This window comes from Engystomops pustulosus, chromosome 7, assembly GCF_040894005.1.
Source record: "Engystomops pustulosus chromosome 7, aEngPut4.maternal, whole genome shotgun sequence".
NCBI lineage: Eukaryota > Metazoa > Chordata > Amphibia > Anura > Leptodactylidae > Engystomops > Engystomops pustulosus.
Genome location: NC_092417.1, coordinates 76,745,431 through 76,806,334, shown reverse-complemented (window position 1 = coordinate 76,806,334; position 60,904 = coordinate 76,745,431). Strand labels below are relative to the sequence as shown.

The following is a 60,904-nucleotide window of genomic DNA, read 5'->3' as shown; positions in this document are numbered from 1 at the left end:
TATTCATGGTGCTATAACAATCCCAGGCAACCCTTTTAATCCTTAGTGACCTTGGCACTTTTTGTGCTACCATTTTTCACAGCTCAATTTCAAAAGCTTAACTTTGTTAATTTTCTGTGCATGGAGCTGAATGAGGGATTGTTTTCCATTTCTAATGATCGTATTTAATATTCCATGTTGTTTACTGGACAGTAAGGGAAAAAAAAAACCTGAATGCTGTGAAATTTGCAATAAAAACACATCTGTGCATTTTCTTGTTGACTTTAAGGCTACGACCCGAGGGACATCAATAGTGTAAATTCGGCCTTACTGTAACGTCCTTGCCTAAACGTCGCTCTATCTGCAGTTTATTTGTGTGTGAACTGTGGCTTAGTGTTTGTGTTTGGATTAACTGATCCACACCCTGCTCCGTGCATTTTAGTCCTGCCCAGCAAGGGTTACTAGCCTGATGGACAGTTTACCCAGTGTGCTGCTGGAGGTGTCTCCGGGAACGGCCTTATATACCTGTCTATTCCCATCATACCTTGCTGGTTATTTCTATTGTTACCTGTGTATCTAGTGCTCTTGCTATCTTGTTTGGTATTCTGTGATTTGTATCCGATTCTGTACCTTTGCAGCCATCTTGGTTTTGACCTGGTTTGTTTGTCTCCGCTTGTCTGCCTGTATCTGGACCTGACCTGTATATAACCCGCTTGATCTTGACCTGACCTGTATATAATCTGCTTGATCTTGACCTGACCGGTGTATATCCGCCTGTCTTCCTGTATCTGTTGTTTGTCCCTCAGTATCATTTACCTCCTAGTGTTCAGCCGCTTTCCCTGTCATAGACCTGTGTATTCTGTGTACCGTTGTGAACACTGGTTTATATCTGTATTCCGGTTACCTGTCCGCTCCACCATCCAGCAGCTGCCAGACAAAGTAAGTTTTCCCTTTCATCTCTCAGGGACGGTCAGTTAGGTTCCTGATAGTGGGTTCACCCTTACAGGGCGGTTTATCTGCTTTAGGCAGGGCCTTAGCCCGCAGGGACTCTGCAGGGCGAGTTCACCACCGCTTACCTAGTCTGACAGCAGCGCAAAGCCTGGTTGTGGTTGCAAAGTCTGCTGGACAGGTACTGACACTTACTCTGTTTTTCATAAATCATAACACAAACCCCACATATATAGTATCACCACGTCCGTAACAACCCGTAGAATAAAAGTAAATAATTATTGAACCCCTATGATGAACGGCGTAAAAAAAACTGCTAAAATCCCTCCAAAAATTATGATTTTTACCTATTCAATCCCGCAAATAATGCAATAAAAAGTGATCAAAAAAACAAACGTACTTCAGAATGATGCAGTTGAAAAGTACAACATGTCCCGCAAAAAACAAGCCATCAACCAGCTCCGTAGCCAAAAAATTAAAAATGTTATGCCACTTGGTAGACGGCAATGCAAAAATGATAGATTTTTCCCACATTAGTGTTTTATTTGACAAATTTAGTAAAACGTAAGAAAAAATATTCATGTTAGGTATTCCCGTAATCGCACTGACCCATAGAATAAAGATAACATGATTATTAGGCTATAAAGTGAATACCAAAAAAAAAAAAATTGATGCTTTTCTACTCCTGTCCTAAAAAAAAAGTTCCTAAATTACCCCAAAATGGTAACATTGGAAAAAGCATCTCATCAAAAAAATGCCGTTACATGGCCCCAATAACAAAAAAGCTAAAATTTTATAGCCTACAAAAAGAGCCAATGAGGAAACTAAAATCCTGGCAGCTGCAGGTCCTTCCGTGCCTGATGCGCCCCGCTGTGCGCCCATAAAACAAGAAACGGCCACATGTGGGGGGTCTCTGTATTTAGGAGAAATTTCATAACAAATTGTATGGGGAGTTTTATATTTCTATCTTTTGGAAATGTGTACATTTTAGGGCTAAATGAACATATAACCGACCAATTTTTACCATTCTAAATTTCACCTTCATTTTGATTACTATGAAGATCTCAAGGGGTTAACAATCTTCGTAAAAGCTGTTTCTGTTAGTTTGAGGGGTGCAGATTTGAAAATGGGTTCATTATTTAGGGGGTTTTGATGTTTTTCATTCAAAACAATATTTATCCGCAAAAGAGTAAATTCTGAAAATACGGAAAATCGCTATTTGATTTATAAGCCGCGTGACATCAAAATTAATTATCCAGACATGTCAAAAATTATGAAAATGTAAAGTAAACATATGGGAAATGTTATTCAGCAACTTATTTAGGTGGTAAATCTACCTGAAAATGTAATGATTTAGAATTTCAAAAAAGTTAAATTTTTCAAAAAATTTATAATTTTTTTCTTTTTTTGGAAAATAAACACAAAACTTATCAGCCAACATTTACCACTATAATGAAGTACAATATGTGGGGAAAAAATAATCTCAAAATTGCTTTGATAAGTAAAAGTTATAACCATATAAAGCGACGCAAGTCAGAATCCAAAAAATGGGGCTGAGCCTTAAGCTGTAAAATGGCTGCGTCCTTAAGGGGTTAAATGCATGTGCAAGATCCAAAGACTCTCTTTCAAGCACAAGGCAGACAGAAAACTGGCGCAGCAGATCTGGGCCAATATGCAAATGTGCTTTGGTGAAAATGCCTGCATTTGGTAAATAGCAACATGCGTTTTGCCATTTTATCAAAGCACAAAACATGTTGCTACTTACCAGACGCATGTATTTTGGTGAAAACACAAATGCGTTTTGGAAGGAGTATCTTCCGATACACTTGCAATGTATTTCAAAATACAATAAAAGTGCATCTTAGGAACAGAACCTCAGGGCAACTTCATACACTGCACTTGAATTGTGTTTAGAAAAGCAAATCCAACATAGCGGGGATGAGTTTCACCTAAATGCCGGCACACACCGTGACGTCATCAGTGGCGACACTGCCGCAGTGTCATAGTGTGCACACAGAGAGCAGAAAGACAATAAACCTATATAAATTTGATATCTCTCGATCGTATCAACCCAAGGAATAAAGGACATTTGGGGCGCACAGTGAAAGCCGTAAAAAACAAGCCCACATGCATTTTTTCACCAATTTCACTGCATTTGGTATTTTTTTTTCCACTTCCCAGTACACGGCATGGAATATTATATGCTGTCACTATGAATTGCAATTTGTTATGCAGAAAACAAGCCCTCACTCAGCTCTGTATATAGAAAAGTAAAAAAAAGTTATATAGGTTTTTAAAGGTAGGTAATGAAAACAAAAAAAGGCCTGGTCATTAAGGGGTTGAGGCAATCACGTGGCAGTATGAGGATTCACACCTCCACCAGATGAGATGAAATTTCTGGGGACATTTCCTATTGTTGTACACTGAACGGTAATGAGGAATGGAATGGTTAATGGGCAAAATCCCTCACTTTGAAGCTGGAGGGTCCTGATCCTTTCATGACATTATCACTACTTTATGGGTGTAAGAAAGGACAACCTGAAGAAAATCTTATCATAGTGGCCAAGTATAATTCCCAGGAGACAGACATTTGGGGATAATAGGCGGGGGAGACTAAAATGTTTGTTAAGAAATGCAAGCACCTATGACTAAGCACTATCCTTTGGACAAGCCCACATCCAATGCAGATAGGAACCAGCGGCAGCCGAATCAAGAGTCGTTACATTACACCCATATGATACAGTCTCACAAGGGTATAGTAAGCACAATGCAAGAATTTGGATTAAACCAAGAAGTCCCTAGCGCTCACCACAGAGTCAAAAAAGAAAAGCTAAACCTCCAATCATCATCGGCAAGGTTAGGGATATCGCTCTTTCAACGTAGGAAAGCCTTGTCAAAGGGTGTACAACAACTGCAAAGAAGCATAATAATAATATGAATATGAATATTTATTTATACGCGCAATCATGTTCTGTAGCGCTTTACAAATCATAGGTGACATATAGAAATATAATATTACATTACAGAGTACAAACATTGTCATATGGAACCATAGGAGTGAGGGCCCTGCTCACAAGAGCTTACAGTGTATAAGGATGAGGGGGTGACACAAGAGCTTACAGTCTATGAGGACGAGGGGTGACTCAAGAGCTTACAGTCTATGAGGACGAGGGGTGACTCAAGAGCTTACAGTCTATGAGGACGAGGGGTGACTCAAGAGCTTACAGTCTATGAGGATGAGGGAGACACAAGAGCTTACAGTCTATGACAGTGGTGGCGAACCTATGGCACGGGTGTCAAAGGTGGCACTCTGAGCCCTCTCAGTGGGCACACTCAATGTTATTTTAAAGTGAAACTGCAGGAAGAATAGATGTGGACATGGTCGGATTTGTATTGGAGCCATTGAAGCTCCTGCTCTTGACCCTACAATTCTTCCTGTTCAGTGGGTTGTCAAGGGAAGCTCCAATGGCAATCCGAATTCTCCCACCTTCTGTCAACGATATTGGTGTCCTCAGGGCCTTTGAAAGCTGTGCTACAGCATGGAGCAAGAAGATTTTAATAAGTTAATGCTAGAATTGCTGTGTTGGCACTTTTTACTTAAATAAGTGGATAAGGGTTGCAGTTTGGGCACTCGGTCTCTAAAAGGTTCGCCTTCACTGGTCTATGAGGAGGAAGGGGTGACACAAGAGCTTACAGTCTATGAAGATGAGGGGATGACACAAGAGATATAAGAACTTACAGTATTACCTGCCCACATGCAATATTGCCACCCCAGATGACAAAAGCAGAGCTTTATTTGGTCACTTACTTATAACTGTGAATTATGTTAGTTATCCAGATTATTTTGAAATAGTTGTGATATGCAGTCTTCCAACCATATATAATAGTTTTAGTGCCTGTATCTTGAGGGGTTTGACCGATCGTTGCTATGACCCTACATACAGGACTTTACAGCAATCAAACGATTGCTTGTTCATGTCCCATAGTGGGACAAGTCAAAAAGTTTAAAAAAAAAAAGTTTTAAATGAAAAAGTGAATTAGTCTTACCGGTAATTCCATTTCCTTTAGTCCACCATGATGGCCCCACCTGGAGGATGACCCCTTGACCTCTGTGGGGACAGGAAGCAGAGAAGTTAAAAGGCCCCACCCCGGCATCCATACTCCAGTGTGTACCAAATAGCTACAGCGGCTTGGATGCAACCCGATTTATTGTCTGTTATTATACACAAACAATTAAATCAAAGCAATATTTTAAATCAATCAAATCACATAACCTAGGGGGGGGGGGGGGGGGGAATATATGGGCCGTCATAGTGGACTAAAGGAAATGGAATTACCGGTAAGACTAATTCACTTTTTCCCTTACGTCCCCATGACGGCCCCACCTGGAGATATACCAGATGAATTATTTTTAGGGAGGGACTACGGCCTGTAGTGTCTTTCTCCCAAAGGAAAGGTCCATGTTATTCGGAATGTCCAGTCTGTAATGTCTAGCAAAGGTAAGTGAAGAAGACCAGGTAGCTGCTTTACATATTTGTTCAATCGTGGCTCCTCTTCTTTCAGCCCAGGAGGTAGCCATCGCTCTCGTGGAATGAACTTTTACGGTTTCCGGTGCAGCCTTAATTAGAGACTCATACGCCTCTCTGATGATAGTTTTAATCCATCTGGATAAGGACGCTTTTGAGGCCTTTCTCCCTTTCTTCTTCCCTTGGAATTGTAGAAGAATGTTAGAGTCTTTCCGCCAGACTTTAGAGACTTCTATGTACCTGAGTACTGTTCTCCTTACATCCAGGGAATGCCAGGCGATCTCCTTAGCGGATCTTGGGTTCTGGCAGAATGAAGGTAGGACCACTTCCTGATTGCGGTGGAAAGCTGTGCAAACCTTAGGAACAAAGTTTGGGTCAAGCGTTAGAATAATCCTATCTTCCGAAATTAAACAATAAGGTTTATTTATAGACAGTGCCTGAATCTCCCCAATCCTTGTCGCAGTAGTAATTGCAATTAGGAAGGTTGTTTTTAAAGTTTGAATCTGTAAGCCTTAGAAATCGGTTCAAACTGAGGCCCAGTAAGAAAATTTAGCAGTAAGGATAAGTCCCAGGGACCCACTGAAGTTTTCACTGAGGGCCTGATTCGGACAGTCGCTCTTACAAACCTTTTTATCCATCTATGGTCAGCCAGGGATGAATCAAAGAACACACTTAGCGCTGCAATCTGGACTTTAAGGGTACTTGTTTTAAGGCCTATGTCGAACCCGGCTTGCAGGAAATTTAAGATCTGTAAGATATTAGGAGAAGACTGGTTGGGGACTGCTGGACCACAGAAAGAAAGAAACTTCTTCCAAATTTTCAGGTATATAGCTGAGGTAACTGGTTTTCTACTAGATTGTAGAGTAGAGATTACCTTATCAGAAAGGCCTTTTGCCCTCAGGAAGCGCCTTTCAGGATCCAGGCTGAGAGCTTGAGATCCTGCGGATTCGTATGAAATAGTGGCCCTTGGTAGAGAAGATCTTTCTGAATGGGTAGCATAAGAGGTTCTGCTAGAGCCATCTTCTTCAGGAGCGGAAACCAGCTCTTTTTGGGCCAGAAAGGAACGATCAGGAGGACCTTGGACCAGTCTCTTTGAATCTTCCAAAGAACTCTTGCTATTACAGGCAGAGGAGGAAAAGCATATGCCCGAGAAGCATCCCACTTGTGGCTGAATGCGTCCAACTTCGAGGCGGTCTCTGAATAACTGAGAGAGTAGAAAAGATCCGCTTTTGTATTTTCCCTGGTGGCAAACAGATCCACTACAGGCATGCCCCACATCTGGGTTAGATGATGGAATACTTGCTGGCTCAGACACCATTCATTGTGGTCTAGTTTTTCCCTGCTCAGAATGTCTGTCACCTTGTTGTCCCTTCTTCTCGGATGAACTGCTGATAGGGACTTGATGTTCATTTCCACCCAAGAGAATATTTCGCTCGAGAGGTCTATAAGGTCTGGAGATCTTGTACCCCCTTGATGTTGAAGGTAAGCTATCGTCGTGGAATTGTCCGATAGAACTTTCACATGCTGACCTACCAACAGATGACTGGCTGTCTTCAAGGAACTGCTCTGTTCTCGATAGTTGGAAGACATCCTTTGGATAGGAGGAGGCCAGTTTCCCTGGAAGAAGTACCCTGCTATGTTCGCACCCCAGCCCTTTTGACTCGCATCTGTTTGGACTATAGATAGGGGCCAGGGATGCCATGGAACCCCCTTCGCACCTATCATGGACAGATTTCTATCTACTGGAAGTAAACATAGAAGCTTTCTATAGAAGGACAGCAAGCAGAGATCTAGAAAACCATGAGGAATTGATACAGAAAGGATATTGGAAAATTGTATAACTTTTCATTACACAAATATCAGTTATTTGCTGAATGTGGACAACCCCTTTAATTATAAAACTATGCAAAATATTAATTTTTTTCTATAGAATACCATTATTGAAAACTTCATAGGGATGTAGGACTAGAATGCCTTGCAGCTAGACTTTTTACTGCAGTAATATGTAGTCCTGGGATGAAGGCTCCATGCTTTTGTAATTAAGGAACTGAAATTCAGAAACCCTCTCCAGCTATTTTATGACAATACACTAATGACATCCCATTGTCTCCTATAATGTGACTTGTAACAGGAAATGTCTGTGATCTCCTCCTTTATGTAATCATTTCTATATTCAAATTGAAAACAAACATGAATGAAGCATTGTCTACATGGTGCACAACTGAGATGTGATCTATGTTGTCGAAAGGATGTAATGGACATGTTATGGATGAAAGAGTAGGGTATAAAACCTGTGAGATTTAAAGGACCATTTAGAATTACATTGGGAACGTTTATAAGCAGGTCGACAGTGAATGAGACTATGTAAAGTACCAGTATTGAGACTGACTGAGGAAGTTTCAAATGTTTGTATCATTTGAGTAACTGTATCAACATCAATATTGTTACCACCAAAGAAAAATCAACTACTGGTAATACTCATGATATTTGCAATTATTTTAATAAGTTTATGATGCTGTTCTAATCATGTTGTTCCAATTAATCTACTGCCATCGTCTTCCTATAAAAAGAAAACAATCTTCGAGAATCTTACACCATTCCACCTGATACAGCCTCAGTTAGCAGTTCTGGGCTGAGAGTTTGACAAGTGTTAAAATTTTGAGAGGACTTTTTCAAATTCTTCTCAGTCAGCTCATTAGCCTGCTATAAAGTCTCCTTAAGACTGGAGTACTCTGCCAGTTAGATGGTTAACTGATGTAAATGTTCATACTGCCTGATCTAGATCTGCCTAAATCTGATTTGTATTCTTAATTTCCCTGATGAGTAATGTGCTACTATCTGATCATGAATTTAACTATGAATTTGACTGTTCTCTAATTTACAATTGGAATCTCTTGCAGTTTCCTGGCTCTGAGTAGGTTTACTTGGTGGGATTTTTTGTGCCCTCTCGGTCCTATATTTAGGGGTAAGCGGGAGGAGTTTAGAGGTAGCAGAATGAGCTATATCAATGCGATGTTATAGTCCCCCATGATGATAGAAGGGATGTCAGAGGAGAGAAAGTGAAGAAGCCAATTATTAAAGTGATCAATAAAAGCATTGACAGGACCAGGGGGGTCAATACAGTAGATGACAGCCACTTGGAAGTTAGAGGGAGTATAGATACGGATGAAGTAGACTTCAGAAGTGGGAAAGGTGAGAGAGGGTAGAGGTGGAATAGGGCTGAAGGAGCAGTTGTCAGACAGGAGGATGCCAACTCTTCCACCAGGTTTATTACAGGACCGGTGTCTCTGTCTCTTTGAATCTTCCGAAGAACTCTTGCTATTACAGAGGAGGAAAAGCATATGTCAGAGAAGCATCCCACTTGTGGCTGAATGCGTCCAACTTCGAGGCTGTCTCTGAATAACTGAGAGAGTAGAAAAGATCCGCTTTTGTATTTTCCCTGGTGCCAAAAAGATTCTCTACAGGCATGCCCCACATCTGGGTTAGATGATGGAATACTTTCTGGCTCAGACACCATTCGTTGTGGTCTAGTTTCTCCCTGCTCAGAAAGTCTTCCACCTTGTTGTCCCTTCCTCTCAAATGAACTGCTGATAGGGACTTGATGTTCATTTCCGCCCAAGAGAATATTTCGCTCGAGAGGTCTATAAGGTCTGGAGATCTTGTACCCCCTTGATGTTGAAGGTAAGCTATCGTCGTGGAATTGTCCGATAGAACTTTCACGTGCTGACCTACCAACAGATGACTGGCTGTCTTCAAGGTTTCTAGGACTGCTCTCAGTTCTCGATAGTTGGAAGACATCCTTTGGATAGGAGGAGGCCAGTTTCCCTGGAAGAAGGACCCTGCTATGTTCGCACCCCAGCCCTTTTGATTCACATCTGTTTGGACTATAGATAGGGGCCAGGGATGCCATGGAACCCCCTTCTGTAGATGTGCGGGAATGGTCCACCACTCTAAGGATTGCTTGACCGCAGGAGTAATGCTGATGTAATTGTCCAGATGTAGGGGATCTTTGTCCCATGATTGCAGTATCCAGCCCTGCAGGACTCTCGTATGGTTCTGTGCCCACTGGATGCAGGATGTTAACTGTCCCAGAAGCTTCATAGCATCTCTTATGGAGCATCTCTGGCGATGAAGAAAAATATTGACTTGACATACCAGGTGTGCGGACTTCTCTCTGGGAAGATAGGATTTCTGGTTCACAGAGGCCAGGAAAAGGATTGAGTATTTGGATGCATAGCAGACTTCTCCCAGTTTATGATCCATCCTAGATCTTGTAGCGTTTGGATTGTAAAGTTCCTGTGTAGAATAAGCTCTTCTCGATTTTCCGCTATTATGAGTAAGTCGTCCAAGTATGGGATCACCAGGACTTGATGTGTTCTGAAGAAGGCTACGACCTCTATGATTATTTTGGAAAACACTCTCGGAGCTGATGCAATCCCAAAAGGTAGATTTATATTGGAAGCATAGATTTTTTCCTTGTGGTGAGACTATTGCGAACCTCAGAAACTTCTGAGACGGAAGATAAATAGGGACGTGGTAATACGCATCCTTCAAGTCTATCGTGCACATGTAGGCTCCCGGATGGATCAATGTTACTGCAGATTTTATTGATTCCATCTTGAACTTCCTGTATAAGAGATGCTGGTTCAAGCCTCTGAGGTTGCAAATCATCCTGTGGGATCCATTTGGCTTTTGAATGAGAAATAAGGGGGAGAAGTGTCCACTGTTCTACCTTCCTTCTGGTACTGGTGTAATTACGCCCATCTGAATAAGTTTCTGGACTTCCTGAAAAATTAGAGCAGTCGACTTTTGAGATGCCAGCTTGGTAAGGATAAACTTGTGGGGAGGAAGAGATGTTAATTCTAGCTTGTAACATTGCTTTATTATGTCTAGAATCCAAGGGATGGATGTGATCTTGGTCCATTGTGCAAGGAACCCCCGTAACCTTCCTCCCACTCTGGCATCATTGCTTCCCAAAGGAGGTTGAATTACTGGAGCTAAGGAGGAAGCCTCTACCTCTACCTCCTGTCAGATGGCTCCAGGGCCCTTGTTTGCCTTTGCCTCTGTATGAATTTTTCCAATCTCTAAAGTCCTGAAAGGGCTGTTTTCTGGGTGGTTTCTTAGCCTCAGGAAACCCTTTCTTTTTGTCCGCCGCTTTCTCCAATATAGAATCAAGTTCGGGACCAAACACAAATTCCCCTTCAAATGGAATGCTGCAAAGTTTGGATTTTGACCTAAAATCGCCACTCCATTGTATTAGCCATAGAGCTCTTCTGGTTGCAATAGACAAAGCACCTTCTTTTGACGAAAACCTGACAGATTCACCAGATGCATCGGCAATAAAGGCAGTAGCAGATTTTAATGTTGATAGAGTCTCTAACAGGAGCTCTCTAGGGGTACCTTCCTTAATATGATTTTCTAGCTCTGATAACCAGAAATACATTGCACGAGCGACCGAGGTAGTGGCTACGTTAGCTTTTAGATTAAGCATAGTAGACTCCCAGCAAACAGTCAGCTTTCCTATCCATGGGGTCTTTTAGCTGGATAGAGTCCTCAAAGGGCAGGTCAGAGCGCTTTGTCAGTTTCGTCACCTGGACGTCCACCTTGGGAGGTGAATTCCAGAACTTAGCATCGCTTTTGTCAAATAATAAACGATTTCTTAACTCCTTAGATACAGAAATTCTCTTTTCCGGATCTCTCAACTCCTCCTGAATAAGTTGTTTGAGAGTATCGTTAATGGGTAACACTCTCTTTTTCTGGGATTTAATGATGCCAAACAGTTCATCCTGAATGGATCTAGCTTCCTCCACTTCCTCAATCTTTAGGGCAGTGGTGGCGAACCTATGGCACGGGTGCCAGAGGTGGCACTCAGAGCCATTTCTGTGGGCACTCAGACCATCGCCCCAGGACAGAGTTCACCAAATAGGACCAAATCTTCCTGCAGTCCCAGGCAACTATAGTGACACTTCTTTGGAACTGCTGGAAAAGTGAGAAGGTGTTGACAGAACTGCAATGTCTTTGGAGGTCATCCAACTGGACCCATCATTCTTAATCTACAGAGAGACCCTGGAGGGAAGCTACAGGGTCTCTTTCAGCTGTATTGGTGGCCTCAGGGGGCCAATACAATTAAAATATGTGGAAGAATGGGTAGCAATGTCATGCCATGTTGGCACTTCACAGTAAATAAGTGGATTTTGGTTGTACTTTGGGCACTTGGTCCCCAAAAGGTTCGCCATCACTGCTTTAGGGTATCATGAATAGCCTTAAGCAATTGGTCTAGATCTTCAGAGGAAAAGAGATATCTGGATTCCATCTTTGAAGCAGAGTCCAGAACCGCACCCTTACACATAGGTCAGTGTCTGGAGCGTGCCATAGAGTCCCGCACACTTACACATCGGTGAATGTCTGGAGCACTTCATAGTGACGGTATTTATTCTTCCATGCCGTATACTGGGAAGCGGGGGAAAAAAATCCAAACGCAGTGAAATTGGTGAAAAAGCGCATTTGCATTGTTTTCTTGTGGGCTTGGATTTTATGGCTTTTACTGTACGCCACAAATTACATGTCTACTTTATTCTTTGGGTCGTTGCGATTACAGGGATAGCAAATTTGTATAGGTTTTATAATGTTTTCATACATTTACAAAAATTAAAACCTCCTGTACAAAACTTATTTTTCAGATTTTGCCATTTCTGGCGCTAATAACTTTTTCATGCTTTGATGTATGGAGCTGTGGGTGGTGTAATTTTCTGCGACTTTTGATGAAGTTTTCAATGCTAGCATTTTTAGGGCTGTATGAACTTCTGAACACTTTCTATTGAATTTTTTATATTTTTCAAAATGGCAAAAAGGTGCCATTTTCAAATTTGAGTACTATTTTCCACGACGATAACTGATGTGGATTTGAATTTTTAGGGTTTTTTTAATTATAATTTTTTTTTATTTTTACTTTTCCTATTTTTCAGACTCACTTGGGTACTTTAACCCTAGGTTGTCTGATCCTATCATATACTGCCATACTACAGTATGGCAGTATATGGGAATTTTCATCCTCATTCATTACAATGTTCAATTAGCACATGAAATGAAAGGGTTAAATCCAGACAGCCTCGGGTCTTCGGAAGACCCGAGGCTGTCATGGCAACCGATTGGCGTTTCCTGAGGACGTTCCTGATTGGCGTTTCCTATGGCATGGGCGCCGCCATCTTACCTGGTATCGCCGCTCCCCGTGATGTCATCGGGGAGCGGTGATCCATCTCCATGGTAGCCTCGGGTCTTCCGAAGACCCGAGGCTATTTCGTTTAACCCCTTCATTACAATGTGCTGATAGCACATTGTAATGAATGAGGAGGAAAGTCCCCATATACTGCCAAACTGTAGTATGGCAGTATATGATAGGATCGATCAGACAACCTAGGGTTAAAGTACCCTTGGGAGTCTGAAAAATAGTAAAAAGAAAAAAGTTAAAAAAAAAAAAAAAATTATAATTAAAAAAAACTAAAATTTCAAATCACCCCCCTTTCCCTAGAACTGACATAAATATAAATAAACAGCAAAAATCATAAACACATTAGGTATCGACGTGTCCGAAAATTCCCGATCTATCAAAATATGATAACGTTTTTTCAATGCGTTTAACCCCGTAACGGAAAATAGCGCCCAAAGTCGAAAATGGCACTTTTTTGCCATTTTGAAAAATATTTAAAAAAAATCTATAAAAAGTGATCAAAAGGAATGATATCATTGAAAATATTATCAAATTTCGCGAAAAATGACACCACCCACAGCTCCGTACACCAAAGTATAAAAAAGTTATTACCGCCAGAAGTTGGCAAAATCAAAAAAATAATTTTTGTACAGGAGGTTTTAATCTTTGTAAATGTATGAAAACATTATAAAACATTATACAAATTTGGTATCCCCTTAATCGTACCGACCCAAAGAATAAAGTAGACATGTCATTTGGGGCGCTCAGTGAAAGAGGTAATATCCAAGCCCACAAGAAAATGGCGCAAATGCGGTTTTTCACCATTTTCACTGCATTTGGCATTTTTTTCCCGCTTCCGAGTACATGGCATGGAATATTTAATACCATCACTATGAAGTGCAATTTGTTACGCAGAAAACAAGCCGTCACACAGCTCTTTACGTGTAAAAATAAAAAAAATTATAGATTTTTGAAGGTGGGGAGTGAAAAATGGACATGAAAAAACAGGAAAGGGCCCGGTCCTTAACCGGTTAATGTGTCAGTGTGTCATCTGCCAAAAGATGTATAGAACACAGATGAAAACAATGTTTGTGTGAATGTAGCCTGACAGTGAATAGCTTTTATACTAGACTACAGACTGATGCCTCATGCACACTAACAGATTTGGCAATGTGTGCTAGCTGCTGTTTCATCTCCATTTACTTCTATGGCTCATACACAAAACAGTGAATTGACTGTGGGAGACAAGGTCTTATTTCTGTTTGTGTCTCAGGAAGTGTCTTCTACTGGCATAATGAATACAAATATTATATATTACTAATTATGATGAGGAGCCTTATTTGTATTTAAGAATTCATTATGGATTCTGGAGGGAGTATTTATACCCGTGGGACATTACACTGTAAGTGACTGTGGTACTTTTAGGTGTGCAGTCACGGTTGGGAGACATCATTATGAAGTTCTGATGTAATAGGTGCAGTTTGCCACTTCTGTCTAGTCACTGACTTACCTTATACTGTACACACAAGTGTCAGCATGTTATAACGTCATTCACATTGGGCCAGTTATACAAGTCTGGTCTCTGAATGTCAGTTTTATGCACCTGGTGGGGGCCACACAATGTCCCTCCCTAGTGGTCTACATGATGGTGTGTGCTATTACTAGTGCACTAGTGAGTCTCTGAGCCTCCTGTCCCTGTGCCCACTCTGGAAGCCGCCATCTCCACACTGGGTAGTGACCATGCTGCAGTCATTACTAGTCACTGTACTACCCCTCCCGTGACCCTGCGCTCACCCCCTGGCGCCACAGCTTGTCCTCATTCCCTAACTCCGTCTCCTCTAACAGTTTGAAGATGGTCCCTAGTCTTCGGTCACGCCCCGAAATTCCCGGCGTGCTTCGCGGAACTAACGGCCGCTGCTTGCGGTTGGAGCAGGTGACCGGAGGCCCCGCCCCCGCCTCGCGGTGCTGTCATGGCGGATCCCGCTCAGCTGCCGGTAACTCCGAGTCGTCATGAGAAGAGCCTGGGGCTCCTCACCAGCAAGTTCGTGTCTCTCCTGCAGGAGGCGGAGGATGGCGTGCTGGACCTCAAAGCGGTAACTGCTGCCTGTCCCCTCCCGAGCGTCTCAGTGCTCTGCCCCCTCACCTCGTGTGAGTACCCCATAACATGTCACTCCCGCCTGCCCCCATGCACTGTGCAGTGTCCTGTATGGTGCTGCCGTGTAACCCCCACCCGTACAAACATACTGATAGGGGATACTTCCCGTGTATTAACCCCGGCACCCCTCTCTTCTGTTATGTGCTGTAGCAGTGCACCGGCCTCACTGTCATTTATATTCTTCTCAGCAACTTCCGGGAAGATGGAAGGAGATGGAGCTGTTGCCCCTGGTGACCAACTACTGATACATATCCCATGTGGTTCTGCTGTTGCACAAGAGCTTTTTACTTAGACCCTGGGGCCGTGTTCACACACAGCGTTTGTGTTGCGTTTTGAAACCCCACAAAAGACTGTGGGGGAGGGGCTTGTTCCAGAATCGTGGCAGTTTCGCTCCCCTGCAACCTTAGTGTAACAAACGCTCCGTGTGAACGTGGCCTGAGGGTGATTACAAGCTTAGCACAGTGTTTGTGCCTGGCTGCCATAGTCTATTCATATTCCTAACTGCTCTACACCTCCAGGCTGCAGATACACTTGCCGTCAGACAGAAACGTCGCATTTATGACATCACCAATGTCCTGGAGGGAATCGGGCTGATCGAGAAGAAATCCAAGAACAGTATTCAGTGGAAGTAAGGAGGATGCAGCTGGGGTGCATAGTAGTTAAAGCGGACCCGTCACAGACATGTACAAACTAACTTACCTGGTGTGGTTCTCCGCCCCTGATCAATTCCGTGTTACAAATTATTATAATGAACTGTGATGTTACACTGAATAGCTGGATACACATGAATCCACGGTTACATCACATTGGGGCATGTATCACTCCTATTCCCTTTTTTTTTGGTTCAACTTTTCAAAGTCTTAGATGCAGAATCAAGCAGCGTATTAAAGTGAGCTGCCTCAAGGATTTAATGTATTTATCTTTGTAGCCCAGATGTTTTTTCAACTGAAATTGTCCCATTGTTGCCCCTAATAAGTCACTAAACAGAGCATGCTAGACACACTTACTTTGCAGATACTATTTGGGACTAAAATGTCGCACACTGAAACAAAAAGTTGCTAAAGTGACTAAACGGACAACTCATCACATGCATGCATGCATTGCAATGATTAAGTTGGCCAACTTCAAGAAACTTGAAAAAGTGACAGCCGAAAAACTATGATACATGTGCCCCATTACCTGCTGTCATGTTATACACGTTTTCACATCCAGAGTTGTCACTTGCAGCTTCAGCTGCATAGATAAACGCTTACCTAAATTATTGCAGTAGATTGATGTAGAAATAATATATACAGGCAGTCCCCGGGTTACATACAAGATAGGGTCTGTAGGTTTGTTCTTAAGTTGAATTTGTATGTAAGTCGGAACTGTATATTTTACCATTGTAATCCCAGCCAGAACTTTTTTTGGTCTCTGTGACAATTGAATTTTAAAAATGTTGGGTTTTCATAAGAATCAGGATTAAAGGACACCTGTCATCAGGTTTGTGTCACTTGTCCTGTCACTACTAGCTGTTGGAGCAGCTCACGAGGATCCCATCCCAGCCTTTATCTAGTTATTTCATACATTATTCATTGTAAAATCATCTTTTCTTTATTATGTAAGTGAGGCTGGTCACATGGTCAGAGGCAGTGATGTCACCCCTGTTACCCCTCCCCTCTCCTCCCCCTGCTCATGTCTGTGTGTAATGTATAGTAAAGTATTGCTGGTATCTGTGCTGCATCTGCTGACATGCTGCATCCTCCTAATATACAGGTGAGAGACACAGACATCAGCTACACATGAATCTGACATGTTCTGCTGTAACATGGCTGCCTGGAGCTGCTGTATCTCTCCTATACACACACACAGGCTGCAGGGGGCGTGGCCACCAGCACCAGGAAGCACATCATTATACAGCCTCACATCATTATACAGGCTGCCAGTCAAGCACTGGGGGTGTGGCTGTGCCTCCCACTCATGAATAGAGTGGACAGCTTGAATATGGTAATGCTTCATTGGACATTTCACATGTCATTTGCATACAGCTTTAGGACCTCATTGCTTAGGTTTACAGGCATGTAGAGGGACAATGAAGGGATAGAGGCAATGCTCTCTAATGGCAGTTTATGAAAATATATTTAGTTTAGGGGGGTTATTTTGCATGACGGGTTCTCTTTAACACTAAAGCTTCATTACAGACACCTGTGATAACTGTTACAGCTGATTATTGTAGCCCAAGGCTAAAGCACAGTAAATTACCAATATCCAGAGGTCAGTTTGTAACTAGGGGTCGTATGTAAGTCGAGTGTGTAGGGGACTATATATATATATATATATATATATATATATATATATATATATATATATATATATATATATATATATATATATATATATATATATATATATACTGTGCGTCAAAATGTGTTTTTCTCAAATATGTTCCATAGTAATTTTGTCCTGGGATGTGGTGTTGCTTCTTTTTGAGCAATGTGGAGCGCACAGTTTGATTCTTGATTTGTGCTTTCAGAGGAGTTGGTCCTGGCTGTAACACTCGGGAGATTGCTGACAAGCTGATAGACCTGAAGGCAGAACTTGCTGACCTGGAGCACCAGGAGCATGAGCTCGATCAGCAGCGCATCTGGGTGCAGCAGAGCATCAAGAATGTGACGGATGACGTGCAGAACACTGGATATCCTTCTCATGTGTTAATGAGTTCTGTTCATGTTTTGAGCCTGGAAGCAGAGTCCAGACCACTGCTCTGTGAGTGTGTGAGGCCACTCAATATCCATAGCACAAAAAAGTTATTAATATCTTGGAAGAGATCTACAACCAAGCATTTCTGGTGATCTCTAATTCTGATATCAGCAAGTGACTGGGTTATTAGGCCAAGTGTTTAGGAGACCCCTGGAATGTATGATTTCCTACACAGCACCTGAGGGTTAAAGAGGTTGGTGAGTTTAATATTTTCTAGCACAGACTGCTCCTTCCCATTGGTTAACAGGCCACTACTTGATTCGGCAGTAATTCCCTATCGGTGCTAAACAGAAAAATGAAATCTCCCAGCACAGAATTTATTTGGATAAAAACATCAACGTTTTATTTGGATCATATTAAAAACCACAAACCAGTCAAAGTCTGACACTTTTCGAGTTATTTGCTCTTCATCCTAGTACTCACTCCTTGCCGGTGTGTCCTGATTGCCTTTAAGTTGTATTAGGTCTTGGGTTTTTACCTGTATGTACCTCCACATTCGTGCTAGTTGACAACTACAGCCAGTCAACAGCTTCTGCGGTTGACGGCCATTGATGCAGAGTGTTATGATGTTTTTAAAAGTATCTGGGGTAGCTGGACTGCTTTCTTAATTCCAGATGGTTATCGGTGGTTGTTGTGACTGAGTGTGCTTAGGCCTTGCTCGGTGGTTACTGAGCTCTGTGTTTGGCTCTTGGAAAGATGTCCTTTACATTATTTTCCAGTTAGTGGGGGGGATAATTGCTGCTTGTGTTTCCATAATATATACAGATTGTTCTTTAACATAAACACGCTAGCGTACCTAACCCATGAAGACATCTGCCGCTGCTTCCGAGGTTAGTCAAGTGACTTGTCTATTGCTGGGCTTTATGTTGGGGCATTTCGACTGATGCAGATTATCTGTGCAGTAAGAATGGGGCTTGTGTTATTGCACAGGTACTTTGCGCACATTGGCATCTGCAGCCTTTTTTTGTGTGCAGTTTGTGTATTCATTCTATTTTTAATAATAAAAGTAAAAATGTATGTTCCTTGTCTGCTGGGGTACCCAATGATCATGACATTTAGAAACCATGAGGATTACTTCTCCGTTCACTTTCATGGGACCAAAATAGTGCGGAGCTCTGATTGATCAGGTTTTGAAAAGCACTGGGTTTGACTATGAGACACTAGAACTGCTGTGTTCCAACCTTTAATGTACATGGTAAATGGTTACACTTTGGTAGGGATCACAGTACATATAGACATAAATAGCTGCTTTATTTTGTAGGAGATACTTTGCTGGCCATCAAAGCTCCATCTGGTACCTGCCTAGAAGTTCCAGTTCCAGAAGTAAGTCTTGTTTTTTTTTTGGTAATCGGTTTGGGCTTCACTCTTGGTCTTAATGTTATCTGCTTCTACCTGGTATAGGGGGTCAAAGGACAGAAGAAATTTCAGATTCACTTGAAGAGCTCCACTGGGCCAATAGAGGTTCTCCTAGTTAATAAAGACACATCTAATTCCCCACCTGTAGTAGTTCCTGTTCCTCCACCAGAGGATCTTGTCCATCCAGCCCCTGTAGTAACTGGCACTCCTGAGGCATCTTCGCCTGGCCCAAAAGAAGAGACAGAAAGTAGAACGCTGACCCTGACTGAACCAAGTTCTCCTGCACGTGAGTAACAAATTATCTACCACTTTCTTCGTGATCTTGAAAATATGGGCCTTTGGTACCTCAGCTTGTACCTAAGCCTGTCAGGTAACCAAAAGGTGTTACCTCTTGTAAACCTCTACATTCCCATCCCAGAAGTTTGCGGTAACGCCTCTACATGCGTCATAGATGCATGTAGAGACAAATTTACTCCTTTAAAAAAGCCCCATGCGTATAAGTACTCTCGGGGCTTCTCCCCTTCCTGTCCTGGCCGTGCTGCAGACGCTACATTACTGCAGTTGACGGCCCCGATGGATGGACATGTGACCGGTAACTGTGTACTGTGCAGTAACTGTGTACATACCAATGATGCTCCAGTCACATGACCAAACACTAAGGCCCGTTCCACACTTGCAAGTGTAATGCGATGAACTCGCATCACACTCGCAACGCATGCTGCCGGGATCGTGCAGCCTGAACGCTGCGAACCGGGACTGAACTCAGCAGGTCAGTTCAGTCCGCATCACATTCGCAAGTGTGGAACGGGCCTAAGTCTGCCGGGATTGAGCCTCGCGCTGCTGGAGCTGTCCCTCAACCTCTCCCGCAGAAGCCGACTGTGTGAGGATGGAGGAGGAGCTGAAGCTCATGTCTGCCAGGATCCAGCACAGAGAGCAGACACTGAGCTTCCTGTACAGCCTCTGTACAATCCCCTTCACTGATATCCTGGGGGATTTGGGATCTATACAAAGTGTGTGTTGTGGTTGTGTGTGTGTGTGTGTGTGGTTGTGTTGCATGTCGTTTGTGTGGGCAGTGATCCTATGGGATGTTAGATTACTGGTTATCCTTAGTTCACCATTATCTATGATCTATATATAAGATTAGCAGGAATCATATGTGCCCCTATAAAACAAAACCAGTCAACCTGTTTGGGGTCTGGGGCCGACATCAGTCATGGGCTGCTCTGGCGAGCCTGAAACTGGCATTTGCCCAGCCCACTCTGTAGGTTGAAATTTCTGAGGAGACAATAACATGGTTGTTCACCACTTCTCAAGTGGCTACTTAAGCACAAAAAACAGGAGCTATAGCAATTTTTTTTGTATTAATAGATCAATAGTCTATTAACACTATATACGACTAGGAATTATATATTTGTATTCGCTAAAATTTCATACTCATCCTCAGCTATAAATACTCCTGAAATACGGTGAGAGGAGTATTACTACCCTTCGGGAAAAATGTTAGGGTGACCCCCTGCCCATCCCATAAGATCAGTGAAAGACTGAAAATGCATAGTGATCACAGGTATTCTAGATATGGACTTTTTTCAGGGTCTGCTGAGCCTGGAATTCATTTTTGTGTGTAGTCTAGTAGTGCTTATTTTCTACACAGAGCCTCCAGTATTGGACCAAGATGCAGAAGGTAAAGCACTGAGTCGTCTTTCAAGTGTGGACACTTGCCCCCTTCAATCTTCAGCCTCCCTAGACCACAGTCCAGACCTGCCAAATGCTTCTACCTCATTCCAGCCCATCAAATCCGATACATCGGATGGTAAGAAAAATTCTGTCCCTGGGCAGCTATTGACTTAATAGGGTTGGCCACATAAAGTTTACCATTGTACATGCAATCCCCTAATATGGGAAGCAATATTTTACCTGCCCCAGTAAACTTTTGCCTTCTGACGTAGATATCATGGGTCATGTGATCTGCCAACAGCTGCTTTTGGGACTCTGAGATGTTCCCATATCAGTGGTTGATGTCAACAAGATTTTGGTGATGAGTTTCTTTTTCTTGTTACTTTTCAGTGCTAGAATTGCCCACAGATATCTCAGAATTTTTTGATTCCACAAAAGGTAAGTGTAATCTTGGCAACGTCCAAGCTAAGAACTTATGTCAGAGCCTTTAGTGAATGTCTTTTGTTGTGTTGTAGAATGCATCACATCTGACCTTTTGGAAGAGCTAATGTCCTCTGAAGGTGAGTACAGCATGCTTTGCAGAAAGCAGGTACCCCCTCCTATGTTTTCTAATACTTGATTTTTTCCTTTGCAGTGTTTGCCCCTCTACTCAGACTTTCTCCCCCACCTGGTGACCATGACTATGTCTACAACTTGGATGAAAGTGAAGGAGTCTGTGATCTGTTTGATGTTCCTATCAATCTTTGATCTCTGAACTCGGCTTTGTGCCTTATTGTGTATATGGACTCAGATAACATGAAGAAAATTGTTTATTTTTGGATTTGTTTGGAAAAAGAAAATATTTGTGTATTGCAGAGCAGCACATAGACCGGAGAGATTTGATGATGCCATGTTTAGAAGATGTCGCTCACAAGTGTTTACACAGATATTTCATCATGGTGGCCAACACTGCCCACTTCTTTAGAGATTTGGCCATCTTGGATGAATGTGGATATAAAATAATTATTTTTCTACCGTTCTGTCTTTGCCGTTACTTTGTCTTATTTTAAAAGGGTTTGTTGAGAATGATGGTCTGTTTCTTTTACAAAGACACAGCCACCTTTTCTATGGATTGTGTCTAATTTTGTTCTATTCACAGTGGGTATGAGCTGCAAACTCATCAGCCACAAACCTTGGACGGCCATGTTACTGTTTTTAAAAGAGCAGCACACTTCTTTTCCCTTTAAAGTTCTGAACAATCCCTTTAATTGTCTGTCCAATTTCTGTGTTTTTATGTGAGTTGTTTTTTTTTTTTTTTTTTTATACCGTTCTGGCCAGTAGCACACTATGGAAGAAAATGCCATGCCTGTAGCTGCACTCGTGTGTTTTTAAAGTTACTGGTTGTATATTGTCCTTTTTGTTGACTTAAAGTTATACCTCCATCCAGTGACAAATAAACACTTCCCAGTTAATTTTAGTCATGTATAGGATTTCAAAAGTCTCCTTACTTTTAATTTACTAACAAGTTGTTCTTATCTGCCTTGTAACATATGCAATAGTGCCTTGTCATGCTCTTTACAAGTCATTGGGGGTGGGGGGGGATTTATCATGACTAGGCTTATCCTGCACCTGTGTGTTGCGGCTGTAGTACATCTCAGCTTCACTGCTCAAGCACCATCGGGTGAGGTGCATGGGCAGTGCACCTGGAATACTATCCATGCTTCACTTCCCGCAACTCGTGAGGAGGCACAGCATCTAAAGATTAATCCATTGTGCCTCATTGGACTCGTATCTAGGCAAGTATAAGTTTTTTTTGTTTTTTTTTTTCCCTTAATTTTCTCTATACTACCAGCATAAAGGTCTATTTAGGATGCTAAACCACATGTCAATGGGACCTTTTAGGGTCCAAAATCAACCTGAGATTGCACTATAACTATTCAACTTCAAAAATCTACATTTAACCCCTAGGCGCACCAGGACGTTATAGTACGTCCCTGGGGCTAGATACTTAGCGCACGGGGACGTTCTATAACGTCCTGCTTCTGGCACCGGCTCACGAACGGAGCCGGTACCAGAAGCAGCGGCTGTCAGCTAACACCCGCGATCGGAGCCGGCTCCGATCGCGGGTGTTAACCCCTTACACGCCGCGGTCAAGCATGACCGCGGCGTGTAAGGGTTTTTGCGCTGTGGATCGGATCCCCCGTGTCGCTTACCGGGGGATCCGATCCACTTCTGGGCAGCTCCGAGGACTGGCATGTGCCCCAGAGCTGCCCGGTCTCCCTGGCAGTCAGACCCCTTCCGGGTCTGACTGTAAACGGTCTGAGCATACGCCTGCATGCTCAGACAGTTTACACTGCTCTACAATAAAATAGTATTGTAGAGCAGTGTATTGAACTTGAACCAGGGATCAGAGCATCACTGGTTCAAGTTCAAGTATGTATAAGTAAAAAAAAAAAGTCAAGAACACTAAAGTTAATACATTAGAATAAATAAAAAATAAATGCATTAAAATATAAGCACATAAAATGTCACTATCCTATAAAAAACACAAAAAAACCCTGCATATTTGGTATTGCCGCGTCCGTAACAATCTGTATAATAAAACAGAATCATTACTGGACCCGCACGGTACACGCCGTAGTAAAAAAACGCTCCGAAAAAAGATGATTTTTAATTAATACCCTTAAAAAAAATGCTCTAAAAAGTAATTCAAAAAATGTTATGCACTCCAAAATAAGCCCACTAAAAAAGAACAACTCTTCTCGCAAAAAATAAGCCCCTAACTTGATTTGTCAGCTGAAAAATAAAAAAGTTATGCATGAAAAGATGGTGATGCTAAAATGAACAAGATTTTCTCCAAATTGGTTTTTATTCAGTACAATTGAATAAAATACACAAAACCCCCACATATTTGGTATCCCTGCGTCCGTAACAATCTGTATAATAAAACAGAATCGTTATTAAATCCGCAAAGTGAACCCCGTAAAAAAAAAAAGCTCCAGAAAAAAGATCATTTTCAATTAATACCCTATAAAAAGTGATTTAAAAAATGTTATGCACTCTAAAATAAGACCACTAAAAAGAACAATCCTTCTCGCAAAAAATAAGCCATTAAACACATTTGTGAGGCGAAAAATAAAAAAGTTATGCATATGAAAGACGGTGTTGCTAAAATTAACAACATTTTTGCCAAATTACTTTTTATTCAGTAAAAATGGGAAAAAATAAAAAATCTATATAAATGAGGTCTTTTCGTAATCGTGGTGACCCATAGAATAAAAATAATATACTATTTTTATGGTATGGTTAACGGCCAAAAAAAAAAACATTCCCAAAAATTGATGATTTTCATTTCCTCCACCAACAAAGAGTTAATAAAATCTCACCAATTAGCCTATAGATTCCCCCAAATTACGTACCAGAAAAGTGCATCTCATGTGGCAAAAGAAATAAGCCCCTATAGGTCCTCATTAAAAAAAAGAAAAAAATTATAGCCTGTAAAATGTGACATAGCAAATCTGATCTGGATGGCGCCTCCTTCCCTTCTATGCCCGGCCGTGCGCCCGTACAGCAGGCTACCACCACATATAGAGTATCGGTGTACTCGGGAGAGATTGGGTATCAAACTTTGTGGAGCCTTTATTCATTTAATCCATTGTAAATGTTTAATTTTCCACCCAAAATGAGTGTATTGTGAAAAAATATTACAATTTGCAGACTGCACCTCCATTTTGTTTTAACCCCTATAAAACACGTAAAGCGTTAACAAACTTCTTAAAAATGGTTTTTCATACATTGAGGGGTGTCGTTTCCACAATGGGGTAATTTATGAGTCTAGCTATTATTTAGGCCTCTCATTGTCAATTATAATTTGAGCAGGTCCATCTAAAAACGGGTTTTGGTGATTTTACAAAAAATTTGAAAAATGATACCTAAATTCTGAGCCTCATAACATTCTAGTAAAATATGTGGAATCTTAAAAAACCATGCCAACATAAAGCAGACATTTGGGAAATGTAAGTTATGAATTTATTTGGGTGCTATAACTGTCTGCATCAAAGTAGAGAATTTAGAAAGTTGAAAATAAAGAATTTTTCCAAATTTTTTCCAAATTTTGTTTTTTTTTCATAACTAAACGCAAAAGATTTCATCCAAATTTTTAAACTAATTTGAAGTACAATGTGTCACGAGAAAACAATCTCAAAATCCCCTGGATATTTCATAGCGTTCCAAAGCTATAACCACTTATAGTGACACAGGTCGGATTTGAAGAATGGGGCCGCGTCCTTAAGGCCAAAAGAGGCTGAGTCCCGTAGGGGTTAAAGGGATATTCAAACTTCGGTAAATTTAATGCTATTGTTTGTATGATGAAAAATTAAACTATTTTCCTTTACTTTCTGTATCAATTCATCACGGTTTTCTAGATCTCTGCTTGCTGTCCTTCTATAGAAAGCTTCTATGTTTACTTCCAGTGGACAGAAATCTGTCCATGGTTACACAGGTGCACGGCTCGTTAGTATCACAGAGAGTAATCAGAGCTGTGTAATATCATTAGCTGTGCACCTGTGTGACCATGGTCAGATTTCTGTCTTCTGGAAATAGATGCTTTCTATACAATTACAGCAAGCAGAGATCTAGAAAACTAATATTTTCTGTATTGATGTATATTGGAAAATTGTATAACTTTTCAATACTCAAACAATATAAATTGCTTGTTGAAATGGGAATACCCCTTTAATTGGAAAATAATTAATGCTTTGATTTTCAAGACCATATTCAAAATCTAGAGGAAAAACTTTTTCAACTACAGCAATACAGTAGCCGCTTGAAAAGGAAGAAATAAGGTGCAGCACTCACCGATAAAAGCAGTCCATTTTATTTCATACAATAATAATTCATGGGGTAGAATAGGGGTGCAGTAGGGGGTTTCCAGCGACAGCTGTTTTATGCCGTCCAACGTTTTTCTCTTCTCTTCTTTGGATTTTGAATACCCAAAACTCTACTGATGCAAATGTATGGTGCACATATAAAAATTGCCTAAGAGGCCACCTCATCCAACTACCCGCTAGATCATATTAATTTAGAATAGCTTAAAGTAACCCAATTATAGACCTAATAACTGTTTTAGAAACAAAATAACTCCTACCCCTATGCTCGCTAAAATAATTCTGTACCAGCTAGAATATAATATGAGAATTGGAGCAAAATATTATTTATTCATTCCATATATCATTCCATTGCACATACAGTTGCTGATTACAACTCATTGTACAATTTTTAAACAACTATTACAAACACTTGTAAGCACCAATAAGCAGTCATGAACTAGACCTAGCAATAAAGCACCCAATCAAATGAATGTAAAAAAAACCCTTAAAACCCATTCTTTTATAAACACACTAAACTCTGTAATTAAAAGGATATTCCAGAAGAAATTATTCAATTGATAATCATAACTCTGCCCAAACCTTGTAAAGCCCCATGCAAACAAAAAAAACTTTAGGCAAATATATTTTTTAAATATTTAATATTTTAATAAATTAAAATTTAAAAATATACGCAAAAAACTCCAATATATTACCTTCTTTCATTCGCACAGATCAAACAGGCTTTATAAAAGGCAGACAAACATCCGATAGCATTAGAAGAATTAAAATTCTAGTATCTGAGTCCCGGCTCATTTCATTGAACGCGGAAAAGACGCTCAACTAGGTCCACTGGAAAGTTCTTCAAGCTATTCTATAAAAAATTGGACATGCAGGAAACATCCTAAATAGTATAAAGTTGCTTTATTCAAAACCATCAGCTGAAATATACTCCTCGGGTTTCTTATCTAAAAAGATAAAAAACCAATGTACTAGGCAGGGATATGCCACTTTAATCTTTATTATGTCCATCGAACCCCCCAGCTGAATTAATTTTAATCCAGATACTTCAGAGGATAATAAAAGTGTGAAACACTCACCACAAAATAGGTTTGTTTGCAGATGATACAACATTAATTCTCTCTGATCCATTATAACGTCTGCCAGCAGCAATTCAAATTATTAAAGAATATAGCTTGGCCTATTATTACAAACTAAACCAATCCAAATTCCAATTACTAAATATCAGTTTAACCAAATCCATAACCAACATACTTAAATTAACACTTTCCCTTCCAAGGACGTATCTCATACGTCCTCACAGGGTGGCACTTTTATGGCAAGGGTGTATTAGTCATTCTAGGTGCCATAGATGTTCAAAGTGACAATTTTCATATTTAAAAATCGTCCCTGATTGCATATTAACAGTTAATATCTCCGCTTCCCTGACATCTAGAAACACTCTCATAGGCTCATATGAAAGAGGAGATTCTCCCTGAGTTTTTATGTGCCAGGGAACAAAAGTTATACCCAACTGACGGCAGACGGCCGCAGATGCCGGGGGACTCGGACGAGGGCTACAAGGAGCTGCACGCCGAAGATTAAATGGTAGCGGAGTAACTTGGCTACTGGTGCGTGGAGTAGCCGCGACTAGTAGCCTCATGTCCGGCTACGCCACGCGCCAGTAGCCGCATAAATAAATTTGCATATGCCTGCAATAAACTTTTCTAAAAGATAGCCGGGACAGGAGGATTAGCCCAAAAAGGGCGATCCTCACGTCCCATTCATCCACCTACCACCCCTTCTACCTTCATAGGTAGAATCGGGGTGGTAGGTGCCCTTTAACTGGCAGGCTGCAGAGAGAAGCTTGGAAGAGGGTGCACAGATGAGTTTCTCTAAAGTAAGTATTGATTTTATCTGTTGCTACATTTTGATAAGGGATGTTTTATTTTGTTTTTTAAATTTAAATATAACAATATAGTTACATTGATTGTTGCATTGTTTTAGTCATTTAGCCATTACATTTCAATAATCCACTTAGCATTTACAGTAAGGTTATAAGTAACTCAAGGAGAGTGTCCTGGGAGGGGAAGCTTCCTAATTTCCTTATCTTGCACCCGCTCTAAATTTTGGGAGGTTGCTGCCTTAGGCAAGATGTCTATGGGATAATGTTCACGAATGTTCATGTTTTAACCCTTTCCTGAACAATCTAAGAATACACTTGCTCTCTGATATATGCTCACATAAATTCCTGAATATAGTTTTTATTTCACAGCATCCCTCCATTACTAATACCTAGGTTATGACGTTCTTACTCAAATTCTTGTCAACTGTGGAGGTTTCCGTTATTGCACTTCTACTACAATGGTGCACATCTAAAAGTGACCTTTGTTATCTCTTTGTGATCTTGTTTTATGGAGAAATAGTTTTTTTATTTGGGTTACCGTTGTGTACAATAATATATCTTTGTGAAACTCAGTGCAATTTACTGCAAAAATAGTTTGACGGCCCCTGTGGATTTCATGTTTTCTTTGCTGCATATTTTGGTGAAAATACATGTTACTATCATGTAAGGAGTTCCGTCCCCAACAGTATGGTCTGTGTCACAAGACTCAGTATTGTCGGTTCCTGGTTCACAGACAACCGTAGTGTGAAACTTAACGCCGAACCCACTTTTCACCTTCCTGACGTGTCACTATAAGCGGCAATAACTTTGGAATGCTTTAACATATCCAAGTGCTTTTGAAATTTTCTCATATTACTTTGTACTTCATGTTAGTTGAGTTTTGAGTTTATTTTTGAAAAAAAAAAGTTATTTGGAAAAATTCACGATTTTCGAAACTCAAAATTTTCAGCTTTTTCAACATAGTCGTAACTGCAAAAAACTTGATAACTAATGTTTGCCAAATGTCTTCTTTATGTGGACATGGTTTTTTTATGCATCATCTCATTTTTGTAGAATGTTATGGGGTTTTGAACTTTAGGTGAATTGTTCACGTTTTCATTAAAAAATAGCTAAATCATGCTTTTTAGGGACCTGCTCAGATTTCAAGTCACTTTGAGAGGCCTAAATAATAGTAAAACCCCATTATAGAAACTACACCCCTTAACATATGTAAATTAACTTTTATGAAGTTCGTTTACCCTTTATTTGTTTTACAGGGGTTAAAACAAAATTGTGTGCAGTTTTGAAATTTAAATTTTTTTGGCTAAATGAATGTGATTTTTAAAAAATTTACAAATTCGGAGGATAAAATACCAAAACGCTCCACAAAGTTTGATAACCAATTTCTCCTGTATATTCTCATACCCCATATGTGATGGTAACCTGCTGTATGGGCACACGACAGGACATTGAAGGGACGTTGCGCCATTCAGAGCACAATTCCATTGTCACTTTTTAAAGGCTATACAATCTTTATTTTATTTTATTTTTTTGCAATTTGGACATATAAAGGCTTATTTTCTGCAACATTAGATGCACTTTACAAATATTTCATTTTAGTGGGTCTTTAACTTATGGATAAGATTTTATTAACTATTGAATGTATAGAGAAAAAGAAAATCGACAATTTTGGTTTCCTTTCTTTTTGTACTTTTTGGGGGCCGCACACCGTACCATAAAAATAATATATTATCTTTATTCTATAGATCACTAAGGTTACAATAAATGCATCATTTATAGTTTTTTTTTATATATTTTTACAATTTTACTGAAGAAAAACTAACATAGAGAAAATCTCATTTATTTTAGTATTGCCATCTTTTCAGAGATAACTTAAATATTTTTTGGTCGACAGACCTGGTTTAGGGATTATTATTATTTTTGTGTTGAGTTGTCCTGTTCAGTGGTACCATTTTGGCGCACATAACTTTTTTGATCACTTTTTGGGACATTTTTGTGAAGGGATTTTATTGGGTTTAAGTCCCAGGGTCAACATCTGCAAAGAGTTTGTATGTTCTCTCCGTGTTTGCGTGGGTTTCCTCCAGGTCCTCCGGTTTCCTCCCACACTTCAAAAAATACTGGTAGATTGATTAGATTGGGAGCAGGGACCGATTTGGCAAGCTCTGTGAAGTGTTGCGAAATCTGTTTGCACTATGTAAATAAAGGAATTATTTATTATGTCTATGTAATTGCACCTAGTCTCATTGTTTACTTTGTGCTGCCTGAAGGACGTACAGGAAAGATACAATCCTCTTGGAGCCAAGTACAAATCCATCTGGATTCTTTTTGTCGGAGACGAGGAGTTGTATTCCCACCAACTATTTTCACATTAATATGTTTCAAACTAGTGAACCTCAGATTTCTGCATTTACCACTTTGATGGAGAAAATTAGAGGGATGGAGAAAATTAGAGGCCACTGACGTAAGACTCTTGTCTTTAGGGTACAAACAAGTCCGTGCATATAGCATTGTTTGTCTTGCTGTTGATGTTCTGTTGCAATCAATAACGATTAACAGCAATGGGATCTTTGAAAAAATATATTGACAGATATTGCAGTCGCAACAGGTATATGAACCCCTCAGTCTCGTACCACCCAAAGTTCCAAATGTTGGATGTGTAAAATTATAATGTGTCAATAGATCCTTAAGATTCTGAGCTCTTCTTATGATAATGTACAGTCAACTGGTAATGAATTTCGGTTCACTCCTGATGATATTCCAATTTTTGCTACAAATACAATAGATATCTTGCCATTTGTTGTTATACATAAATTTAACAGTATTGTCAGAAACATTTGGATTCAATTTCAAAATATCTTTGTCTCAATCCCTGGTTCTACAATATGCCTTCAATATGATCTTTTTAGGGTAACCCTGAGCTCTGAGTCTTTTCGTTAGGTCCAAAGAATGTTTTCTTAATTCTCATAGTCAGTCCAATTCTGTCTCAGTCTTAAAAACTGACCCACTGGGATCCCATGTTTTTGGTCTTGGGGGTGAAAACTTGTAGTGTAGTGTAGTGTAACAAACTATTGGCAGGTGTTTTTTTCCTATAGAATGTAGTTTTAATTAAATCACCTGATATAGAAAGTTGCAAGTCCGAAAAATCAACTGAAGTATACGGAATTTGATGAACAAATAATATGTTGTTTGAATTGTTATTCATTTCTCCCATGATTTGTAGTTATCCTTCACTTGAGCCTGTCACAAAAACGTGATGTCATGGATAAATCGGAACCACCAAGGACATGGATCTAGAAAAACTTTGAGGGTTACGCCCGAGTCCCCCCACTATCAGAATGCAGGACATGAAGACCTTTACATAAAGGCAGTTTGGGGGATTACATGACCTGAGCACTTTTTTATTTACACTTTAAGGAGTTGCAAAATTACAAAAAGTGGCATTTTGGACGTTTGGGCACTGTTTTCTGTTACGGGGTTCACCGCTAGAAATAACAGTTTTTATATTTTGATAGATCAAGACTTTTGTTATTGCATTGCATAGGGGGAATGTATTAAGACTGGGACATTGTACCATCACAGTGGTGCATAGGCTTCTGTTTGTCAGGACAACCAATTGCCATTTCAGCACCACGGTGCTTGCATTGTGTTTCTAGCGAGACACAGATGTGATTCGGGCAAGTCGTGCCTGTGGACGCTTGCATTGAGTTTCTAAACATGACTGCGCTCTGCAGCCTCATTTGCACGTGGCATGTCGACTACATTATGAAGCGCAGTTGAAAGGCTCCACCACCATCACATACTGAGTAAACATTGCATTGAGTGTTTAGTAAACATACAGGAATCACAATGTTAGCTCAATGTGTGATCGGGCAGTGGAGACTTTCAATTGTATTTCAGAATGCATCAAATTGAGAAAATATGGCAATAGAGAATATGTAATAGAGATTTTTTTAGATTTAAAGTTTTTAAAAATATGTAAAAAAAAAAATATATTAGGCTTATGCAGAGGAATCTCTCTCAGAATTAGAATTACTAGCAATGTAATGTTTATAGTGTAAACCTATGGCGGTTTACACTTTTCACACTGCTCCAGACCTGAGAATAGGCAGGGAGGTGGGGTAGGCATACTCCTCTCTCCACAATGCACTTTCCAGGTCATTCCTCCAGTACCCTCTCTTACTTTCCCATCTTTTGAGGTCCTTGAACTCCCTCCTTGACCCCTTGCAATCTGGTTTCCGCTCTATGTATTCCACTGAAACTGCTCTTTCTAAAGTCTCCAATGATCTCTTCACTGCAAAATCCAAAGGTGACTATTCTCTCCTGGTTCTTCTGGATCTCTCGGCAGCGTTCGATACTGTGAAGCACCAGCTCCTCTTTAGGATGCTTCACTCCATTGGCCTAAAGGACACTGCACTCTCCTGGTTTTCTTCCTATCTCTCTGACCGCACTTTCAGTGTCTCCTTTTCTGGATCTTTCTCTTCTCATCTTCCTCTCAGTGGAAAGCTCAAAGCTCTGAATAATGCTGCACCTCCCTATCTCTCTTCTGTCATCTCAGTCTATCACCCTTCCCGTGCTCTTCAATCTGCCAGTGACATTAGACTAATCTCTAGCTTAATTCGAACTTCTCATGCACGTCTCCAGGACTTCTCCCGAGTTGCTCCAATTCTTTGGAATGCCCTTCCCCGGACTCTCAGACTAATACCCAACCTCCAAAGCTTCAAACGTGCTCTTAAAACCCATCTCTTTAGGCAAGCCTATCACACTCGCTAACTGCATGAAATGACAACTCTCCCTTTTCTAATCCATCCTATGTCCTACTCCCATCTGTTATTTGGCAAACAGCAGATATTTACCAAGCTCCAGGCTTCTCTGCAGTCTTTTTCACCTAGGACCCTGTAAATAAGATGGCGGCTGATGGCTGGTTCAAACAGCAAAATTTTTATTCATAAAATTATTTATTAAATTATTTTTTATTGCTCCTTATAAAGAATGGCTGGACCATTATACAACCTCTTGTGTCAACACCCTCACCCTCATAGTCTGTAAGCTTGGGAGCAGGGCCCTCACTCCTATTGTTCCATATGACTGTTTGTTCTTTGTAATGTATTATAGCTGCTACGGAATTTGATGGCGCTATATAAATAAATAAAGATAATTAAAAAAAAGCTAATAATGTTTCTTAGGGTCCATTCACACGCGGTATGCCCACCGTGTGCTGGAGAGGAGGAGGAGGAGACCCCTCCTCCCTCCATAGAGAATGGCGGCACACGGCCGCACACCCCAAAAGATAGAGCATGCCCTATCTTTTTGCGGTGTGCGGGCCGGATCGGTGCCACACATGTGGCACCGTATCTGCGCCGCGCCGATATTGCCGTCTATGGGGACGTACATGTGGCCGCAAATTTGCGGCCGCATGTACGTCCCCGCAGAAGGCCATGTGAATGTGCCCTTAGTAAGATCCTATGATCTAAAATCAACCTAGCCCCTCCGTGATTTGACTTTACAGAGCGTTACAACTGCCCTCCCTGCTCTCTCAGCACTTGTGCACTGGGTACTTCCTGCTTGCTGCAAAGTGCAGAGGGAGAAGGAGGGAGGGTCAGTGCTTTCTTTCTCTCATTGCTTTCTTTGTCTTCCTATTCCTGCTGCCCTTATAGGGCACATATCAGCCACTTCCCAAATAGGTGCCTCCACTTCCAGGCTTCTATAAACAAATCTATTACATGGATTTTTGTTTAGTAAATCTTCTCCATTGTGCAATAAGTAGATCAATGTATCCAAAACAGGATTGATGCTTTGTACAATAAGAATGTAATGACCATGCAAGGTACAGGGGACACAAGTTCAGGATCAAGCAGGGCAGTGATATAGGGGAGGTCTTCTGAAGTGTTGCTTGCAAGGTGTCTTCTGATCAAATTTATTAGAAGCAACAAATTGCTTTCTCCATAGGATTCATGGAGGCCTGAAGGAGCAGCTCTGCTGTATATCCAACACATAGACACTCCCAATAGAAATTCTTATCTAGAGTAAAGGAATGCAGGCTTGTTGTAACCCATCTGTCTCCTCCCTGCCTCCACCTCACAGCTCTGTCCCCAGTGTCTCCACCTTCACTGCAGCTCCAAAGTGACAGGAAACAGGTCTCAGGTAAAGAGAAACTTTGTTACTATTTATCAAAAGAGAATGTCTGCTCCAGACTGTGTAACATATGACATTCACCCCATAATGTCTTTCTAATCCCTCGCTCTTTCTGTCCTATTTGAAATATTCCTGACTGCATGGCTCTGGCTGTCCAGCCTTTATTTCTTCAGTCTGTTCACTCACCTCTATTAGTATTCATTTAATGCCCCTCTCACAATGAAGGGGGAGGGCAGGTGTAGTGTAGAGTTGTACAGAAGGCCTAGTTGTACTCAGCCAGTATAAAACTCAGTATAGGTGTCAATTAAGAGTTAACCATAATAAGTGATTCCGTATGATGTATGGGAAACCATAGAACTACATTTTTGTGACTAAATAACAATAAGAAATTAGAATAAGAGAATAATTGAAAGCAGATCTAATAACTGGTGTAACTATATGACTGTAACAATACAGTACTAATTCCACCACTATGACCCATGTCTAGATGAAGGCTTGCGTGTGACACTCACATATTCTGGTTGAATTGCATTTTGAATCGCAATTTAATCAGAACGCGGAGAGGTTTGTCCCGATCACATATGCGTTTTATATAAACAAACCTTCCACTTCCAGTAATGAAGAAAAATGCTTTCAATTCACCCAAAAGTATTGCATTTCAAAATGCATCAAAAACATGTGAACATACCCGCAGGCTGAGCTTACACGTTCTGTTTTAATAGCATTTTGAATAGTAATATTATCGGAACTGGGAGGGGCTTGTCCCGATCACATATGCTTTACGTGTAAATAATCCAAAACACGTGGAGCTCGTTACTGATTACATGCATTTCAATTTAAACATAAATACAATTGGGATAAGCCCCTCCCCATGTAGCTTCAATTTTGTGAGAAGACAGCCTAATCCACCCCAGAGGTGACATTGCACAATGATTGTTCTTTATTTTAATTGAGTTGAAACATATATACAATTGGGAAAAGCCCCTCCTCCGACACAGGCCCACACCGCCTTGTCATAGTGATGCTCCCCGGCCGCAAGCAGAAGATGGAGCCGCGGGACCGGGGAGAAGAAGACTAAGATCAGTATAGAGGTTATTTTTTCAAGAGGGCCCGGCTGTGAACATTAAATTAAAGGGGGCATCTGGGGTTGACATTTCATTAACTGGGCCATCTGGCGTGAACATTTCATTAAAGGAGGCATCTGGGGCAGACATTTTATTATAGGGGGTCATTTGGAGTGGACATTTCATTAAAGGGGGCCTTCTGGGGGGAACATTTTATTAAAGGGAGCCATCTGGGGGGGACTTTTCATTAACAGGAGCCATATGGAGTGGATATTTCTGTAAGGGGGGCTCTGCTGTGGATTTTTTGAGGTTTGGCTGCTGCTGGATATTTTATTAGAGTAGCAGCTGCATTTCCTACCCTAAGGCTTATACTTAAGTCAATATATTTTTACAGTTTTTTTGTGGTAACATTAGGAATCTCGGCCTGTACACAAGTATTTACAGTATGGTGGGGGTACTCAGCTGCAGGATGCTTAGAGGCCGGGCCAGTGGTAGCATTAAAACATCTCCTACATTGTCTGGGAGATCTGGTCTGGACGGTTGTAGGGTTCCATGCAGTTAGGGAATGTGATCAGCTTTCCTATATAGATGGGTTATGACAGCGTGATGGAAGTTCATCATTTAATTATGTTTATGAACAGTAGAAGATTAAGGATATAGAGTATATAGAGTAGTACTTGAGTCCTAACATCCGGGCACATGTTGGTTTGGACACTTGGGGGGACCTAGTCGTGTGAACAGCCCGGGGCCCATGGGACACTTAATCCGCCACTGGATACTATTTTGGACACATGTCCACAATGAAAGATCTAACAAAGAGTAAAGTCTTTAAACTCTATAGCTGCACCACACATTTGAGTAAAGTATAAGAAGCCTTGAATCCAGAGAGACGATAAGACAGCAAGATAAAGTCTGTGGCGTAAAGCATTGAAGCCCCAGAGTTGGCCAAGGTAATAGGTAAGATATGTGGAGTAAAGTCTTGAATCTTCACAGTGGCCCAGCCACAAGGGTAAAGCGTGGGAATGTATGTGCAGCACAACACAAGAGCTGCTGAGGTGAACTGCAAAAGTCGTGTGGGAAGTTTATACTACCGCAAGCGTACCCAAATCTTCAAAGAAGATTGAGATAAATGTAATTAATCATAATGAATTATGAATCAGTATTTGTTTAAAACTAGATGTAAAACCAATGTAGATGATTTTGGTCAAATATCTGCCTAATGAATTTGCGTATTCTAAAATGCCAAATAAATCTGAAGCTATTGATAACTATACCAACTGTTTGATAGAAGTTAAATACTTATATAATACTGTACATTTAATACTTATACAATGATATAGAATACTTATACTTATTTTTGCAGTTGTTAACTGGGTGTCATGGAGCAAGCAAAGAATGTAGTGAAGATCGCAATCCAAATGATGGGAGCCTACCCCCAACTTATTGAGCTTAACCAGGTGACCTTATATTTATATGTCACAAGGGAAGCCAACTTAGAGTTTCAATATGAGATCTTACACAGATCAGAACACAAATTAAGCACTTTATGACCGCGTCCATATAATATAGATATACTTTTACAAAATGTATTCTCTTATTGTATTTCACATACTCATATGTACAGAGTCTTGCCACACAATCTAAAATCTCAAAAGTTGTGCATGCAGGACTTTTCCATATGGTAGAATGATGGACCCCGTTGCAGGCAACTTAAAAAATCTTAAATGGAACCGCCTTTTTATTTACTGCAGTTTCGGATTTCCCATGAAAAATTCCATTGATTTGACCTTGGTCTTTTTCAATTTTGGGAACAGATGGCAAAACAGTGGTAAAGGGACTTACATTACACTAGCCCCAAAAGTCCATGTCCATGTCGTTGTTCCTGGGTTACACTGAATGTATTTTCCCCCCACCTCACCCCAGGGGGTGAAAATATAGGGTCAACTTTAGTATCATTGGATGAATTTTTAGGAAATATTTCTTATGCTACATATTTTTTTGTTTTTCTATCCGAGGTGTATTTCGAAGTTGATTTTTGAAATTTTTTATACCCATTTAGATTTTTGGCGATTACAACGCCATCTGTCATTGATAATGACTTGAATTGCAATGTAATTTATCTAATGTAATTTTATTGAATAGATGTTTGAAAAATATTTTACAGGCAAACCGGATGGAATAGCATGTCAATTTTGAATAAATCCCCAACAGTGTCACCAGCAAAGCACCCCCACTCCATCACACTCCTCCTCCATGCTTCACGGTGGGAACCAGGCATGCAGAGTCCATTCGCTCACCTTTTCTGTGTCGCACAAGGACACTGTGGTTTGAACCAAAGATTTGGACTTATCAGACCAAAGCACAGATTTCCACTGGTCTTATGTCCATTCTTTGTGTTCTTTAGCCCAAATAAGTCTCTTCTGCTTGTTGCCTGTTCATAGCAGTGGTTTCCTAGCAGCTGTTCTACCATGAACGCTGCTGCACACAGTCTCCTCTTAATAGTTGTTGCAGAGATGTGTCTGCTGCTAGGACTCTCTGTGGGAGTGACCTGGTCTCTAATCTGAGCTGCTGTTAAGCTGCGATTTCTGAGGCTGGTGACTCAGATTAATTTATCCTCCGCAGCAGTGGTGACTCTTGGTCTTCCTTTCCCTGGGTGGTTCTCGGCCATTTTCTTTGTAGTGCTTGGTGGTTTTTGCAACTGCACTTGGGGACACTATCAAAGTTTTCACAATTTTTCGGGCTGACCGACCTTCATTTCTTAAAGTAATGATGGCCAATCATTTTTCTTTACTTAGCTGCTTCTTTCTAGCCATAATACAAATTCTAACAGTCTATTCAGTAGGACAATCAGCTATTATCCACCTCACTGCTGCACAACACAACTGTTGGTCCCAACCCCATTCATAAGGCAAGAAATCCCACTTATTAAACCTGACAGGACACCTATGATGTGAAAAGCTATTCAGGTGACTACCTCTTGAAGCTTATCAAGAGAATGCCAACAGTGTGCAAAGCAGTAATCAAAGCAAAAGGTGGCTTTGAAGAACCTAGAATATAAGACATATTTTCAGTTGTTTCACACTTTTTTTTAAAGTATATAATTCCACATGTGTTAATTCATAGTTTTGATGCCTTCAATGTGAATCTACAATTTTTTATAGTCATGAAAATACAGAAAACTCTATGAATGAGAAGGTGTGTCCAAATATTTGGTCTGTACTGTATATTTTCAGTTTTTTAATCCAATGTGTACTTTATAAAATATTCAACCGTCACAATCTTTTTGTTCCACCCTGTATATTAATTCAAATTAATCACAATAACAATAGCAATCTATTAAAAAAAATATACATTCAATAATGGAGGGGGCCATAACTCAATTGTAAATGTATGGTTATACAGTGTAACCACTAACATGTTTGTGTATTTTCCAGAGTAAGCCCCTGTCAGCAGTCTTGAAGGATGTGTGTGATGCGTAAGTTAAAAGAAGTTTTATGATTTATAGGTTTGGTAGAGGTTATATAAATGAGCAACTCTTTAAAATGTATATGGCAACAATTATTGCATTCTGCAGTGGTGCACTTACATCACTCCTGGCAAAAGATCTCCTGTCCTGTGAGTGAAGGTACCAATTCTTTTCACATTTTCCCTGCTTTTGGGACTGAGCATCATGGTCTTTAAATATTGAGCTATCCAGTGCACTTCCACTAAACTCCTCCCCAGATTTTTTTGCAGGGAACCTTCCTCATCATCTCTTTTAGCTGTGTACTATTGGCCAAATGTTTCTTTCTGGCATATAAATTTTTTTTAGCAAAGTATCGTACATAAAAATGAACATGGGGAATATGTGATTTAACTCATCACTGCCATGCAATATTATGGCGTTACTTTTGGTTAATCTTGAGGTCAACAGAATTTGGCTGTCATTTTCCTGTCCTTAATCTAATCTCTTGTCCACTGAGTCTAAATGTGGCTGACACACATCTTGTGTTCTGTAGGTGGAATATCAGTAACTCTGAGCAGTATGCACTGCAATATGTGGATGGACATCAAGCCTACATCACTGAACTGGTATGTATTAGACATATAGGCAGAGGGCAAACAAGGGTATTAGTCTTACAATCCATAGGAGTCTCAGTTGTGAATGAATATTAAAAACGGTCCTTGAAAGCAGGTTTTCACTTTTACTCTTCACAGAACAGGATGGAAATAAAGAATGGCAGCATCCTGAAACTGACCACTTCTCCGGTAAGATAAATGGCATGCACTAAACAGGAGGTCATATCATAGTCTTCAAGAGCAGCAGTCCCCAACCCTTTTGTTTTGCGGGGACCAGCTGCACCCGGTGTTGGCATAGTCTGTGGAAAAAACATTGTGTGCTCCGAAAATACTCCTTATCTAACCAGAACCCATATAATGTCCCATTTCCAGGATTCATATAATGTCCCCAAATCTATAATGCATCTGCCCCCTTTTCAGTTGCCCAACTTTTTAGTGCTCCTTTTTCTGTAGCCCCTTTATATAGTGCCCTTACTCCGTTTTCTATTTATGAGAAGGGGCTACATTAAAGTGGCATAACAACTGGGAACAATTTACTCCAGTACCCTACTGTCCCCCCCCCCCCACTGAGTGCCTAATTTATGACAATAAAATTTGGTCATGAAACATGCCTGCCACCAGATGTGTATGCCTTAGGCCATTTGCATACATGGGCCTCCCGTCTGGGCTGTACACAGTGCCGCGGACGGGAGTCCTTGCATTGTACAGATATATAATGCAAGGACATCCTGTCTGCCAGCCAAACTGCAGCCCTGCCACTGTAACAGTTAATACAGTGCTGCAGTTTGGCTGGCAGACAGGTCGTCCTTGCATTATACAGTATATATGTATAATGCAAAGACTCCCATCTGTTGTATTGTGTACTGCACCATAGCGCTGTTGTTCATCATATATCACTTTTTCCAACCCTACACCACATCCATGCTATACGGGTTATATCAGAATTGCAACTGGTGCGACGAACTTCAAGAACTGTTATGTGTTAATGTGGCCTAATAATGCACATGCAAATGAATAGACGGAATACATATGACACCGATATTGCACATACATACATACAATACATATGCACACACTAATACTTCACACACATACTACATATGGCACACTTATACTGTACACACACAATATATATGACATACTAATACTGCACACACATCCAACACATATTATACACTAACATTGCACTCAGGTGCTCCCATAAACTTACTAGTTGTTGTGGAGGCAGAAGTCTTCATAATAGATTCAAACACTTCAGGACATCAGTGAAGGGTCCGGACATCATTTTCAGAATGGAGAAGACAGCTGGGGGAGATGGCACAAGCTTCCACATATTTTGCTGAATGATCCCAGCATGCTGTTACCTTGGAGCCCCCCCCCCCCCCCCCCCTTCCTCACTGCCTTGACTTCTGAGGGAGAGGTACAGCTGAAGCACCTCTCTCTTCTCTATTCTACAACACCTGTCTTGTGCTCAAAGGTGAGCAAAAGTCCCTCATCCCCCTTACCTGAGTGCGTCAACAAAAAACAGACTGACAGCAGCCGTGGCACTCAGAGTTCAATATAAAAAGTATGTGCTCTGTGTACATTCTATTCTTCCTGAAGTGGCACGGGGCACATGCTCTTATATTGAACTGTTCATCTTAAGTGCCCAGCACCAACTGAAATCGTTACGCCCCTGATAAAACCACTTTTTCTATAGCCACCACACACACTTATAATGTCCCCTTGTTTTGGCCTTTTGACTGTAAGGGATAAAAATATACATACCTTACATACTGAAGTATGAGCCGACCTGAGTAATAACTGAGGCACCTAATTTTAACACAAAAAGTTGGTAAAACTTATTGATTCGAGTATAAGTCTAGTGTGGGAAATGCAGACACTACTCTGTAATAAAATATCCAGCAGTCTCCTCTCATAAATAACAATGTCCACAGCAGCCTCCCCTCATTAATAAAATGTCCAGGCAGCCCCTCCCTCATTAATGAAATGTCTACAGCCGCCCCATTAAAAATAATAAACTCTCTACTTACCTCTGACACAAGTGCGTTATTTTTACAATTTCATCATATTTTTTCCTGCTTCCAATAACTGGTATGGAATATGAAATGCTTTCACTGGGAAGTACAATTCGTTACATTTTACAATTTTGACAGTAAACAAACCCTCCTACAGCTCTGAAAATGAAAAAATAAAAAAGTTTGGGATTTTTAAAGATAGGAAGTAAAAATGGAAATGTAAAAAATGAAAATGGCCTGATGCTTTATATTCTACTATGCAGGAGCACTGACATATCTTCTATACCTTACCGCACAGTAGAGCTGACACATTCTCTATACTACACCACTAAGTAGAGCTTACAGATGCACTATGCTACACCACACAGGAGAGCTTATACATCCCTATACCACTATACTACATCACACAGGAGAGCTTAAACATCCCTATACCACTATACTACACCACACAGGAGAGCTGATGTATTCTTTATACTTCACCACACGGAAAAGCTAATAAAGCCTATAAACTTCACCACACAGGATAGCTGCCATATCCCCTATGCCAGTGATTTTCAACCTTTTTTGAGCCGCGGCACACTTTTTATACTTAGAAAATCCTGGGGCACACCACCAACCAAAATAGCACAAAATGACACTAAAACAGTCATATTATACATATAGTTAATTATATAGATTCTAAATTTATTTTACTCACTCAGTGAGTGAGTGTGAAACCTCTTCCTCAACAGTTCTCAGTTTTTCCCTGTTTTTAGTATATGGTGCTGATTATTATGTGGCTCATATACTGCAATATAAAGGGGTACAATGAGAAGTACTATGGCCATGAGGCCAGAGTACAAGTGCCAGCTCATATACTCAGCATATGAGCTGGTACTTGTAGAACTCTAGCCTCATGACTATAGTATTTCTCATTTTACATCGCTGCGCATTGCTGGGAAACAAAACACATGGGGCACCATAGTTTGGGGAACTTTCCCCAAGGCACACCCGACCATGTGTCGTGGCACACTAGTGTTGCCAGATCTTTATCTTTAATACCAGCATATGAGAGCTTTATGTTTCACTATGCAGGAGCACTGACATATCTTCTATGCTACACAACACAGGAGAGCTGACAGATCCCTTCTCCTATACCACACATGAGATCTAACAGATCCTTTGTACTATACTGCACAGGAGAGCTGACAGATCATTAATACTACACAACAAAGGAGAGATGACAGATGCACCATAGTACACCGCACAGGAGAGTTGACAAATCCTGTATACTACATGACACTGGAGAGCTGAAAGATTCTCTTTACTACGTCACACAGGAGATCTGACGGATCTTCTATGTACTACACCACACAGGACAGCTGACAGATGCTCTGTACTATATGACACATGATAGCTGAAATATCCTTTATACTATGCCACACAGGAGGGTTGACAGATCCTTTATACTACACCACACAGAAAAGCTGATAGATCCTTAATGCTATATCACACAGGAGTGCTGACAGATCCTCTATATACCACACTACACAGGAGAGCTGACAAATCATCTATACTACACCACACATGAAAGCTGACATATCATCTATACTTCCTGACACATTTGAGCTACCAAATTATAAATGCTAACACAACAGTGTTAGAAACCCTTTTAATTTCAGCTAATGGTGTTCTATATTTTACCTTTAGGATAAGGAGGCCAATAGCTTGTGTCAAGGAGTACAGAGCCATAATTTGGATGTCAGATCTGAGTCTTTGAAAAAGCTTGCTGCTCTTTCCAGTGATGTCACATTTGCCCAGGAATTCATTAGTCGAGATGGTCTCCTATTTTTGTCACGTACAGTGGAAGAAGACGACGAGTAAGGATCAGTAAATAAGGTTATTCCTCTGACAGGCTGCAGTAACGCCACTGACAGTATATGTAATAGTGTAATCTTATGTTCATACAGTTCAACATTATAAGGCCTCATTCATGTAGAAAGTGTGAAAGTTAAAAATAGAAAATAACCACTTTAATCCCAATGGGCAACTCATGTAGTCTCGAGCCATAAGAGTAATACAGTTTAGTTGGCTCTGGAAATGACCATAAAAACATCTCTACTGATCTATGAATGACTTGATTTATGTGACCTTCAAGTCCTGAAAGTGATATTTCAATAGCAGGAGATAAGAACACTTTATTGCTGCTTATTTTGCGACCTAGAAAATGGGACAGATGGGAGATATTGAAGGGGAGCTCATGCTGAGAAACATATAGCAAATTGTATTTGGATCTCATTGAAAGTAAAAAAATTTATATGGTTAGTTAAACAAAGAAATTATCTTCAATGAAGTCAGATAAGAATCCCAGTGATGTCTTCAAAGGCTGATCATGCTTTTCTTGACCTGCTGCATAATGTTTTTGTTTTCACAGACGTGGAGAAGTGATGTGTCACACACTGAGGGCTATCTCTGAGCTGATGGAACATGGTTTTGTGTCCTGGGAGACTTTCAGTCCCACATTCATACAAAAGGTACAGATGGATTCCATGACACAGAGTGAGCAACCATATATTGCCATTAGATGCTAGGAAATTTGCAGCACTATCAAACTTTATGGGCTTGTGCCTTAAAGGAAATCTACCATTTGATTTCATGCATTAAGAACCAAACATACCTTGTGACTGCTGTAGCTACAATGATGCAGAGGCATATCTTGATTAATCCCTGAGCTGAGTGGTTTTGCTGAAAAAACAATTATAACATTCAGGACCTTGGGAAAGCTGGATTGCTTCAGCCTCCCGTTCATAAACACATTACACAGAATTTTCTGAACTGTCCAGACAGGACTAATCAACCTGAGCTGGATCACTCATACACAGCAGCTGGGGGATGCAGCGATTGATTACTTCTGCCTGCCGGGCACTACATAGTAATTACATCATTTCCAGGAGCAGTGCACTGTGAAAGGAGAAGCACAGAGCCAGGCAAAGGAGGGACCGAGCCTCATTATCCTGTATTTTATAATTGTTTTTTCAGCAAAACCACTCAGCATCAGTGTAGCTACAGCATTCTCAAGGTATGTTTGGTTCATAATGCATGAAATCAAATGTTAGATTTTCTTTAAAACGTGGGACTAGCAAGTGGACTAGCCAAGTAAAAAGTACGTCACATGATAAAACCTTACACAAAAAGAAGACTGTAGTTTTACCCTTATGTTCAAAACAATTCGTATACAGAGAATAATAAAGCAGTAATTACTTGGTAATTAGCATTATGTGTTCTCGTCTTAACCGCAGTAATATATAGATATGTGTCTTATCCGAGTTACATGTGCATCCATCTCATTTTATCTCACCAAATGATAGTTTTTGTGCATGCATCTGTCATAAATCAGTGAATACAGTATATACATCTTCTCACAGCACAATAAAATGTACATGTCACATCTTACATCTATACACATCCCATATTCTCCTAGTGATACATAGATCTCATTCCTTTGCATTGATGTGTACACTTCTCATCCTATCCCAGTGATATGTAGAAAAGTCTAATCCACAAATCTTTACTTACTAGGTTGTTACATTTGTAAATGTGAATCTAATGATGCTAGAGATTACTCAACTGGCTCTGATGATACTGGAGAGTGTAGTTCAGAGTAACACTACACTGGGGATCATGGTTAAAAAGGAGGTCCCTCTGGATAGATTGCTCACACTTCTACAGCTGTAAGTTTTTAAATCTGATGTTTAGTTAAATATTTGAATTAAGTTAGTAATTTAAGGGAACCTGACAGCAGCATTGACCATATGAATTTGCAGAGAGTTTTGGGTAGCAGCCCTGGAGATCTGTATAACCATACGTGTGTGTGTGTTGTAAGTAGCAGCAGGACTGTGACAAAAGCATTTATATTCCAGGATTGTAGCTGAATTCGGAGCACTCTGATCCCAATGTACTGCTGTACCGCCTCACCTCACCTTAGTAACTTCTGTAGCATTCAAACAGCAGTGACTCATGGCATATGGGATTGGCTGTGCCCTGCTGCTATTTAAACACACACTCAGGTAAGGGTAAAATACCAAAATGCCCCATTACCTGAGTATGAGATGGTAAGCTACAGCCAATGCTTTGTGACTAATATCTCTTATCATAAATTACAAGGCTGCCAGGAGGATTAATAAAGCTGGCTTGCCTTTTCTAGACATTTCCTAGATCTCTGTTTTGAGACTGCTAAAAAAAAACAATTTTGTCCAACACCAGAATACCTTATACTGCTTTATACACTGTAAATCCTGGGCTTTCACAATTTTATAACTGACATGTAGAAACAGACAGATGTTTTGTTAGTGAATCATGATTTGATTATGTTTCTGTATAGAAAATATTTCTGTCCTGTGGATATGGAATAGTTCTTTGTGGTGGGACAAACCCCATAAGATAAAAATAGTTGAAAAATGTAGGACAGGCATGAACAGAGTCATATACAGGGTCAAGAGAGGTGAAAATGTAAGGTTTTATGTTCTCTTACAGACCAGATCAGGAGACACAGATTAAGGTGATGGCGCTACTTGTGGCATTATTGCAGAAGGTTGGGGGAAGAGAGAGAGCGGTAAGACAATGATTGGGAGTATGATGTATCATATATGATATTTCACTTCTCGTGCTGTAAACTGTGTTTTTCCCCAGGATATGTTTGAATATCTGTGGAAAAAGAACATGAGGCAGTTTATTCATAAGGTGAGGGACACATGTGTGAAAGATGTGAGCATAATAGGGCCAATATATTGGGGCAGATTTATCAAGCTGTCGGTAAGTCCGAATATTTCTAGATGCCCATGGCAACTAATCGCAGCTCCCCTTTAAAATATTCATGATTGGTTGCCATGGGCAACTAGAAATATTCTGATTTTCAGACAGCTTGATAAATCTGCCACATTATCTTCTTCTTATTATTATTCTTGTGCCCATTTAAATTATCTAAACAATTGTATCTTTAACCTGTGACAGTTTTTCTGCCATGGACTATAGTAAACCTGTTGGTGAGCAGAAAGCAATATCACAACAAAGTTGCAATTTCTTGGCAAATTGCTGAATTGTTCTTTATAAATGTCTTGTACACCAGCTTTCTGACATGACGACATGATAAATTGCCTCAATACCACACAGTCCAATACATGTCTGTTATGTGTTCCAGAACATTATCCACAACTGGCCACAACTTGGGGATGAAATGCGACACTACCTGTATGTACTACAGTGTCTTAGTCTTGGCCTACTAGAAGGTCGGATGAGGATGGCCATGGATCCCAATGATGCTGTAAGACAATGCTAACATTTTCCAATTTTTTGAGAGTTTTAAATCCTATTAAACATTAATTTACAAACCAATAAATCATATTTCACCCATCAAACAAGGACAAGGTAAAGAATATTTACAACCTATTATTTTTAAATGGAAACTGTCACCAGGAATGTCTTTTGTAGCTGATCATAGCCTCTGTAATGGTGAGTTTAAACATGCCTTTGTTAACATTCTGAATCATTTCAAAATGTCCCTGTATCCTCAAATCATCCTTGGCTTCTGCTCACTCATCCCCCTCCCTCTCCCCTACTCCCGCCCCCTGCCTACAATCAGCAGAGTCAAGGAGATGGAGACTCAGGCCATTGTAGCTGCCAAACCTCCCCCTCTACCACCCCTCTTCCCCCATGACCCAGTGGACAGTGCTGGGAAGCAAGGTGATGTCTAATACTTTTATAAAGTACTGAAACAATTTAGAATGACGACAAAGGCAGTTTGAAACTAGAAAATAAATTATGTAAATGTTAGCATATCCCCAGGGCCAAATGATGTAAAAATACGTAATCTGTACGTAATCTGTGTGCGCTATTTAAATAAAGGAATTATTATTCACTACAGTTCACTAGAAGTAATTCTTATAAGGAGAATTCAGGAGCCAGCAATGGATGAGTGTAGGCCACATGGCAAGTCACAGTTTTGTAACTGCAGATTTTAGATAGCTTGTCATATGGCTGCTTGTGCAGAAAAATTAGCGGCTTTAGAAAAAAGCAGGTACAGGAGCAGTGACACACTGGCCCATAAGAGAACCAGAGGGTCTCCATCTCTGGATGGCTCCGTCTCTGAATCAGTATTCTAAGGTCATTTCCTAGGGGTTGATGGAGGTGGGCCCAAGGCAGGCCCAGTCCAACAATGCACAGGGCTGGTACTTTTTATGGAAAAAAATAAACAACCTTCCTTGTAATCTCCCTAAATGACTCACAAATGAATCACAAGAGAGCTGCTTTACCATGAATGGTTCCTAGTTTTATGTGGTGACCCAAAGAACACAAACACAATATTAGACATTAAATGTAAACCAGTCTGTTGAAAAAGTTTAGCATCGTATTTGGCCATCTGTAAGGGACTGTTCCACTGCACGGTCCCAGCTTGTGTTTTCTCACTGGGTGTACAACAAAAAGAAGGTTATGCTTAGGATTATAAATCTGCATTTATCATATGTCTTGATATTCACATCAGTGCATTAGAGTAATCTGCAAGTTATATATAGTTATATATAATTAACTTTTGTGTGAACTGTGTCCAATCTTATGTGTGTTATTGGATGCATAATGCATTTATGGTTTCGTGTCATATTCATATTTTAGGAGCAGCGACAACATCTCCAGAATCTACGCCTTTCTGCTTTTCCAATTGAAGTTGAAGACGGAGGTCATATGACAGCAGAACGACGTCGCTCACTCTGTGCTAAGGAATTCCGCAAACTTGGCTTTACTGTGAGTTATTTCTGTACAATAGCTGTCAAGATGTGATAAAAATTTTTTACTCTCCTCTGGTTAGTTTATATAATACCCTATATGGTGTAAATATTTCCTACAAATCCTGCAGAACCTATTTGTGTCTTATCCAGGCTTACTTGGCCAGCGGAATAAGTCCACAGCGTGCATTCAGACATTGTGGCCAAGATACAGTTAAAGGAAATTTACCATCAAAACCAGAGACATTTACTCATAGATCCAGGCACCATGACTGTGGTAATCTTCTTGTATTTGTTATCCATGGCCTCCTTTCTTCTAAAATCAACTTTTTAAATTATGCAAATGAGTGCTATGAGTGCCAGAAGTGCTATGAGAGTTACCAGAGCCCCTCTGTGCTGCAGCTTCTCAGGGTGTTACATCTCACACTTTCCCCTGCTCCCTCTGCCTGCTGTAATCTCGTGGCAGACCAGATTTTTTAGTACACAATGGAGGGAGGGAAGTGCTCCTACTGTAACAGCCTGTGAAACTATAGCACGGAGGGCCACTGGCAACGACCCCCAGAGCCCTTCTGACTGATACGTATAATTTTAAAAGTTGATTTTAGAAGGAAGGAGGCCATGAATATAAAATCTTGGAAGATTACAGTCATTTAAAACCACAAAAGCTTTTGCTTTGGTAGAATTGTATTATACTAAAAACTGTTTTACTTATAAAACTTTCATCTTCATATTGATATGGATAACTGTATTGCTCGTTGAAGTGCATGTGGCCGTGTTCTACCCGTACCGTTTTAATACGGGTAGCAAGTGGCCACATTCACTTTGTTGGGCAATGCGTTAAAAAAATTACTGTTAAAAACTTTTGTTTTTTTCTTCTTGAGGCCTACTATGAGGCCAATATAAACCAATGTGATATGGGCGTGGGTGGGTATCAAAAGATCTGTCTGGCAATGTGGTAATTCTCCTAATTCTTGCTTAGAATAATGGCAGTCCATGGCAAGACCTGTGTCTCACACCTCCTGGACTTTTGGCTCTTGACAACATGATGTATTTCTCAACACGTTGGCCTAGTGCCTACAGTCGGGTAAGTACTTATGATCAGACTGGGAAGAGTTCAGCTGCCTGTATATATGGTTATGACATAAACACTTGTTTAAAACCATTCATATTACAGTAAAGTAATATTCTGACATGAGCTGCTAAAATCATCTCATTCAATTCTCTATAGTTTGTGCTTGAAAATAGCAGCCGTGAAGACAAACACGTTTGTCCATTTGCCAGAAGCAGCATTCACCTAACGCTAATCCTCTGTGAGATCTTACGAGTGGGAGAAACTGGTAAAACTTCTGAATCTCTTGCCGTTCATGTGCTGATGTTTCTCTAGTGACCTCCCAGTCTATATTCTGACTATTCCAGGCTCTATGCAATGATATGTGGACATGAAAGACACTCATCATTAACAGTGGCTACACAGTGGTCACATGTCAACAAAATATTGTTGGAAGCAGATGAACTGATAAAGGAAGGGAATGTGGAAACATTGGTGTTGGAGGATCATGGGGTTGACAAATTTCACTATTTTGTTATTTATTACCATTGTAAATTGTTTTTAAAAATAATGGGATTGAAAATCTCCTTTACCTTTCTTTTGATATACAATCCAGCATGGATCCGGATACAGGTACACACACTGACACCCTAATTTTCATGGTATTTCAGCCTCGGAGACTGGGCAAGATTTCCTGACCATGTTCTATGCACAAGACCACTTCCTCCATGAACTGTTTTGTGTATGCATTCAGGTACTTAATAAGACCTGGAAGGAGATGAGAGCCACCCATGAGGACTTTGACAAGGTATCGTTCACATTCTGTTGTATTTTTAAAATGGTTAATAGCACAAGTGACTACAAGAAACTTTGTAATATATTTTTTCAAAGAAAGTGCTTCTTTCCCTCCTTTGGCTCTCATCATTCTCCTTCCTTTCTAATGTACTTTTCACTCATTCTTATTTTTCCTGAATTCTGTCTTGCTAGCAAGATATTCAGAAACGTTTCTTAGGTATCAGATTACTTGGGAGCTCTCTGCGCTGAGTAGGGGGAAAAGCACCAGCACCAGAGAACTGCTGGAAAATGAAGGTTACAAGTTTAAAAATCTTGCTTACTTCTCATGTACACACACTAGACTAGTTTTATATATGTCTGTGTTAAAAATTACAATTAGCCATGTGTTCTAAATTATTCTAAACAGCACAGACCCCTAACACAGACTAGATTAACAGAAAAAAGAAATATACCAATTTCCTCCTCGTCTTGTTTTTTATAACCTCCCCTTGGATGAATGTTCCACTGAATGTTCCACTGATCTTCACCAGGGACAGCATCGGCACTAGGCATACCCTGGCAAGTGCCGGGTTCAGTGTTCCTTGCGGGGCCCACATAAGGCCTTATATAAAATATCCATGAGGTGAGGCTGTTTGGTATGATAAACTAGGGAATATTTTAGGGAACAAGAGACTGTTTTAGTTTTTTGAATTTGTAATGCCGTCACGAGAATTCACTGCAAAGGGGCCTGCTGAGGCTCTGTCGCCCAGGGGCCCACTGAAACCTGTAGCAGACCCTGATAACCATGTGTTGATCCTCTTTCTGCACAACTTTTCCCTGTTCTGATTTTTCCTAACCTGCCCTGGTTTCTTTGTACTTACTTATTAAAATCCTCTTCTTTATCAGGTTTCTATTAGTTCTGATGTCATTATTCTCTGACTTTTTCCTTATTTATGATCATCTGTTTCATTTACAGATATAATGCTCTTTTGTTAACTAAAAGAGTTTGTATCCTTATATTGTAATGACTTATTCAAACTGGCCTTATTATACTTATCTTTTTCCTTTATGGATGCAGGTGATGCATGTGGTAAAGGAGCAGATTTCTCGTACTCTTGGTCAAGTTCCAACATCTCTGGAATTTTTTCGAACAAAAATATCATCTCTTAATTATAGTGAGATTCTCCGTAGGCGTCAGGAAGAGAGACTGATCCAGGATGAAGCCCTCTCCCCACCTGTCATGTAAGAAACATATACACATTATCCAGGAGAAAGACCCAAAATATTAGCCATGAATGTGTAGAGAGGAAGGAGGTTATTTTATTACAATGACTTTCCAGGAGAATATCAAAGGGTTTGTCCAGGCTTTAAAAAAAGTATGTAAAAAATGTATGCCCCTCTTTCCTGTACTGTTGACAGAGAAATGTCATGGATTTAATTAACATCAATTTATGATTATATATTCCCTTATTATTACCAAAATATATGTGTCACAACTATTGCCAACTAAGTAGAATTCACACCAGTCACAAAGTTCATAGTTGATTTCTTGCACCCAAGAACAATAGTTCACTTAATAAGTGGCACAGGTACATGCAGTGATCCATTTTATATGTTGATTCTGGGGGGGGGGGGGGGGGGGTAGAATAATCACGGCACAATGTCGGCACACATAACCTGATCAGTCGACACTAGTTACTAGTTGTATTTTCAGGCTTTTGCCTGAGAGACTGCATCGCTATGATTACGCAGTTAGAGAATTACTACTTAGATGGCTTCTTTGTTGCTTTGTTGTGTTTTCTAGGGAGCTGAGAAAACAGCTAGAACCAGAGCTCCTGACCCTGATCAGACAACACAGGCTTAACTACCTGTGTGAGGGCACCAAGTTCCGGAAGATCAGCAGTCGTCGGAGACAAGGTACATAATGCAAGTGAATTTATCCTTCTTTCCAGAAATCTATCGCTGATAATCGTCACCCATGAGTACAAGTCAATTAGTAGTAAGAAAAACAAAACACAGGTCATCTCTACTGAAGCCTACCCTGATATAGATGTATAACATATTGTGTGACCGGAGCTCTATAACTTCTTAGTCTTTCATCCTTATTTCAGATTCATGTGAGTTTCTTATTCCACACATAGGATTCCTTGATATATTTACAGACCAATCCGACCAAAAACACTTCAGATGGAAATAAGGCACCATTCAAACACGGAACTGCTATAGTATTCTCCTAGTCCTCAAAATTTCTCCTGGTAGTGAATTCCGATAAAAACAAGTTAAAATGCGCATATAATTGCCACGAGGACGCCAAGTCACTGCCCCTGATATAGATGGCTGTAGCCATGCCACCATATTCATCTGATTTCATACAATCATAGGTTGAGTAACCTCAATGTCCTTTTTCTTTCAGATAAATTGTGGTTTTGCCGTCTCTCTCCAAATCACAAAGTTCTGCACTATGGAGATCTGGAAGACAACATAGACAAGCCACCCATTGAAATGCTTGCACAAAAAAGTCAGTAGACTATACTGAGTCATGCATTACCCTGATGCTTATCAAAATCTAGGAATTTAACTAAAGATAAAGGTCAATACTCTATAAGAGAAAAAATAGAGCATGAACATGATGTATCTTCAAAGACAAGTACATCAAAAGCATTCACTGCATTATTATACCACCATCAACCTGGAATCCTTACACAAGGTGGTCAGTGCCCTATGTAGTCTCAATGTCCAAATCTTAACTAATAAGATGGGGAGGCTATTGTTTTATTTGGCCTAACAAAGCATTTAGGGCCATGTATTCAACTTTTGCTTAAAACTGAAAAATCTCACGTATTAAAGCACTCATTTTCTGGTAAACATGGAACATGGCCTATAGGAAGGTAATACCCGATCTGAATATATTGTTTTATATGCAGAAGGCTTTATGTTACTTTTTTATTTCAGTTTCAGTTTCTGATATAAAATATGTATTAACGGGAAAGGACTGTCCACACATGAAAGAGAAAAATTCTGGCAAACAGAACAAGGTAAGTTTTAAAGGGAACTTAGCACCTCCAAAATCACCCCACAAATAAAATACTATTCTTGGTGCACTGGAGCATCTGTCTTTCTGTAAGGGAGTTGTCAGTCATTGTGAAAAGTCACTGTGGTTTGCGCTGGGTAGCATAGAAAGAAGGAATAAAATTTTGTTAATCTTATTTAAGGACCATATGGATCAAGCATTTTCCATCTGCTATGATGTTGACAGCTGTCTGAATTTTATTGCCCCCTCTCCTATGGACGTAAGTATTCTCTGACAAGCGTAGGTAGAACCTAAAACTTTACAGAGACAACAAAATTCATAGGTGTAAAATGATGGAGGGTAATTCAGAACAGACATCTGGGAGAAGATCGGAGTCTTAACTTATAGGTCCAGATTTATTAATGCCCCTGTCTGACTTTGCACATTCTCTTCAGTGCAAACTGCTTTCACATGTATTGCATGTATTGCACTGCATGTCCACAGATTTGTGTCGTGGCAGCACTTTTAGGGGCGTTCCTGTGCACAGTCGGACTGTGCGACTCATTTATCATGCAGTGTCCGACAGAAGTGTTTCGCAAGCATGTTAAAGGTGCAACAAAAACAGTTGGTGCACTCTGTCGGAGCAGTGCAGGGAGTGCCAGATTCGTGAAGAACGTGCACCACAATTCATAAATCCATTGCACACTGCACCCTCTACAGGGAAACTGCACAGTGCATTTTGCACTATTTTTGATAGTCTTCTTTGTACTGTACAATGAACTACAGTGAGAAAGAGTGACAGTATGGGGTTGGCCGGAGCATATGTAGAATCATAAAGTAATATGAAAGAGATCTGGCATTGTTAATGCAATATTTATATTTATAGATATAGACTGTTGGATTATTTTCTATAAAAAAAAATCACTTTATTTAATAAATCTTTATTTAAGAGAAAGGTATAGTTTTCAAATATCATTCAATACAGGCAAATAGTGAAAAAAGTTAGCCATTCACCTGCATCCGTGTCCGTGCTCAGGAGTGCGTCCGGACCTTGACGCGTACGTAGGAGAGGAGAGAAATATTGGTCACTCCGGCACCAGAAACTTCTTTAAAAATTGCAAATTTTATTTATCAAAAAATTCAAATCCATAAAAATTGTTTGCAGACATCCATTATCGCATCACCAAAAAAGACCTCGTGTGGAAAAGGCTCTGACAATTTTTATGGATTTGAATTTTTTGATAAATAAAATTTGCAATTTTTAAAGAAGTTTCTGGTGCCGGAGTGACCAATATTTCTCTCCTCTTCAAATATCATTTACTGGTAAGCATTCTGCAGTTGCATTGTGGTAGGCTACACTGCAAATCAATATTAAACCTGATACAATTGTACCAATTATATCTATGGATAGGTAATACTTAATTTTAAAAGACACAACATAAGAAGGCATAATAAATACCATAACATCAAATTAAGAGCAAAAAACGTGTTTGTTCTAGTGATGGATACCAGGGTATCAATTGAATACTGATAGTGACAAGGGTCCTATACCAACTCCAGTAAAAATAGTGTCATTATTTATTCCCACTTCTGCAATGGTCATGCAATTAAGATTTTTAGTTGCTTGTTAGTCTGTAGCACCATTGATGTAATTCAGGGCAATATTTTTCCCTAAGTGCCAGAATTACAGAAAACAGATTCTAGCATTTAACCCTTCCAGTGCTGCGCTATGAAATGATTGGGGCACTGCACAAGGCAAAGACCCCCTGTAGTCACAGTCCCATGGCTGAAATATAGACAGCTGGGACCACACAAAATTACCCTAAGCTGTTTTTTATAAAAGCCTTCACAGGTTCAATTGACTGGCAGGTGTGTATTTAGAATTCATAATTTACATTCAATGTGGCATCAAATAAATGCATAAATAAATACATAAAATAAGGGATTGTGCAAAAAAAATAATATCAAAATTACATAAAACATAAGTTAAAATAAATTAGAAAAATAAATTATAATAAAGGGAAATGTGTTCAGTTATTCATAGTAAAGAGTATGGTGCTAAAGCCCAAAATTATGCTGTCCTTGTAGAGTAACTATCATTTGAGATGATTTTTGATATTTTGTAGGGGAATGTACTGAAATTTTCTCTGCTTCAGTGAGATTACATGAGGCAGAGGAAGGGTGGAAGTGCTGAGGAAGCCGGGGGTAGGATGTAACACAGTATAACACCTTGTGAAACCAAACCCCCTGCCCTTACCCCCTGATTTGTGAAAGAAAAAGGCGAATTGAAAGTGACTATAGTCCAGTGATGGGCAACCTTTTGAGCTTGGTGTGTCAAAATTCGCCAAAAAACCGAGCATAACTCGGGTGGTGTGTCACCATGACAAAAAAATGTAATTTTGTGATATTTATAGTTTAAATAATAAATCTGTATACTATTTAACTTCTAGGGTACTTTAACTGTAGGTTGTCTGATTGATCCTACCATGTACTTCCATTCTACAGTATGGCAGTATGTGGGGATTTTCCCAATCATCTATTACTATGTGCAAATCACACATTGTAATAGATCGATTACAATCAGACAAGTGTGGAAATGCTTAGTAACCTGTGAACTTTCAGTCATGAAACTTCACAGGCTATAGCGAGGGCGCAGGCGCTGCTGTCTGCATCTCCCTTATGCCCTCTTGGAATGGAGAAGGTGTGAGGAGCAAAATAATCGCAATGTCTGGCGATTATTTCACAAAACTGACGCACAAGCCCTGATGACTGCCTTCTATCATACAGTGCACTGACCTTACTTACTATATGATGAGAGTGGTTGTCCTCCCTGGTCCCTGCTGTGGAGATGGTCAGTGTAGAGGTGGCAGCTGCTGGGACATCACACAAGGCAGCAGCGATGTGACCTCTGACTTGCTGCCATCCTCCCCCCACCACAACTATCAGGAACTGCAGAGGAGCCTCCTGGGTGTATGGCCGGGTCACCTCTCCTGCTGTGCCCCATGCTGATACTTGTGCTGACTGGAGACACTAGGCACAGCTCACACATGGGGAGAGGTCGGCCCGGGGAGGAGAAGGAGGAGGGGGGTGCTGGAAGCTCAGTGCAATCTCTCAGCCTCCCGGCTACTGCACCTGGTCATGTAGGATGAAACTTAACTCTCAGGCAGCCGCGTGTCAGTGAAAATGACTACGTGTGTCAGCACTGACACGCGTGTCATAGGTTAGCCATCACTGCTATAGTCACAGTGCCTGGATCTAAGGTTTGATATTAATGGTAGATTTCCTTTAAGAAACTCTGCTTAGTTTTTATAGAAACAGGCTGCAAAGTGCCCTTCAGTAACAGATTCACTATTGTGTTGTTAAGGACTGTCTGTCTTTAAGATTGAAGACAGGACTCTCTCTCTCCTCTCTTTTTTTTAAACAACTCAGAGCAGTGAGTGTTAACCCTTTCTGCTCTCTCCTGGACCGTAGTATGCTATGAGTTCACCAATAAAAATGGTGCACACTACCAGTTCAGTGCACGGTGCACCAGATTAATGAAGACCACGCACCAGTTTTGATTAATCTGGCACACTCTGCATACTCCACAGGCAAATTGCACATAGTACAGACTGCAATGGTTTTGATAAAAATGGCCCACTGTATTTTGACTAAAACTGTAAATAGCTGTAGAAAAAAAATTCCCTAATAGTTTTTTTATTAAAAAAAAAGTCTCTATCCCTGATGCTCTGCCTACACTACAAGAAAAACTGAGAATAATTACATGCTGTAAAAAACACAAAATAGGCAGATTGCTTTTGGTCTTTGATGCCCCTTACTAATCTTCTTGCAATCTAATTGCAGTTTTGCATGTGGATTGATGGTATGAATGCACTGTTGGATAAGGAAATGCCCAGTGAGCGAACACGCAGTGACTTGGATCTCCTACTGAACACTGAACTCAAGCTGCGATTATTGGATCTGGAGAATATTCCAGTCCCAGACCAACCTCCCCCTGTGCCCCCACGTCCAAAGAACTATGATTACTGCTACCAATTCACCTCTACCGAAGCCTGAAGTGTCTCACTGGGACCCAGTCCCTGAGCCCAAAATGTGTAACTACTTAGGATCACATAGTCTCTTAGCACTGTTATAGCAACTTAGCCTCTATCTTTGTGATGGCTAACAATAAATATCTAAAGAGTAGCTGTTCACTCAGGTTGTCTGACACAGTGGAGGGATGCATCCAACTCTCCCAGACTGGTTGTTAAATTTATTTGTATGCTTATCAGTATCCTTCCTGCAAAACTAGATGGCAGTACAGTTTAATGCTATGGCCGAATCCCTGTTTCGTTATTTGCAACAGACACATACATTAAAGGGGTATTCCCATGAAGGAAAGATTCTTAAATATACTCTGGATAACAAAATAACACATTCTCTAATTCTCTGTTATTAACAAAAAATACAGTATTTCACAGATATAAGTCCAACTTGTCTCTATCAGTCCTGGTGTACACAATTTCAGTTGCCCCAGGATCCGATGGTAAATCTTCTTGATTATGGTGGGATTCTTCTCATGAATAGTTTCTTTTGTCTGTTTCTCCTCTCTGCCTCCTCTCCCTACCCCCTCCATTACAAGACGAGCTCACACACACAGAGGCTTCCTGCCGGCAAGCAGCATCATGTAGAGACTTATTCTACAAGCTACAGGCAAGATAAAGTCTTTATCCAGGGGAGGGAGGCACTTTGTGTGTGTTATAGCTCAGATGTAGGAGAGCTGAAGTGTGTCATTGTGTTTTATATCTATCTCATGGATGTCATCATCTCTCATCTCTGATATGCCTCATCTCTCTTTCTCTGTGTCAGATACTTGTTCAAGAGCTAAATAAAAGTGTAGATAAACCTTTACTCTGATAATCTAAGCACATTATCGGCACAAAGCATCTCACAGCACTAGAGGAATCATGAAGTGTCTTCTGAGTAAAATTGTAAAGTAGAGGGTTAAAAATGAGCTTTATTGTATAAACATCACTAATGGATTCCAATTTGAGAACTTTCTCTTATGGGCAAAACCGTTTAAGGAGCCTGCACACATAAGTTTGCGTGGGATCCCAAAAAATGACTAATCTGACCAAATACATCATAGATCTTTTAAAAATAGGGCTAGACCTTGAGTCCAGAGCCTGCTGCACATATGTCTAAAGTAGATACAGAATTAATGTGGCCAGGTTAGTAATACATTTACATTATGTTAAAATTATGCCTACATCAAGTTTGCATCACATTTACTTAAACGAAATGTAAACACCACGTGTGAATGCACCTTAGGATGGGATACAGAGTTGATATAATGGAGATGGACACATGAAGTGTATCACGACACATGAGTATTAAGATCCATGGATGGAGATTTTTGATATTTATTGAAGATGATATATACATCATATATAGAAGAGATAAAAACATACATTGATCAGCCATAACATTGAAAAACATGCACCTGAAGACATTATTTGTTTGAATAAAGGTTTACATGCCCACATGATGAGAGATACTGATATTTATCTGGGGACATATTTAAAAATAAACTAACATGAGAAATGGGAGTAGCAACAAATTACTACATATTTTTGTGATAATAACATACAGTGCCTACAAGTAGTATTCAACCCCCTGCAGATTTAGCAGATTTGATAAGAAGCAAATAAGTTAGAGCCTTCAAACTTCAAACAAGAGCAGGATTTATTAACAGATACATAAATATTACAAACCAAAAAGTTATGTTGCTCAGTTAAATTTTAATAAATTTTAAACATAAAAGTGTGGGTCAATTATTATTCAACCCCTCAAACCACCAGAATTCTATTTGGTTCCCCTAAAGTATTAAGAAGTTGTTCAGGTACAAAGAACAATGAGCTTCACATGTTTGGATTAATAATCTGTTTTTCCAGCCTTTTCTGACTATTTAAGACCCTCCCCAAACTTGTGAACAGCACTCATACATGGTCAACATGGGAAAGACAAAGGAGCATTCCAAGGCCATTAGAGACAAGATTGTGGAGGGTCACAAGGCTGGCAAGGGGTACAAAACCCTTTCCAAGGAGTTGGGCCTACCTGTCTCCACTGTTGGGAGCAACATCCGGAAGTGGAAGGCTTATGGAACTACTGTTAGCCTTCCACGGCCTGGACAGCCTTTGAAAGTTTCCTCCCGTGCCGAGGCCAGGCTTGTCCGAAGAGTCAAGGCTAACCCAAGGACAACAAGGAAGGAGCTCCGGGAAGATCTCATGGCAGTGGGGACATTGGTTTCAGTTAATACCATAAGTAACGTACTCCACCGCTATGGTCTCCGTTCCAGACGAGCACGTAAGGTACCTTTACTTTCAAAGTGTCATGTCAAGGCTCGTTTACAGTTTGCTCATGATCACTTGGAGGACTCTGAGACAGACTGGTTCAAGGTTCTCTGGTCTGATGAGACCAAGATCGAGATCTTTGGTGCCAACCACACACGTGACGTTTGGAGACTGGATGGCACTGCATATGACCCCAAGAATACCATCCCTACAGTCAAGCATGGTGGTGGCAGCATCATGCTGTGGGGCTGCTTCTCAGCCAAGGGGCATGGCCATCTGGTCTGCATCCATGGGAACATGGATAGCACGGCCTACTTGGAGATCTTGGCCAAGAACCTCCGCTCCTCCATCAAGGATCTTAAGATGCGTCGTCATTTCATCTTCCAACAAGACAACGACCCAAAGCACACAGCCAAGAAAACCAAGGCCTGGTTCAAGAGGGAAAAAAGCAAGGTGTTGCAGTGGCCTAGTCAGTCTCCTGACCTTAACCCAATTGAAAACTTGTGGAAGGAGCTCAAAATTAAAGTCCACATGAGACACCCAAAGAACCTAGATAACTTGAAAAAGATCTGCGGGGAGGAGTGGGCCAAGATAACTCCAGAGACCTGTGCCGGCCTGATCAGGTCTTATAAAAGACGATTATTAGCTGTAATTGCAAACAAGGGTTATTCCACAAAATATTTAAACCTAGGGGTTGAATAATAATTGATCCATACTTTTATGTTTAAAATTTATTAAAATATAACTAAGCAACATAACTTTTTGGTTTGTAATATTTATGCATCTGTTAATAAATCCTGCTCTTGTTTAAAGTTTGAAGGCTCTAACTTATTTGCTTCTTATCAAACCTGCTAAATCTGCAGGGGGTTGAATACTACTTGTAGGCACTGTATAATTCCCCACAATTGTCAAAGCAATCTCATGAGATGTGGCTAACACAGACATTGTTAAAGAAACACCAGAAACCAGAACAAAGCAGCCAAGAAATCTTGCACAGCCCTCAATGCAGCAAGAACCCAAGAGAAGATAGTCATGTGACCCCATAGTCATGTTTGCATTACGTATTTACTGTAAGTCAACAAAAATGGATGGCAAACAGTATGTTTACGACACATAAGACATAGCTCCCAACCATCATGGATAAGGATGGCTCTTCCCCTCAGCTGGTTCCATCCCCTCCTCAGGAGCAGGAGGCCACAATAAGAGGAGGGTGGAGGACATGAGCAGGAGGCCACAATAAGTGGAGGATGTAGGACAGGGGGCCTTAGGAAGAGGAGGATGGAGGACATGGGCCACACTAACAGGAGGATGGATGACAGAGGCCACTATAAGAGGAGGATGGAGGACAGGGGAAGGAGGCCACAGTAAGAGGAGGATGGAGCATTGGAGATCACAATAAAAGTGAGATGGAGGACAGAGGGCCACAGTATGAAGAGGATGGAGGACAGGGGAACTCAGTAAGAGGATGGAGAACATGAGCAGGAGGCCATGTTAAGAGTAGGATGGAGGACAGGAAGCCACTGTAAGTATAGGATGGATGACAGGAGGCCACAGTAAGAGGAGGATGAAGGAAAGGGTTTCACAGTAACAGGGAGATGGAGTATAGGAGCCCACAATATAAATGGGAAGAATGGAGGACAGGAGGCCAAAGTTAGAAGGAGATGGAAGACAGAGGCCACAATATGAAAGGGATGGAGGACAGGAAGCCACAATATGAGGAGGATTAAGGACAAAAGCCCACAATATGAGGGGGATGGAGAACAGGGGGCCACAGTAAGAGGAAAATGGAGGACAAGGGGCCACAGTAATAGGAGGATGGAGAACAGGGGCCACAGTAACAGGAGGATATAGGCCACTATAAGAGGAGGATGGAGCACAGGGCAGGAGTCCACTGTAAGAGGAGTATGGAGGACAGGAGGCCACAGTAAGAGGAGCATGGAGAACAGGAGGCCACACTAAGAGGAAGATGGAGCATATGAGGTCACAGTAAGGCTTCATTTACATAATTGTGTGCCCACCGTACCTTAGCACGGTGGGCACACGTTGGCGCCCTCACCCCCGTCCCTCTCAATAGAGAAACATGGCGCACAGCACCATATTGCAGGACAAGATAGGACAGTGATGGCGAACCTTTTAGAGCCTGAGTACCCAAACTTCAACCAAAAGCCACTTATTTATTGCAAAGTGCCAGCACAGCAATTTAAGCAGTAATGTATTTCTCCTTGTTCTTTGACAACTTTCAATCGTTCAGCCTCCTTAAGACACCAACATAGTTGAAAGGAGGAGGACAAATTTGCCTATCATTGTAGGAACATTCTGTAGGAAGATTCTTTGAGTCCTGTCTGGTGAACTTCACGCTGGGGTGATGACCTGGGTGC

At 40.5% G+C, this 60,904-nt stretch overlaps 2 protein-coding genes across 4 annotated transcripts; both read left to right on the top strand.

Annotated features, from left to right (window-relative positions):
* Nucleotides 1-14,532: 14,532 nt before the first annotated feature.
* Nucleotides 14,533-22,048, top strand: E2F4 (E2F transcription factor 4). 2 transcript variants are annotated; one of them, XM_072116884.1, is made up of 10 exons: nt 14,533-14,753; nt 15,334-15,443; nt 17,328-17,489; nt 18,341-18,384; nt 18,816-18,877; nt 18,956-19,196; nt 20,562-20,720; nt 20,975-21,022; nt 21,100-21,144; nt 21,440-22,048. In XM_072116884.1, the coding sequence occupies exons 1-10, from the start codon at nt 14,631-14,633 to the stop codon at nt 21,631-21,633; spliced, it is 1,188 nt and encodes a 395-aa protein (XP_071972985.1). In that variant the 5' UTR covers nt 14,533-14,630; the 3' UTR covers nt 21,634-22,048. The 2 variants fall into 2 exon arrangements, with proteins under 2 accessions (XP_071972985.1, XP_071972986.1); XM_072116885.1 differs by having other exon boundaries at nt 14,536-14,753; nt 21,219-21,603.
* A 4,927-nt stretch (nt 22,049-26,975) lies between these two features.
* Nucleotides 26,976-57,928, top strand: ELMO3 (engulfment and cell motility 3). Of its 2 annotated transcripts, none has more exons than XM_072116883.1 (21): nt 26,976-27,036; nt 35,894-35,987; nt 37,965-38,005; nt 38,529-38,601; nt 38,728-38,778; nt 42,297-42,466; nt 43,021-43,120; nt 44,166-44,317; nt 45,120-45,198; nt 45,276-45,326; nt 45,784-45,906; nt 47,253-47,381; nt 48,342-48,446; nt 48,591-48,699; nt 49,082-49,218; nt 50,263-50,426; nt 50,989-51,101; nt 51,598-51,702; nt 52,137-52,219; nt 52,397-52,474; nt 56,038-57,928. In XM_072116883.1, the coding sequence occupies exons 2-21, from the start codon at nt 35,910-35,912 to the stop codon at nt 56,248-56,250; spliced, it is 2,154 nt and encodes a 717-aa protein (XP_071972984.1). In that variant the 5' UTR covers nt 26,976-27,036; nt 35,894-35,909; the 3' UTR covers nt 56,251-57,928. The 2 variants fall into 2 exon arrangements, with proteins under 2 accessions (XP_071972984.1, XP_071972983.1); XM_072116882.1 differs by lacking the exon at nt 26,976-27,036 and adding an exon at nt 33,331-33,475 and having other exon boundaries at nt 56,038-57,927.
* The last annotated feature ends 2,976 nt before the right edge of the window (nt 57,929-60,904 follow it).

Excerpts from the sequence above, each read along its gene's own strand:
- E2F4 (XM_072116884.1), top strand. The coding sequence starts at position 14,631 with ATGGCGGATCCCGCTCAGCTGCCGGTAACTCCGAGTCGTCATGAGAAG. Across the intron at positions 14,754-15,333 it reads GCGTGCTGGACCTCAAAGCG|GCTGCAGATACACTTGCCGT; the intron begins GTAACTGCTGCC and ends CTACACCTCCAG. Across the intron at positions 21,145-21,439 it reads AGAGCTAATGTCCTCTGAAG|AGCAGCACATAGACCGGAGA; the intron begins GTGAGTACAGCA and ends TGTGTATTGCAG.
- ELMO3 (XM_072116883.1), top strand. The coding sequence starts at position 35,910 with ATGGAGCAAGCAAAGAATGTAGTGAAGATCGCAATCCAAATGATGGGA. Across the intron at positions 48,700-49,081 it reads CTTACGAGTGGGAGAAACTG|CCTCGGAGACTGGGCAAGAT; the intron begins GTAAAACTTCTG and ends ATGGTATTTCAG. Across the intron at positions 50,427-50,988 it reads GCCCTCTCCCCACCTGTCAT|GGAGCTGAGAAAACAGCTAG; the intron begins GTAAGAAACATA and ends TGTGTTTTCTAG.